Below are 72,089 nucleotides of genomic sequence, written 5' to 3' on the forward strand. Positions count from 1 at the left end.
TTTGTAAAATATCATTAAAAATAATAAAACTATGCATATATAACACAAGTGTTTATAAATAATTTCTTCTATTGCTTATGTTTTTTTGTGAGTGTCCTAAAAATAACATATCGCTTCTGCATGAGGAAACACAATGAATAAATTTTAAAAATATTTAATAAAATTGAGCTGCTGTCATGGTTCGTTCGCTAAACTGCATCGTCACTGTGTCCCAGAACATGGACATCGGCAAGAACAGGGACCTGCCCTGGCCGCCGCTCAGGAATGAATTCAGATATTTCCAGAGAATGACCACAACCTCTTCAGTAGAAGGTAAACAGAATCTGGTGATTATGGGTAAGAAGACTTGGTTCTCCATTCCTGAGAAGAATCGACCTTTAAAGGGTAGAATTAATTTAGTTCTCAGCAGAAAGAACTCAAGGAACCTCCACAAGGAGCTCATTTGCTTGCCAGAAGTCTGGATGATGCCTTAAAACTGACTGAACAACCAGAATTAGCAAATCAAGTAGACATGATTTGGATAGTTGGTGGCAGTTCTGTTTATAAGGAAGCCATGAATCACCCAGGCCATCTTAAACTATTTATGACAAGGATCATGCAAGACTTTGAAAGTGACACTTTTCTTCCAGAAATTGATTTGGAGAAATATAAACTTCTACCAGAATACCCAGGTGTTCTCTCTGATGTCCAAGAGGAGAAAGGCATTAAGTACAAATTTGAAGTATATGAGAAGAATGATTAATATGAAGGTGTTTTCTGGTTTAAGTTGTTCCCCCTCCCTCTAAAAAAAGTATGTATTTTTACATTAGAAAAAAAGTATTTTGTTGACTTTAGATCTATTAAAAAAATTTAATAAAATTTATTTTTCCATACAATTTATTTTATTTTATTTAAATAAAATTTATTTTTCAATTCTTTTATATTTACAGAAAAATTTAGCAGAAAGTACATACAATTTAGTATATCCCACACCCACCGCCGACACACAGATTTTCCTATAATTAACCTCTTGCATTTATTTGGTACATTTCTTACAATTAATGAGCCAATACTGTTAAGTTTTTCAGAACTATTATTTATACTTTTGAATTTTAATAAAGTCGAATTTATCATTTTTTTTCTTTAATCACACTGTTAGTGTTATATCTAAAAGCTTATTGACAAACCCAAGGTCATCTAGGTTTTTTCCAATGCTATATTCTAAGTTTTATAGCTTTGTGTTTTGCACTTAGATTTATTTTGTATTAATTTTTGTGCTGTGTAAGGCTATGTCTAGATGCATACTTTTGCATATAGATATAAAATTGTTCCAGCACCATTTGTTGAAAAGATTATTCTTTCTCCATTAAATTGTCCTTGTTTTTTTGAAATAGATAAGTTGGCAATATTTGTGTTGCTCTGTATTCTGTTCTACTTATCAATTTGTCTATTACTTCACCAATATCATACTATCTTGAATACTGGAGCTTTATAAGTCTTAAAGTCAGATAGTGTTATCCTTCTGACTTTGTTCTTCAGTATTGTGTTGATTACACTAGGTCTTTTCTCTTTCCTTATAAACTTTAAAATCAATTTGTTGACATCCACAAAATGACTTGCTGGGATTTTGATGGGGATTATATTGTATTTATAGATCAATTTGAGGAAAATTGGCATATTAAACATTTTTTGTGTCTATTCATGAACATAGAATATCTTTCCAATTTTAAAGATCTTCTTTGATTACTTTAATCAGAGTTTTGTAGATTTTCTCTTAACAGGTATAATATCCTCTCTATATATATTCTGTGTCTCTCTTTTTTGGTGTTAATACAAATAGTGTGTTTAAAATTTTAAATTCTAGTTGTCCATTGTTACTATATAAGAAAGCAATTGACTTTTGCATACTGACCTTGTACCTTCAGTCTTGCTAAAATCACCTACTAGTTATAGGATTTTTATGAAGAGGGCTAATTCATTGATATTTTCTACATAAACAATGATGTCTTCTGTGAACAAAGACTATGCAAGTCTAAGAATATTTTCAAAAAAACTACACTGCTTCAAAGATAGTGCACATATAAATCAACAGAATACTTTCAATTCTTCCCTCAATTCTTATAACATTGTTGCCATTTTTTTTTTTACTTATCCATATGCTGTGGGTGTGTGAATACACATACACATACATATATTTATATAACATTGCTATTACTGTGAACAGATATCTGTTACATCAGATAGAAATAAGAAAAATAAAAGATGTATTTACCTTTTTATGATTTCTTCTCTGGACTTCCTTCTTTAAGAAGATTCAAGTTTCTGACCTATATTATTTTTATTCTCTCTGACGAACTTCTCTTACCATTTTTGGCAAGACTGATCTAATGGCTGCAATTATACTCAGTTTTTGTTTGAGAAACTATTCTTCTTCACCTTCAAAGTATAATTTTATTGGGTACAGAATCCTAATTTGCCAGTGTTTTGCTTTTTATTTTCTTTGGACACTTTAAATATTTCTCTTCATTTTTTTTCTTGCTTGCATGTTTCCGAAGATAAGTCCAATATAACAATTTTCTTTATTTCTCTATAGGTAAGGTGTTGTTTGCTGTTGTTCTTGTTTTCTTTTGTTTTTCCTTCTGGCTTCTTTCACAATTTTCTCTTTGCCTTTGATCTTTCTACAGTTTGAATATGATACGCTACAATGTATATCTTTTAAATTTTTTCTGCTTGGCATTCTCTGAGCTTCCCGCATTTGTGGTTCTATTTCTGACCTTAATTTTGGAAAATACTCAATCATTATTATTTCAAGTATTTGCTTCTTTCTCTCTTTTTTCTCCTTCTAGTATTTCCATTATATGTATGTTATACCTTTTATAATTGTCCTACAGTATTTGGATATTCTATCCCATTTTTAATTTTCTTTTTTTTTTTTAATTTGGCTAAGTTTCTGTTAACATATTGGCTGTGTCCAGCCTACTAATGATCTATCAAAGGCATTCTTCATTTCTGTGACAGTGTTTATGATTTTCAGCATTTCCTTTTGATTCTGTTAGAGGTTCCATTTCTCTGCTTACATTACTCACATGTTCTTGCATGTTGTCTACTTTCACCATTTGATTCCTTAGCATATTCATCAGGGTTACTTTACGTTTACAGTCTGATGATTTTAAAATATTCACTAGGTTGGGTGTTTGCTTTGTCTCTTTAGCTCATTTTTTCTTTCCTTTTAGCATGCCTTGTAATTTTTTGTTGTAAACTATAAATAATGTATTGGGTAATAGGAACTAAGGTATATAGGCCTTTAGTGTGAGATTTTATGTTTATTTGCCTAAGAGCTCATCTGTGTTTACTGTTTTCTGTAGCTGTAGTTGTCATAGGCTTCAATAGCCTCTATTGTCCTTGTTTTTGTCTCTTTGCTGTTTTTGGATTTCCCTAGAATCTCCTTCTTAAATAGAGTCTGAGGCTTGAATCAAAAGGAAATGTTGAAAATCATAAACACTGTTACTATACTGGAGCTCTGTGGTGAACAAGGGTAGGAAAGGTGAAGCAGTGTATAACCTTATGATTAAGTCTCAGTCTTTTCAGTCTTATAATGGATTTGTGCTCCTTGGCTGTGACCTTCACAAGTACTTCTTGCCTGCTTTTCCATTTATGAGAGGTAGCAAGGCTAGAGGGGGCTGGATGTGGGTAATTTATTTCCCTAAGTCAATGCTCTGGTGAAGTTATTTCCCTTGCTAGGTAGGCTTCTGTTGTGGGGAATGCTCTGGATTATTTTAAATGGTTACTTTTCCTCAGGATATTTCAGAATGGTTACGTTTTTCATCCCACTGGCTGAACCATTTTTAAATCTTTACCTTGAGCAGTTTGGGGGGCTCCTGAAAACAAAATTCACAAAAGTGTGGGGCCCCTGGGAATTGGCCCTCAAAATCTTCTCACTGTCAAATAGTCTGAAGTAAGCCTCCAAGAACTGTCCAAGTTATTATGAATTACTGGTTCCAGAAGCTTCATCTTCAAGGAAGCCAATATAGTCTCTGTATTTGCCTGTTTCTCCAATATTTAAGATTGGTTTTTAAGGTTAGTGGTTTGTCCAGCTCAATTCTGATGGACCTAAGTCATTCATTTTCAGTTTATTCAGTTTTTTGATTGGTTGGTTGGTGAAGGTGGATGAGAATGACTTTTAAGTCCTACATTCATCATAGTATAAATTAGAATGTGAAAGCTCCAAAAGTTATTTTTTAAGTGGAACATTAAAATGACCCCAGATCATTTATTGTTAGTATTTATTGATATTAAGCCCCTACTACTAGGAAACTCTGAGTAGTGTTCAAGAGTAAAAGTCTGGAAGTCTAATTTCAATTCAGCTATTTACTGATTGTGTCAACTTGTCAGACCGGCTTTATTCCTGGGCTTTATTTTACTTACCAATAAGAGAGAGACACTGGTAGTATCAACCATAGTTTTCTTGTGAAATTCAAATGAAGTTGACACAGAACAAAATCTCAGAACAATGTAAGTTTTTGGTAATAAGAGCTGTAATTATTATTTTCACTAGCAATTATTTTATACCACAGGAACTAAAGAAATTATTGTGTAGCATTCATCAGTGATATGGGATTCAAATTTATTTAAATCTGATCTAGATTCCCAGCTTCAATGTAACTGCGAGTATTTTAATCAACCACTTGATCTCAGCTACTCTCTTTGTAAAGTAGTACTGATAATTTTTAACCTGAAGTTGATCATGAAGACTGAAATACATTACGTACAGTTAGTTCAGCACAATGCCTGAAACTCAGCACTCAAAATGTGCTGCTAATCCTTATCAGTAGCATATAGTAACGAGTTTGTTTGTTTGTTTGTTTGTTTTGAGACGGAGTCGCCCAGGCTAGAGTGCAGTGGCGGGATCTCGGCTCACTGCAACCTCCGCCTCCCGGGTTCAACCAATTCTCCTGCCTCAGCCTCCCGAGTAGCTGGAACTACAGGCGCCCGCCACCATGCCCAGCTAATTTTTTTTTGTATTTTTAGTAGAGATGGGGTTTCACCGTGTTAGCCAGCATGGTCTCGATCTCCTGACTTTGTGATCCGTCCGCCTCGGCCTCCCAAAGTGCTGGGATTACAGGCGTGAGCCTCCGTGCCCAACCACGAGTTTTAACCTACGTTGTGATTGTAGCTTTGTTTAGACTCTCCTTTGTGTTACGTTGAAGTTGATAAACAGCTTGAAGAGGCCACAAGAATATCTTAACTTGTTCTTACCCTTTTCCCTACATCATTTGGGATTGGCCAGTACAGTGATCAGTGACAGAAAATATGTCTAGATTATAGTTGTAAAACATTGATCCATAAGCTCAGCACATACTTAGTGAGTTTGTATTCTACGAATGTTAAATAAAGTGTTTGCAATTTACAAATTCGTGTTTTTTTCCTTAAAAACAATTAATTTATATATTTGAAAAAGCAAAGTTTTTCTATCCTCAAAATTTGGTGAACTGTAGTTAAAGATGCAAGTTCCTTTTTTACTTACCTTAATATTTCTATCAAAAGAAATTTTGATGAGAAACTTCAGGGAGATTGATGTACTTGGGGGTAAACAATGAATGGTGAAAATCAAGATCCAGTGTTTTCCAATGTCCCTCTTGGGTAAGTAGCTATGTTTATTCAACATTTCCTTTATTTATTCAAAATGCATGTGCTTTGTGGCCACATATCAATGAATAATAATTGTCATCCAATTCACAAAGAAATACAATTATATATTTAAAATATTTTTATTGTGGTAAAAATGCAGAACATAAAATGTACCATATTAATCATTTCTAAGTGTACAGCTCATTAGCGTTAAGTATGGACCCATTATTGTACAACCAATCTCCAGAACTTTTTCATCTTGTAAAACTAACACTTTGTATTCATGAAATATTAACTTCCTATTTCCCTCTCAGCCTGGAAACCACCATTCTACCCTTTGTCTCTATGAATTTGACTACTCTAGATATCTCATACGAGTGGAATTATACAGTATTTATGTTTTTCTAACTGGCTTATCTCATCTATAATGTACTCAATGCTTATCTATGTTATAACATGTGTCAGAATTTATTTCCCCTTTTAGGCTGAATAATATTCTATTGTGTGTATACACTGCTTTTTTAAATCTATTTGTTCATTGATGGACACCGAGGTTGCTTTCACTCTTGGCTATTGTGAATTGTGCTACTGAATAGTGCTGCTTATGGGCATGAATGTACAGATACCTCATTGAGATACTTCTTTTAATTCTTTTGGATATATACCCAGAGTGGACTGTCTGGAGAATATAACAATTCTGTTTTTAAGTTTTTTGAGGAACTGCCATACTGTTTTTCATAGTGTCTGAACAATTTCACATTCCCACCAAGAGTCTCCAAGTATTCCAATTTCTCCACATTCACACCAACACTTGTTACTTTATCTATCTATTTATTTATTTATTTTTGATAGTGACCATCCTAATGGGTATGAGATAATATCTCAATGTGTGTTTTTACTTGCATTTCCCTAATGGTTAGTGATGTTAAACATTTTTTATATGCTTGTTGGCCATTTGTATATCATCTCTGGAGAAATAGAATTATACCTTATAGAAAAAGGTAAAGAAAATATAAAGTTTTGTGAACCACTTATTTTAATAAAATGTGTATTTTCATGGCCATTTATCTGCATAAACCCATAGGTTTCTTTTAGGGGTGAATCAAGTTTCTACCATAATCTAGCACTTCTAGCTCTTCCTGCTTCTCAATAATTTTTTGTATGTTTAAAGTAGTCCATTAGCACTTCTTCCCATGATTTTTGAGAATTAAAAAGTTTGTTTAAAGCAAAAGTAAAAATAAAAAAAAATGAACAACATAGAAACTCCTAATGATATTTTTCTGCTAGCATTTTGTTCAATTGTACCCAATATATGAGTAGTAGAATGAGCAACAATCATCTTTAAAAAGTCAGTCTGGTTATTACGTCCTAAATGCCTATCAGTACCTAAAACGTATCTACTATAAATGTCTACCAGTACTCAAGATGGGCAAGCCTGCCTTTTAGTGCATTGCAAGTGTTTGTATTATATACACTCAAGAATTTTCTCACTATCCTACTTACTTTTTTTTTTTTTTTTTTTTTTTGAGACAGAGTCTAGCTCTGTAGCCCGGGCTGGAGTGCAATGGCCGGATCTCAGCTCACTGCAAGCTCCACCTCCCGGGTTTACGCCATTCTCCTGCCTCAGCCTCCCGAGTAGCTGGGACTACAGGCGCCCGCCACCTCGCCCGGCTAGTTTTTTGTATTTTTTAGTAGAGACGGGGTTTCACCGTGTTAGCCAGGATGGTCTCGAACTCCTGACCTCGTGATCCGCCCATCTCGGCCTCCCAAAGTGCTGGGATTACAGGCTTGAGCCACCGCGCCCGGCCTATCCTACTTACTCTTAAACTTATGTGCACAGTATTAATCTAGCCATGTGATTCCCTGGGTACAATTCAAAATTTTGCTGCCTAAGACCATTAGGTAGATTTTATTCTTTGGTTATTTTTCTTTTGGCATTTTAATAATATATCTTTTAGAAGAAACTTGACATAGTATTTAAATTAAATTAAAGGACTTGAAGGAAATCAATGTCCATAACCTCAAATTGTTCATAAAATTAAGCTTGAAAATGACCTGTGAGAGACACAAAAACACATTCATTTCATTCTAGTACCCCATGTCTTCCACTCTTGCACCATTGCCTCTCTCTTAGTTCATGTCTATGTTTGCATAGGGATTCTAAATAATTAACTGAAGAGTGGGAAAAACACTATTTTGGTTTATACATTGGTCAGCTTATTATGTGAGAGCCAGCTCCAAATGGGTAACAGCTGCAATATACAGTAGACTGATTCAGAGATAGCCTTGAAAGATAATGGTGACAAAAAAACTTCCCAATGGGCAGAGCTATAGGAATGCACCTGGTCATCCATTTTATGTGCAAAGAGAAGTTACCTGAAGTTAGTATATTTATGGCTGCAAATGGCCTCAGTGATTAGTCTAAGGCCTAGAAGGAAAAAGATGAAAAAATAATAGACAGTGAGGTCCGAGTTGAGGCAAATAGATAAATATATGGTAATGAGCATCAAGTGTGTAGATTTATAGATTTATGTATGACATGTAAATACCCACAGACAACATCCACCACAGAAAAGGGACTAAACACCCAACTATAAAATATGGTGCAGCCAGTTGACATCAGCCAGCTTCTGTGATCTGCCATCCCAGAGTGGGCATAATGAACACATGAAGTGACCATGACCGCAAGACAAGCACTACACATGGGCCCAGCAGAATGAACTCTCAATTACTGAGACTGAGCTACAATTGCTCACATTGACTATCTAACCTTTCAGCCGCAAAAACTAGCATGGATCCCACAATGTGGCACTGTGCCTCTAAGACATCAATTGACTCCTTCATGGAAACTGACTACATTTGGTTTCCTCCATCCCAAGAGAGCTAGCATTTTATTTTTAGAATTCATTTTTTCAGGTACAGTTTCCTTTTCCAGCACCAGTATTCAGCATGGAATTCCACATAATATCATATTATATTAAGAAACTCACTATATATGAAAGGAAATGTGAGAGTGAGCCCCAAATCAATAAATTCATTCTTTGTGCTCCATACTGGCCACCCAAACGCTGGCTTAATAGAGAATGAAAATGGCCTGCTAAAGCTGTAACTGGGCCAAGTGCGGTGGCTCACACCTGTAATCCCAGCACTTTGGGAGGTAGAGGCAGGTGGATAACCTGAAGTCAGGAGTTCGAGACCAGCCTGGTCAACATGGCGAAAACTTGTCTCTAAAAACACAAAAATTTGGGAGTGGTGGCGGGCACCTGTAATCCCAGCTACTTGGAAGACTGAGGCAGGAGAATTGCTTGAACTTGGGAGGTGAAGGTTGCAGTGAGCTCAGATCATGCCATTGCACTATTGCCTGGGCGACAAGAGTGAAACTGCATCTCAAAAAAATAAAAATAAAGGTGCAACTGATGGGTCAACATGGAGGGAACAGTTCCATTCTACAGGACAGTATCCATATGTTGAACCAAAACTTCTGCATAGCTCCATGTCCCAAATATGAAGATTACATGGGTCTGGGAAAGCAGGAAGTCTGCAGTTGTGGATGCGTTTACAACTCACCAAGAGCCACGAGAAGAATTGACTTTTCCCATTCTTACAATTTTAGGACCTGTAGGGTTAGAGATCTTGGTCATCAAGGAGTGTACTTTCAGCAGGGGACAGAGCAAGAGCTCCACTGAATGATAAGCTTTGGTTGCCATCTGGGCATATTTTTACTTTTGTGTGTACAGGAATCAAGATGCAAGACTAAGTGTTGTCATTTTGTATGAATAATTGACCCTGATCAACAGGATGAAGCAAAGACAGTATTACAAATTGAGGTGGGGGTAATATTTATGGAACTGGAACCCAGGTGATCCATTTGGACACATCTTGGTGTTCTCTTGCCCAACTGTGGCTTTAAAAGGGCAGTTGGAGCAACCTTAGCTTGGGATGGTAACCAAGGACTCAAGCCGCTCACAGATGTGGATCTGCATTATACTAGCAGATAGTTTTCCAAGGACAACAGAGATGGTAACTTCAATTAAGGAGTATCTAGAATGGATAGTGGAAATGGAAAATTATGAATGTCAATTGTGGCCCTGAAACCAACTATAGCAGTGGGGACTGCCATTCATTGCAGAAATTCTTTCTCTTCCACTCCCACTCCCACTACCAAGAGGCAAGATTTCTTGGTTGTTGGTGGTTATTTAAGGGATCATTACATAAGGTTTTGATTTTATCAGATTTCTCGGTTCCCATAAGTTACACAAATGGGAAGCACAGATTACACAAATGAGTCAATATGAGTGATGGTGAGCAAGGTTAATTACATTTCAATTCCTGAGTTCTCAGGCTCGTGTATTTTAGCTGCTGGGGATACACTGCTATAAAGGTCCAGTTACACAAATAGTTCAGTTTAACACACTGTGCATGTGAACATACTACCCCAGTTCTGCAAAAAGTTTTCCCCTACCTGTCACCATAGCTGAATTTTGAGTGGCTATCTATATTTTGAATTCGATTCTATATTCTAAAAGAGCCTTAAGATCCTACATACTTTTACCAGCATAAGTCCTTGATTTGTAACATTGTGGTAAAATATACATAACATAAAACTTTCCTTTATAACCAATTTAACTGCACAGTTTTGTGGTATTAAGTGCATTCACATTGTTGTGCAACCATCCCCATTATCCATTTCCAGAACTTATTAACTGGCTACTCCGGGTGATGTTGCATATGGCAGAACCAATGATTGCTCTGGCCATGTGCCCATTGTCACACCTTATTCATCTTAGTCTAAGGCAATAGTATGTGGGATCCCATTAAGACCAAAATAGCTGAACTTTTATACCCTTATCTTGCTTGGTCTCCACAAGTAGGCTGTCCTGGAGAATGCATGGCCTTAAATGAAGCAGCTGTCTGGAGTTGCAGCCAACCCTGTCTAAAGTTGAGGCTGCCTGTTGACCTCACTTCTCATAGCTGTGCATCAAGTTTTTCCTGAAAGGGAATCTGGATGACATATCTCCATAGACAACAGTTACTTGGCCTACTTTCCCTTTTACATTTGAGAAAGATCTCCTCCAGGATTCCAGTGGGATTCTCCTCGAGGCAAAAGTTAGAAGAAGGAGGAATTTCTGCAAGGGGATGAGATAAAAATACTAGTGAAATTGAGGAAACTAGGAACTACCTGCTTATTTGGGGCTGCTTCTTCTGGTGTACTAACAAGCAAGTAAGGAATTTTATACATTAGGGATTATCTGATCACCCTGATAACCCTTAGCAGGAAGCTATACATTAAGGAACCAAGGGATACTTGACGGTTCCATGCCTGATAATAACTGGAAACTGGTATTTGCAGTAACCACAGGCTAGCAGGTAAAACTGAACTGAATGTTCCAACCACAAAGTCAACCAAAGCCAAAGTACTGATTGGAGGTGGGTAAAAAGTAGACTGAGGGGCGCAGGAGAGAAATGATAATATTAATTATGACACAGGGCTGGCAGTAGCAGAGGAAACTGTATTTTACTCCCCCAACACTCTTCCATTGTGACTTTTGTGGAGATCAAGGCATGCTACCATCCTGAAGACTCTGTAATGAACTGGATATACATAGATGATGAGAGAGAAGGCAGAGTTGGAGTGTATTATAAACCTCTTGTGCCCCACCTCAAAGCTCTGTTCTCAACTGCTGTTTTTGTTTGTTTTGTTTTGTTTTTGTTTTGCTTTGTTTAGTCATGTTATTTTCACAACTGTGGGAAGAAAAAGTGCTGGCCCTGATGAATACAAAATAGAAATTTATTTATGTGATTTCTTATGTAAGATTTTGAGTATTTTTGAGTATGAACAGTAAGTTAAGTGTGTGTGTTCAAAAGTTGTTAGGAAGTGATTTTACTAAAATAATTAAATAATCTGATAAAATCAAAACCTTATGTAATGATCCCTTATATAACCAACAACTGATTTTATTTCTAGAGTACAAAACTTAAGAATGTATATAACAGAATAGAAACTGACTTTGATGTATCTTAAATTGTTCTCTTCATCTATTTCTCACCTTCAAGGGCTGAACAATTATACAACTCCAGGGGCAACTTTCAGATTGTATTCTATGTGAGTTTTCTGCCTGGAACTGTGCAAAGAGAAAAGCCTCCACCAGCATCTGTTTTGAAGAATCTGTAGCTATTATCTAGTTTATTTCATTATCTTTCTAGCAAAAGCTGAGCCTTTCAGGACTATTACAGTCATAGCTTTAAATACATTACAAAACCATGATTTAAGGCCTGTTACAAACCCATATATTAGAGAAGAAAAACCAGTGGGGAAATAATTGGCTCAAGTCCTCCAGTTGAGATCATGGTCAGAGAGTGTAATGGTTGCCAGAAACCTTGGAAAAACATCATATCCACACATCACTCCACCCTTCACCACAAATAAATAAAATAAGGCAATACAAGGCTAACATCTTTCCACCTTTTCCAAAGTCAAGGCAGTAACAACCACCCTGGGCAGGCTAGATTGTTGTTTCACATCCAATGCACAATGAAAAGGCTTAAATGATAGGTGAGAGAGAGCATCCTATAACCCATTTTAACAAGCGATTTTTCATGTGGCATTCTCTGTGAACTAGAGTTATTAAATTCAAAAACATCCTGAAGTAGAACAGCTAAAATGCTTAAAAGCATATCTTTGAGGAAACTGGGTACATCTTTATTTTTATTTGGATAAAAACTGGAGCTAGAACTAGAAATAGTCTTCAATTCCAAGATATTGTAGAACTTGTTACTGTAATTTATCATGAATGTTTGATAACATTTGAGTAGACCCTATAAAAATATTGTTATTATAATTCACTTTTTGGAAAAGAGGTATAGAAAATAGAATTATTAAATATGACCATTACTTTAAAATACATTCTCATTATTGGATTATTCTGCCCTGGTTTTATTTATTTTATTTTTAATAATATAATCAACACCCATGAACACATCACTCAACAGAAAAGCTAAAAATCTCAACAATAAAATACAGCTGGCCATTAGGTCTTCCTGCAGTACATATACTTCAATCTCTGTAGTGGGATAAACATCATCCAAAATGTGTATTTATTCTTTTCTTGCTTTCATTTTCTAAACAGCTTTATTGAGATGTAATTGACATACAATAAACTACACTTGTTTCAAGTGGACAATTTAGTGAAATCTGACATTTACTTATGTGTGTACATATAAACACATGCAAATATATGTGCAACAATCAACACAAACTATCATCCCCAGAAGTTCCTCATGCCCCACTGTAATTTTATAATCCTTTTTTCCTGTTCCTTTTTGGACCACTCCCTGATCCTCAGGCAATAACTGATCTACTTTCTGTCAGTATAGATTAGCTCACATTTTCTAGAGTTTAGTATAAATGTAAACAAACTAAATATATTGGATTTTTTCCTCTGGCTTCTTTCACTGAGAATAATGCTTTGGGGACTCATCCATTTTGTTGTGTGTATCAGTGTTCATTCCTTTTTGTTACTGAGTAGTATGCCAATATATGGACAGGCCACAATTTATCCATTCACTTGTGGGTGGATATTTGAATTGCTTCAGATTTTTGGCTAATATAACTAAAGCTTCTATGAACATTTGTGTACAAGTCTTTGTATGGCTACAGGCTTTCACTTCTCTTGGGAATTTTCCCACGAGCAGAATGACTAAATAGTACGATAGGTATAATTTTTAAAGAAACCGCCCAGCTCTTTCCTGAAGCATGTGTATCATTTTACAGTCCCATTAGTGTTTGAATGTTCTAGCTGATACACTTCCTAGTCAGCCTTTGCTATAAGTTTTTTTAATGTTTACAAATTTTAATAGGTGTTTAATGTTATTTCATTGCGATTTTAATTTGCTTTTCCTTAATAAGTAAATGATGTTGAACATGTTTTATCTACCTATTTGCCATTCATATATCCTCTTTGGTGAAATGTCTGTTTAAATCTTTCCTTATTTTAAAAATTGTACTGTTTATTTTCTTTTTGAGTTTTGAAACTTCTTCATATGTTCTGCTTACAAATCTCTGGTCAGATCACGTTATTTGCAAATGTTTTCTCCAATGCTCTGATTGTCATTTCATTTTCTTGACAGTGTTTTCAAAGAGTATAAGTTCTTAATATTTATGAAGTTCAATTAGTCAATTTTTCATTAATGGGTAATGCTTTCGGTGTATGTTTAAAAAATCTTTGAATAACTAAAGTCACAAAGATTTTATTTTGTTTATCTTTTCTAGAAGTTTTATAGGTTAAATTTAACATTTAGGTCTATGATCCATTTATTTTTCTGGGGTGTATAGATCAAAGTTCACTTTTCAAGTGAATATCCAATTGTTCCAGCACTATTCTTTGAAAATCTATTCTTTTCCACTGAACTATATTTGCACCTTTGTCAGAAATCAATTTATAGTATAAACTGGGCCCATCTCTTCTGGGACTCTCTATTCTGTTCTATTGATTTACTTGTCTATCTTGATGACAGCACTACACTTCCTTGATTACTTTTGATTAAGACTTGAAATCAGGTATTAGTCTTTTGAAGATGTTTTTTCTTTTAAAAGTTGTTGTGATTCTTCTAGGTTCTTTGAATTTCCATATGAAATTTATAATCAGTTTGCCATTTTCTACAAAGAGAACCCTGCTGATAGTTTGATTTCAAATATTTTAATACACGGAACGCTTTTCAGGATAATTTAAAACCTATCAGTATTGAATTTTTCAAGCTATGAACACAATATTCCATCTATTTAATTATTTAATTTCTCAGCAATATTTTGTAGTTTTCAGTATATATATCTTTCACACTTTTTAAAATTTATTCCTATATATTGCATATTTTTGATGCTATTTTAAATGCTTTCAAAATTCAAGTTTTTTTGTTGTTGTTGTTATTGGTACTCCTGATATTAGGGAGAAGATGTTTAATATTTCTTCATTAAGTATAATTTTAGTTATAGGGTTCTCATAAATGTCCTTTATCAAGCAGAAATTCACTTTTATTTCTAGTTTGCCGTGCGTTTTTATCAGGAATTAATGTTGGATTTTGTGAAATGCTTTTTCTTCCTCAATTGGGATGATTACATATATTTTCTCTTTGAGTCTGTTAATAATAATGAATTATTTTTATGGATTTTCAAATATTCAGTTAACCCTGCATTGCTGCAGTCAACCCCACTTGATTGATTACTCTCTGTCTCCCTCTCTCTCCTTTTCTCTCTCTCTCTGTCTCTGTCTCTTCTCACTCTGTCTGCATGTGTGTGTGTGTCTGCGTGACTTATTTGCAAAAATCAAGACTGTAATTTTCTTGTAATGTCTCTGGTTTTGCCAATGTTATTTGTTCTCTAAACATTTGCTAAAATACAACATTGGGTCTAACTGGGCCTGGAATTTCCTGTGGGAAGACTATTAGCTACATATGCAATTTCTGCAGTAGATGAAGGACTTTTCAGGTTGTTTCATCTTAAATGTGCCCTGGTTGTTTGTATCTTTCAAGAAATTTGTCCATTCCATTTATATTTTCAAGTTTATTTGCATAAAATTGATCATAATATTCCCTTAATCTTTTAATATCTGCAGAATCTAAGTGATGGCATTTGTCTCATTCCTGATACTGATAATTTCAATTGTTTCCCCGATCAGTCTGGCTAGAAGTTTCTCATTTGTTTTCCATCTTCTCAGTTAACAAACTTTTTGTTTTACTGCTTCTATTTGAGTGATTTTTTTTTCTGTAATAAATATTTTATTATCACTTTTAAGAACTTTAGATCTAATTTGTTCCTTTTTTTGTTCTATTTGCTTAAGGTGAAAACAGAGGTAATGGTTTGGACACCTCTCTGTCTTCTTTTCAATATAGGCATTTTGTAATATGAAACTCCCTTTAAATATTTTCTTAATGTCAACCAACATATATTTTGCTATTCTGTGTCTCCATTCTTGTTCAACTCAAAATATGTTCTATTTTCCCTTTTTCTTTCTTTGTTGACACAAGTTGTTCAGCATTACATTCTTTAGTTTCTAATTATTTAGAGAATATTTCACTATGTTTCTGTTTTTGATTTCTGATATGATTTCATTGTGGTTAGAAAACACCTTGTATGACCTAAATCATGTTAAATAAATTAATACTTGTTTTATAACCCAGAGTATTTTTTGTATATATTATATTCACTGTGTATTTTTCTGTCATTGGGTATTTTATAAATATTAAGGTAATTTTATTCAGATTATTGCTCTAATCTATGTTCTTGTTCATTTTCTATCAACTTGCTCAATAATCTCTTGAAAGAAGTATATTGAAATCTTTGATAATATTTGTGAATTTCCCCATCTCTTCCTGCATTTCTATCAGCTTTTGCCTTATATATTCTGAAGGTCTGTAATTAGTTACATAAAAACTCAGAATTTTTATGTCTTCTTGATTAGCTGATGCTTTGATCATTATATAATAAACATCTTTAATCTTTGCTTTGAAAAATACTTTGTCTGATATTAAATAGCCCCTTCAGCTTTCTTTGATTAGGATTAGAGTGGCATATATTTTTCCATTTAAAAATGTTAATTCATTTATTTTTTATATTTAAAGTGTATTTCTTGTGACCACTATGTAGTTGGGTCTCACTATATTATCTAACCTGACAATCTATTTCTTTTAATTGGAAGATTTGTACTATTTACTTACATTTTGTTTGATTTAAATACCATTGTAATTTTAATTGGAAGATTTATACTATTTACTTATGTTTTGTGTAATTTAAATACCATTGTTATTTTTTAAACTTTTTATGTTTAGAATGTTGTAGATTTATATATACTTATAAGATATAATAGAGATATTTTGTACCCTTCACCCAGTTTTTTCTAGTGGTAACATCTTGCCAAATTATAGTAAAATTTATAGCCAGGATAGAGATGCTAATACAGCCAAGATACAGAACATTTCCATCAACACAAGTAAGCCTCATGTTGATCTTCTGTAGCCACAACATCTTCTTTTTGCACCTACCCCTTCCTTAACCACTGGCAATCACTAATCTGTTATTTTCTGTAATTTTGTTATTTCAAGATTGTTATATAAATCAAACTGTACATCATCTTTTGGGATTGATTTTTCTCATGCAACATAAGTATTTGGAGATTCATCCAGGTTGTTGTGTATATCAAAAGTCTAGTTTTTACATAATGAATGGTATTCTATGTTACAGATGTACAGCAGTTTGTTTAACCATTCACTCATTGAAAGGCATCCATGTTGTTTCAAGTAATAAAGAATAGCTTCCACAGACCATGCATTAGTGATCCAGATTCTTGCATCTTTGCTCACATTTGATGTTGCCACGAATTTTTTGTTTTAGCTATTCTAATAAATGTGTATGCTATATCACTGTAGTTTTAATTTGCTTCCCCCGATGACAAATGATGTTCATGTTCTTGCTTGTCATCCATATGTCTTCTTGGCTAAGTGTTTGTTTCAATCTTCTTGTGCTTATTTGCCACCTATTTTACCTCTTTGGTGAGATGTCTGTTCATGTCTTTTGCAAATTTTCTAATTGGATTGTTCATTTTTTGCAGTTGAGTTTTGAGAGATCTTTGTATGTTACAGATACTAGTCTTTGGTAATATATGTAGTTCGTAAATATTTTCTCCCAGTGTGATTCTTGTATTTTTATTTTCTTCAAAGTCTATTTTCCAGGGCAAAAGTCTATAAATTTTGATGTTCAATTTGTCATTTCTTTCACTTTTATATGATTTTGGTGTCAGATCTAAGAATTCCTTGTCTAACATTGAATCCTAAAAATTATCTGTGCTTTTTCCTAAAGTTTTATAGTTTTACATTTTATATTTTTTTCTGTGATCCTTTTTGAAGTAAATTTTGTGAAACGTGAGACTTACATTAAGTGTAATGTTTTGCCCATGGATATCTAATTGCCCTAGCACTATCTTTTGAAAAGGCTATGTATCCTTGATTTAATTACATTTGCACCTTTGTCAAAAATCAGTTGGACCTATTTGCGTGGTTCTAATAGGTCCTCTATTTTATTCCATTTATCTATGCATGTATTCCTTTGCCTTTATATAATATGACATAAAACTGAGTAGATTTCTTCTTTTTGCTCCCTTTAAAAATGGTTTTAGCTGTTTTAAGTCCTTTGCCTTTTCATATAAATTTTAGAAAAATATTGTCTATATCTACAAAAAATCTTCCTGGGATTTGATTAAAATTATGCTAAAGCTGTATATTAATTTGAGGAAAATTAACATCTTTATTATGTTGAGTCTTTTAATCCACTAATATAATAGGTCTCTCCATTTATTTAAATCTTCTTTGATTTCTTTCATCAGTGTTTGTAATTTTTATTATACAAATCTTATACATGTTCTGCTAAATGTACACCTAAATATTTCACTTTTGATTGTGAATCATACTGCATTGTTAATTTTGGTGAACATATGGTTATTGCTAGTATATAGAATTATACTATAATTGCATTGATATAGTAACACAATTGTTATGTACAGAAATCCAAAATATATAACTCATCTTAGTACACTTTCCATGGGCACTTGAAAAGAAGGGTTATCAATAGCAAAGACTTGGAGCCAACCCAAATGCCCATCAATGATAGACTGGATAAAGAAAATGTGGCACATATATACCATGGAATACTATGCAGCCATAAAAAAGAATGAGATCATGTCCTTTGCAGGGACATGGATGAAGCTGGAAGCCATCATTCTCTGCAAACTAACACAGGAACAGAAACCCAAGCACCGCATGTTCTCACTCATAAGTGGGAGATGAACAATAAGAACACATGGACACAGGGAGGGGAATATCACACACCAGGGCCTGTCAGGGGGTGGGGGGCAAGGGGAGGGAGAGCATTAGGACGGCTTAAAACCCAGATGATGGGTTGATAGATGCAGCAAACCACCATGGCACATGTATACCTATATACAAACCTGCACATTCATGCATGTATCCCAGAACTTAAAGTAAAATTAAAATATATATATATATATATAAAAAATAAGTTAAAAATAAATAAAAATGCACTTAGGTGTTAGCAATACAATTAAATGGAGAAACATAAACACATTTTTTCAGGATTTCAAAATGACTGCCTTCTTGTCCCTCAGAAAAGAAAGAAGACTCTATAATTCACAAAATGCCAGGATCTGTTGACAAGTCACATATATTTACTAATTTTTATTTTTGTGATTGTTGTCTTACTTATTTATCCTTATGTTCCTCCATTAAAACTGAGAGTTAACTGTTTCTTACTTACCAAAAAAAAAAAAAAAAAGAGAAAAAGAAGGTGTATACTACTGTTGTTTTAGTGGAATGTTCTATAATAGTCAATTAAATACTACTGGTGTATGGTGTTAATTTCTTCTAGACTTCTGCTGATTTTCTATTTAGCTATTCTAGAGAAAGGGATATTGAAATGTCCAGCTATAATTATGGACTTAGCTATTTCTCCATTCATTTCTATCAATCAATTTTTGCTTTACGTATTTTGCAACTCTGTTGGTGCATTCACATTGACAATGCTATTTTATACTTCTTGGTAGTTGATCATTTATCATAATATAATGTTCCTCTCTGTCTCTAGCAATTTTTTATGCTCTAAACTCCACTTTATCTGCTATCAATATAAGTACCCCTGTTTCATTTGATTAACATTTGCAAGATATATCTTCTTGCATCTTTCTACTTTCAGCTCACCTGTATTATATTTTAAGTGACTCCTTTCTAGACAGTATACAGCTGAGTCATGGTTTTCATTACATTCACCTAACCCATCTTTTTATTGGTATATTTAGATTGTTTACATAAAATGTAATTATTGATATATTCTGGTATTACTTTCCTTCTGTTTGAAGAACTTTCTTAACATTTCTTCTCATTCACATCTGATTCTGATTCTCTTTGTTTTTTAAATTTCTAAAACAGTGTTTGATTTTTATTTTTGAAAGATATTTTCATTTGGTAAATAATTTTGTGCTTCAGTTATACCTATGTAACAAACCTACACATTCTGCACATGTATCCCAGAACTTAAAGTAAAATAAAAAAATGAAAAAGAATTCTGTGCTTATAGTTCTTCCTTCAGTACTTTAAGGTGTTACTTCACTGTTTTCATTCTAGTTTGCAATATTTCCAAAACATGTCTGCTGTCAGTCTCATGAATGTTTTTCTGTGTTTAGCCTCCTTTTCACTGAATGCTTTAAAAATGTTGCATAGTCTCTAATTTGAAGCAAGTTGGATATATTTGTTCTTGATAGAGTTTGCATCATATTTAGTGTTTGCGGGGGTGGGAAAAGGGTACACTAGGGATAGATAAGCTTTTTGGATCTGAGGGTGATATGGGTTTGCTGTGTCCACCGAATCTCATCTTGAATTGTAGCTCCTATAATTTCCATGTATTGTGGGAGGGACCTGGTGAAAGATACTTGAATCATGGGGAGGTTTTCCTCCGTACTGTTCTCACGGTAGTGAATACGTCTCACGAGATCTGATGGCTTTATAAGGGGTTTCCCCTTTCCCTTGGCTCTCATTTTCCTCTTCTCTGTCACCATGTAAGATGTGCCTTTTACCTTCTGCCATGATTGTGAGGCCTCCCCAGCCACGTGGAACTGTGAGTCCATTAAACTTCTTTTACTTTATACATTAGCCAGTCTCAGGTATGTCTTTATCAGCAACGTGAAAATGAACTACTACGGTTGGTTTATAATTTTCAACAAATTTGGAATATTTTTGACCATTATTTTTTCAAATACTACCATTCCCCCTTTTGGGATTCCTATATATTCAGTTGCATTAATTTTTCCCACAGATCACAGATGCTCTGTTCATTTTCTTCAGTCTTTTTTTTTTTTTATATGTTTCACTTTGGAAATACCTTTTGCTAGGCATTCAAATTCAGTAATGTTTTCATCTGCAATTTTTTTTGCACACATTCTCATTCAACATACTCTTCATCTTAGACATTGCAATTTTTATTTCCTGAAGTTTAATGAGTGCTGCCTTTCTTTATATCTTTCCTTATCTCTTCTCATCTTAATATGTTTAATCTTTCCTTTATCTTCCTGAGCATATGGAATACAGTCATAATAATTGTTTTCACATCCTTGTCTACTAATTCTGCCATCAATGTCTTTTCTGGGTTTGTTTCAGTTGAATGATTTTGGTTTTATTTTACTTCTTTTTTATATGCCTGGTAGTTTTTAATTGGATGTCAGACATTTTGGATCTTACACTGTTGGGCGAGTATAGCTTTGTATTCCTACACATACTATCAAGTTTTATTCTTGGACATGTTTAAGTTATTTCTAAGCGCTTTGATCCTTTTGGGTCTTGTTTTTAAGGGCGCTAAGTGAAACCAGAGCTGCATTTTCCTAAAGCTAATATTCCCTCACTAGTGAGGCAAGAGCCTTCTGTATCCTCTGAGCAATGCTCCCTGAATTATGAGGTTTTCCATGGTAGCAGTGCTTAGCACTGTTCTCTCAAATCCTTTCAGTTTGTGTTTCTCTGGGTTCACATAGTTTCCTCACAAGCGTTTGATAATCAGTTCTCAGCTGAACGTTCAAAAAAGATCTCCTTTTAGATTTCTGAAACTTTTTCTCTTATACCTCCCTTCTTGTCCATACTCTGCTCCATGAAGTCAAGCCATCTTGACCTCACTAGAGTCCCAGTTCCCTTCCCTCAACTTGGAGAGATGACCTAGTGCTATCTGAGCTTCTCCTTCCTACACCATGGCTTGAAAGCATCTAGTAGAACTCATGGGATGATTGTAGAGTTCATATTTGTTTCTTGTCTCTGATACTTGGTATTTTAACTATCTTTGAAGTGCTATAATGTTTTGTGTGTATTTGTTTTGCAGTTGTTACTGTTATATTTGGAGACAATGTACATTCAGTGTCTGTTTGTTCATCTTGACCAAAAGCTTCTTGCTTTCCTTTAATATGATTTTATCTTTTTAAAATCTTCTTGTCCGGGCGTGGTGGCTCAAGCCTGTAATCTCAGCACTTTGGGAGGCCGACACGGGCGGATCACGAGGTCACGAGATTGAGACTATCTTGGCTAACACGGTGAAACCCCGTCTCTACTAAAAAATACAAAAAACTAGCTGGGCGTGGCGGCAGGCGCCTGTAGTCCCAGCTACTCGGGAGGCTGAGGCAGGAGAATGATGTAAACCTGGGAGGCGGAGCTTGCAGTGAGCTGAGATCCGGCCACTGCACTCTAGCCCGGGCAACAGAGCGAGACTCCGTATCAAAATAAATAAATAAATAAATAAATAAATCTTCTTTACATATGCCTAATGAGTATACAGTGTCATGTTAGTAGATTTTATTTTTAGCTTGAAACAGGGTATCCTCCTGTAAGTAATGTTTTCCTGCTTTCAGTTTTTATGTGATTTCATATTGCTAGGATTATCCACGTCATTGAAATGTTATGTCTAGCTGGAGCATAATACTGCATTGTTTTAATGTATTTTAGTCAATTCATTTACATTTTGATGGACATTTGGCATTTCTTTCTATTTTGAGCAGTACTGTTATAGAAATGTTATTACTATCTCCTACCATATATATGCAAGATTTTCTCTTCTATTTAAGCCTAAGAGCATAACTGATTATAGATTACATAAGTAATTAAATGTAGGACAAAACATTAATTGCTTTCCAAAGTGCGTACAAAATATTAGACTCCCACCAGCAAGTTTAAAAGATCCTGTGAATGCACATGTCTCCAGCACTTTGTATTGTTACACTTTTTAATTTTTACCAATTCAATGGGTATAAAGTGGCATTGAATTTTGGTCTTAATTTGTATTTCCCTGACTTTCAGACAAACCAACCTATTTAACAAATTTCTTCATTCTTAAATATAATTTATATCCCTACCATTTATGTTTTTAATATACCTTAATATGACTTATTATTTATAGAAGTATTTTATATCTCTTGTTAGACTCCAAAATATTTGTTATCTTTGGATAGACAGCATCCTATAACAAAAGATCATACACTGGGTGGCTTATCAACAAGAGAAAATTGTTTCTCACAGTTCTGAAGGCTCTGAAGTATAAGATTAAGTAAGGTTCTGGAAGATTTGATAGGTGGTGAGGACCCACTTTCTCATAAACAACCCCTCCTTGCTGTGTCCTCACATAGTAGACGTGACTAGTTAGTTTTCTAGAATCTCTTTATAAGGGCAGTAATCCCCTTAGTAAGGATACAGCCCTCATGACCAAATCACCTCCCAGAAGCCCCATCTCCTATATCAGCAACTTGGCAATCAGATTTTAACATACGAATTTTGGGGGACAAATATTCAAACTGCCATAGATGCTGTTATAAAGGGCTATCTTTTCTTTTTTTTTTTTTTTTTTTTTTTTGAGGCGGAGTCTCGCTCTGTCGCCCGGACTGGAGTGCAGTGGCCAGATCTCAAGGGCTATCTTTTCTTTAATTACATTTTTCATTTGTTTGTTCCTACGGTAATACTTTGTATTTATCTATAATATATAAAAAGTATATACATATGAAATACATTTATTTGTATATATAAAATATATAAATATATACCTAAATTATACCAAAATTATATATACATATAATTTGTATAAAAGAAAGTATATTTTCTTTAATTTTATGTACATTTTATGTTATCTGTCTTGCAGATTAAATTTTGTTTTGTTTTGTTTTATGCATTTTTTTATCAGACTCTTGGTTTTGCAATAATTGCTGCTATCAGAAATAAGCTTTCCAGGAAGATTCTCTTTTTCCAACCTGTTCTCAGCCTCTTTGTGTTCAGCTATTTTCTAGGAACTGATAAAGAATGACTACTGTAGTAATACTGCTGTTGATGGCTATCAGTCCTTCAATATATTCATGTTTTTTTGTTTGTTTTTTGTTTGTTTGTTTGTTTTGAGACAGAGTTTCACTCTTGTTGCCCAGGCTGGAATGCAATGGTGCAAACTCGGCTCACTGCAAATTCTGCCTCCTGGGTTCAAGCAATTCGACTACCTTGGCCTCCCAAGTAGCTGAGATTACAGGCGCATGCCACCGCACCCGACTAATTTTCGTATTTTTAGTAGAGACAGGGTTTTGCCATGTCGGCCAGGCTGGTCTTGAACTCCTGACCTCAGGTGATCTGCCCACCTCAGCCTCCCAAAGTGCCGGGATTACAGGTGTGAGCCACCGCACCTGGCCAATATATTCATGTTTTAGGGTACTAAATATGGCACAGCGGAATACCTGCATCTTGGATGTAAGAAAAGGGTAATTATGTATGCATTTGGCAAAACTCTCATTTATAATAATTCTGGTATTCTCTAAGCATACATATATTGGTTTGGAATACTGTTAGTTTGACCTAAGAAACTAATTTTTATTATGTTAGGCTGCTTCTGTGTTGCTATAAAAAAAATCTGAGATGGGGTAATTTATAAAGAAAAGAGGCTTGGTTGGTCTATTGTTCTGTAGGCTGTACATGAAGCATGGCATCAGCATCTGCTAGGCTTCTGGGGAGACCTCTAGAAGCTTTTTTTTTTTTTTTTTTTTTTTTTTTGAGAAGGAGTCTTGCTCTGCCACCCAGGCTGGAGTGCAGTGGCTGGATCTCAGCTCACTGCAAGCTCCGCCTCCCGGGTTTATGCCATTCTCCTGCCTCAGCCTCCCGAGTAGCTGGGACTACAGGCGCCCGCCTCGTCGCCCGGCTAGTTTTTTGTATTTTTAAGTAGAGACGGGGTTTCACCGTATTAGCCAGGATGATCTCGATCTCCTGACCCCGTGATCCGCCTGTCTCGGCCTCCCAAAGTGCTGGGATTACAGGCTTGAGCCACCGCGCCCGGCCTAGAAGCTTTTACTTATGGCAAAAGGTGAAGCAGGAGCAGGCCAGTCACATGGCAAGAGCAGGAGCAAGAGGGAGAGTGAGGGGAGGAGCCACACACTTTAAAACAACCCTATCTCGCAAGTGCTCAACTATCACGAGCACACTACCAAGCCACTAGGGATCTGCCCTGGCCTAAATGCTTCCCACCAGGCCCTGCTTCCAAAACACTGGTGATTGCAATTCAGCATGAGATTTGGGCAGGGACAAATATTTAACCACATCAGTAATGAAGACTTCTATAATCAGAAAAATAGTGTCATTAAATAGTGATTAACTCACTGATAATTACTGAGTTCAGGAAGTTGATCTGGGACACAAAAAGGGACACTTATTCCATCATGCATTCACTCATTAACTCATACACTCATTCTATTCCATAAAGATTGACTGGGTGCCTCCCTTTTGCCTAGAAGCATGCTAGGGTTTGACATTTATAAAAGATGTACTAAACTTAGTAAATCTTTATGCTTTCTCACAAATTCCTATTAAGTTTCTTTCTGAGCATCATAGTAGATTACATAAAGCATCTTTCTGATGCATTATAGCAGATTACATAAAGAGAGGCTTTTGTTTTTATAAGTAATCAGAGATGTATTTAACATATAAATTCAAAATTCATTTACTTAAAAAGTATGTATTATGGGCCAGCGTGGTGGTTCACACCTGTAATCCCAGCAATTTGGGAGGGTGAGGTGGGCAGACCACCCGAGGTCAGGAGTTCAAGACCAGCCTGGCTAGCATGGTGAAACCCTGTCTCTACTAAAAATACAAAAATTAGCTGGGCGTGGTGGCGGGCATTTGTAATCCCAGCTACTTGGCAGGCTGAGGCAGGAGAATGACTTGAACCTGGGAGATGGAGGTTGCTGTGAGCTGAGATTATGCCACTGCACTCCAGCCTGAGTGACAGAGCAAGACTCTGTCTCAAAAAATAAAAATATATGTATTAGTGTGCCAGGAATATAGTTTTTAGAACTTAAAAAATTATCTAGCTTAACTCTCTTATTTTGTTGTTTATATGACTTGCCAAGGTTCATATAAGTTTAAAAAATAGCCTCTGCTAATATGTTGCCTGGGTGTAATCTCAAACTCTATCATTCATTTTCTATATCTGCTTGGACAATTGACTTAATATTTCTAAGCCACAATGTCCTCATCTATAAAATAGAAGCATATTTATTAGAAGTACTGATACTAAGTAGAATTCACTAGCACTAGGCCAACTCACATTAAACAAACACTACTTATTAATAACGAGTTAACTATTAGAAACTGCACTATCATTTGAATCCACTTCTCTGATTCAGCCTCAAAGGAAGACACTGACTCCAAATCCCCTTATGCAAATGAAGCATTAATCATAATCTTCTATATTAGGTTAGGTGTATAAGATTTCCTTATTGGTTTCTATTATTTACTGCCCCTTCTTATGAGAGAATTATACCTCCCTGAAACATGGAAGTCAGACTTGGCCATATGACTTGCTTTGGTCAATGAAATGTGAATGAACCTGACATGTATCACTTTCTTGCAGAAGCCTGAAGAGTAACTACATAGGTTCTTTATTTTCCCATGAGGCCAGCATGACCTGGTAGGTGCCAGGATTCAAAATGGAGAATTTGTGGAGCAGAGCTTCCATTAACCCATCATGGATAGGAATTGTGGTAAAATACATAAATAAATAAACAAACAAACTATTATTGTTGTAAATGATTAAGATTTTGAAGTCTTTCTTACCATAGAAATAACCTGTTAGTATAGAATAATCTAGGAAAAGCTGATTAATGTACTAAACTACATATCTTTTCTGTGCGTTGTTGTATTACTCAGGATTCTCCAGAGAAACAGAGTCAATAGGATATACTGTATATAAGTATATAAAAGATTTACTCTGAGGAATAGGCTTACACAATTATGAAGGCTGAGAAATTCAGACCCAGGAGAGCCAATGGCAGTTCCACTCCAAGTCAAAAGACCTGAGACATGGGAGAAGTCAGAAGATCTGAGATATGGGAGACACGTTATAGTCTTAGTCTGAGGCTGAAGGCAGGAGAATATAAATATCCCAGCTCAAAGACAGGCAGAGAGAATTTTTTTTTACTTAGCATTTTATTATATTCAGGCCCTCAATGGATTGAACAACACCCACCCACACCAAGGAAGGCAATTTGCTTTACTCAGTCTACTGATTCTAATGTTTATCTCATCCAGAAACATCCTCTCAGACACACTGAGAATAATGTTTAACCAAATATCTGGGCACTCTCTGGCCCAGTCAAGTTGACACATACAATTAATCATCACAATTGCCTTGCTATTTCTTTCCAGGGCAACAATTTCTACAAAACCTACCAAATATATTGCTAAATCCTGTGCATTTTATTTGACAATTTGATTTATAAGGTGCTAATTTTCTGAATTCAAGAAAAAATATGTTTTTTTTTTTTCCATTTTTTTATCCCGGATGTTTGGTAACATACAAACAGAATGGGATATAAACGGTTTTGAAATAAAATTAAGCCAGAATTTCAGTATCATCAGGGAAAACTGTATTCTAAAAATAGGAAGAATGGAAATTGTTTTCTTGAGAGTGGTCCCTTATTAATATATTAAGAAACTCCTTATTTGTCATTTGGCCTGAGAACAGGTTCACTCAAAGTTAACTAGATAGATTTTTAAATAAAATACTTGTTGCACAGTAGCAGCCAATAAGAATACATATTTTGAAGCTTTTGCAACACTAATTATTATTTAATTCAAAAGCATACAGAACATATTATTGATCAAAGTGTTTTAAAAATAAAAACACTATACAATTACTTAATTTAAAATGATCATCAAAAACAAGAAATTCTTTATAGTGGTCCAATGAAAATAAGCCTTTATAAATTAATATTTACTAGGTTTCCTGCTTTGATATATTTTATTTTATATTTTGAAAACGCACCTGAGGAAAGTTTGAAAAGGAGTGAACATGGGGAGAAGTCATGGGGATTTCAAATGCCATGGTAGAAATTTATTTTTTTAAGCTATGTGTTGGATACACCGGTATTAAATCGCCTTTATACATTTTTTTTGTATCTCTTCAATGTTTAACCAAAGTTTTAAGAAATCCACTAAGTTGAAAAATGGAAAATACTCGTTCAAATTTGATGCAAAAATTGTGAGTGAAAAGTAGCAGAAGCTGCTTTACTGGAGAGATTAGGGCAGAAGCCAGATTGGAGATGGTTCAGAAGAGAATGGAAAGTGATAAAATGCGGTTACAGTGTATAAACAACTTTGTCAAGAAAAAAGATAAGGCAGTAAATAGAAAAGGATGTAGATTCAAAAGGAGTGTATATTTTATTTTACTTTATTTTATCTTGTAATAAAGGAAGAATTGACACAAGTTTAAAAGCCAATGGGAAGGATCAGCGAAGAGAAAAAGATACTGGGAAGAAGAAGGGATATACACTAGGGAAAGGTACTTAGAAATAGGGGTGTAACCCGTCTTGTACACAGAGGAAGTTATCCTGAATTGGAAAAAAATATATACAGCTCCTTTATTCTAACAGGAAGGAAGGAGAAAAGAGCGAGAAGTTTTTTTTAGAGTTAGAAGAGACATGCCTGTTTTCTGAATTAGAGAAATTGAAAAGAGTTGAGAAAAATACAATCAAAATAAATTTAGTAGATACTAATAGGACTTTACTGATTAAATGTTTTTTTGTGTGTGGTGGGGGTAAGTGGTGGTGGTAGAGAGTATGTGGATTAAAGAGGAACACAAGAGTAGCCAGATTTTGAACTTGAATAGTTGGATGAAATATAATGCTAGCTGTTGAGGAGAGCAAAAATCACCTGGTGACCATTGAACAGATCCCAGAGACACCTGAACTCCTTATAGGAAGCATTTAGAGGGAGCAAAGACCACCTGGTGACAATCAAACAGTCCATCATGGAGACTTTAGAAGTAATTAAACTTCCCTAGTATCTTAAGTTGGCACCTGGTTCCAGGCCTCTTTCAGCTTTTATAAGTAACACCTCCAGAATTCCATGCCAAAACTCATTTTGCAATTCTTGCTGACATTATAGCACCGAAATGTCTACAAATGTAATAATTTATTATGCAAATTATTCATCAACTCCATTTTAAGGTCCATAAATACCAATAAGAAAAAAATCCACCTCCATGAGCTCAGTCCTCTCTCACTGAGGCTCCCCACTGCACTTTTGTGGCATTCTTGCTTTCTAATAAACTCTTCTTTCTCAATCCTATACTGTTATCAATACATTCTTCTTACCAACCCGTGACTCAACTGTTTCTCGATGCTGGGGCTCTGACATCTCGCCTGGCACCTATCATAGAAGGATGATCATGTGTTCATTGGAAGCCTACCTCAAGATCAGACCTGTGCTAAAAAAATTTGAGGTACAGATCAAAATAACCACATTTTGGTTACTACCTCTCCAGTGAAAACATAAAAGAACCAGGAATCAGGAGACCTGGAGTTTCTCCCGGTTGCACGACTGCAGGTACATTGACCTGTGTACATTTTTGTTAACCTCATTGGCCTCATTGTCTTTGTCTGGCCGAATCAATTTATTGTCTTCATAATTTTATTTTATTTTTTTTTCTCTGAGACAGAGTCTTGCTCTGTTGCCTAGGCTGGAGTGCAGTGGTGCGATCTTGGCTCACTGCAACCTCCCGTGTTCAAGCAATTCTCTTGCCTCAGCCTCCTGAGTAGCTGGGACTACAGGCGCCCCCACCACACCCAGCTAATTTTTGTATTTTTAGTAGAGATGGGGTTTCACCATATTGGCCAGGTTGGTCTTGAACTCCTGATCTTGTGATCCGCCCACCACAGTCTCCCAAAGTGCTGGGATTACAGGTGTGAGCCACTGCATCTGGCCATCTTCATAATATTTTTATGCACTCTACTGATAAAATATATTGGAAAACATCTTCCGAATTCCAAGTTTCTAGTCAGATCTATAAGTATATGATGTTTCTTTGTTTCAAGTCAGGTTATAGTGAGTCAACAACATCAATTGTTTTTTGAGCAGTTCTTAGATTTATATACTTTCAGTATTCGTTTCATCATTTAATAAGAGTTTATTGAATACTTAAACTATGTATATAGTACAGTTTTAAACACTTAGAATAAGTAAAATTTTAAAAAAATCTGTGCCTTCAGGAGGCTTACATTCCAGAGAGAAGAAAAAGATAATGATCAGTAAATACAACAAACAGAGTATGTTTGAAGGTGATAAGTGCTTGAAAAGATAAGAAGATCTCAAAAGGAGAGCACTGAAAGGGAGACCAAGCAGGAGGATTGGGAGTTATATTGTATTTAAAATAATGACTCTTGGCTGGGCTGTGGTGGTGGCTCACAACCTGTAATCCCAGCACTTTGGGAGGCCGAGGCAGGCGGATCATGAGGTCAGGAGATGGAGACCATCTTGGCTATCATGGTGAAACCCCGTCTCTACTAAAAATATAAAAAATTAGCTAGGCGTGGCGGGTGCCTGTAGTCCCAGCTACTTGGGAGGCTGAGTCAGGAGAATGGCATAAACCCGGGAGGCAGAGCTTGCAGTGAGCTGAGATCTTGCCACTGCTCTCCAGCCTGGGTGACGGAGAGAGACTCCATCTCAAAAAAAATAAAAATAAAAATAAAAAAAGTCTCTCAGCATCAACTATAAGAAGAAGGTAACAGTTGAACCAAGGATGAATGATTTAACCATGGGATATCTGAGGGGAAGGAAGCAGCTGGTGAAGCGGCCCTGAGGCCAGAGAGCACATGACAGGGAGTAAGAACACCACAGTGGACTGGATAGACCTGGTGGAGAGAAGGTGATGGCATCAGAGAGATAAAGAGGGGCCAGTTCATCGACTTCTTCTGAGTGAGATGGGGAGTCACTAGAGGAATTTAAGCAGAGGAGAGACATGATCTGACAGAGGCTTTATAAAAGATCACTCCCACTATTGTGTGAAAAGAAGTTTTCTACCTTTTGGTGGGGGTTGGAAGAGGAAGGCAAGAAGCCTGGGAAAAAGCTATTGTATTATGTTTCAGGGAAGAGATAAGGTGGTGGCACATTGTGGTTCTATTCTAAAGGTAAGCAGAATTTGCTGACACATTGGATATATGGGGTGAGGGAAATAGTGAAGCAAAGAATAACTTCAAGATGATTGGCCTGAACGACTGGAAAGATGGAGCTGCCATCAACTGAGGTGGAAAGACTGTGGGTGGGGCAGGTTTATGAAGAGTGTAGAACAGATCAGCTCTGGAGGATTTAAGTTTGAGGAGTTGGCAGCACGCATCATGTGGTCATCTCCCACCTAATGTAACACCTCATCTGAGTAGTACGTGAATAAATGACACAGTACAGCATATTTGTGCAGTATATATAATATATACAAGTTTTCTAATTTCCAAATTCTTGATAGCCTAGCAAAGTTGTTTTTATTTGTTTGAATGCTTTCTGATGGAATGAAAATAGCATAGATTATCCAAAAAGCTGACTTAGATGGAATGGAAATAGCTTAGAATATCCAAAAACTGATTCAGTCATTTCTTTCAAAATGTTTAAACTGCTTGACTCTTGTTAGAAGAAACTTTCCATACTTTAAAAAAAATCTAATTCAGATTTTAATATTGCTCTGAGATCTCTCTCACAATTTGATATGCCAAATTTAATGGTTTTTAATGTAGCAAATTTCTAAAGTAATTATTCTGTTATTTTGCAGTCAAGAATATTTTGGTGTGTCATAATGTAACCATAACCCAGCTAAAGACTAGGTCTATATCCCAGGTTTATGTTACTCTGCAAGTAGATTTAGGTCATTGCTGATGAGGAGATTAATTCCACATACTCAAGTCAACAATGATTCCCAGACAGGTTTATGGGATGGAAATGCTTACAGATCATTTAGGGACCTTGATTGTAAGGTGATATGAAATATCTTTGCAATATTTTCTCTTAGTTACTTTTATCTGCTAGGCTTATAGACCTGTAAATAAAAAGTGGCAGATTTCCCCAAAGAATTCAATTTTAGTTATGAGTTTGCTTTATAGAACCTCTATTCTACCTACATAAGTACTTCATGTGGTAACACAGGCAAATATAAAGCAACATCCTATTTTATTTTATTAGTGTATTTTACAACAATTCTGCAGATACACGAGCTTCAGAGATCATAAACACCAAGGTCTTGAAGACTTTACCTTCCTATAAAGTGTTTTTTGAAAAGTAATAACTGCCTCCCAACCTATAAATACACTGCTACCCTTGAGGGAACAAAGATTTATCTCTTCTCAATTTACAAGTAAATCCATTGTTAACCCATCTCACCTCTTCACCAATAAAGGGCTGATTTATGATTGATGGTCAATGAGTCCACCCGAAGCTGTTTCTACTAAGGTTAAGAAAATGAAGTATAAGAAAACCTGGTAAATTATGCACCATTTAAGGCAGATTAAAGAATGGAAGCTGTATTATACCACACAGCACCAATCATAAGCAAGGAACTGTTATGTTCTGTATTTCCACGATGAGAATGATGATGCAAGTCAGTAATTATTCCCTCAACAGAATACAGTTCATGGTGCTTGGGTATTGGGGCTGTGCCACAATTGTCTCTTAAGATAATTCTGACAAATTCTGATTTATAAATAACAACTTGCCCACTGTTGCCTGCATTTTCTTCCATTTCACTGTTTGCATGCATATATTCTATGCTAAAAAGCAAACACAAAACCCCCAAACAAAAAGCACATTGTTGTAGTCTGAATATTTGTATCTCCCCCAAATTAATGTTGATACTTAACGCATAAAGTGACGGTATTAAGAGGTTAGGACTTTAGGAGGTGGTTAGGTTATAAGGGTAAACCCCTCATGAGTAGAAATTAGTGCCATTATAAAAGGGACTCCAGAGCTCACTTTCCTTTTTCCACCATGTGAGTACACAGCTAGAAAGTGCAATCTGTGAATTAGAGAGCAACAGGCTCTCATCAGACACCAAATACGATGGCACCTTGATTTTGAACTTCCCAGCCTCCACAACAATGAGAAAGAAATTTCTTTTACTTATAAGCCACCCAGTCTATAGTGTTTTGTTAAAGTAGGCCAATAGGACTGAGACACACCTATGTTTATAAAAGAAGAGTGAAACCAATTAATTGAAATAGGGATTGTTCTAGTGGCTCATGGAAAATTTTACTGAGAATGAAAGAGCAGTGTATGGAGTTAGAGGATTCCATGTTAAAATACACTTTCCTTAGGATCTATAGCATAATTGTGTTTCCTTAAAATATATTTTCTGTGGTGTAAATCTCAAAGATTCTTTGTTATCCCTCTTCTTTTGTGGATGAACAGCCAAAGGACCATGAGGAGAGCTCTTCATGGGATCCTAATATATTATGGATAAAGGATCTTACAATTTGGGACCCCAAGTGAATGACAATGAGTGGCAGTCTCTTTTCAGGGATATATGGTAAAGGCACACTTGAGAAATACTGGGTCCTCTTCTTACAGGTTTAACATTTAAAATGCTCTGAGAAGAAGTGTTGCAATATTTGTAATATATTTCACCATGGACTTCTGTTGTTGTAGTTGGCATAAAATTCATTCACACATCAGTCATGTTAGTCTAATCCAACTACTCTCAGAAGGAAGAAACTGAACTACTCTCAGGAGGAAACTAAGATCCAGAAAGGTAAATGATATGACGATGATCTTTAAGATTGTGTCACAGCCTAAACTACAACTGTGATCTGTGGGCTACCAATTCGGTACATCTGGGGATTTATACTAGGACCTTTGTGAAAAAGTTGAGCTGTATGTAAGATCAGGAAAAAGCACAGGAAAACAGAGGAAACTGTCTTGCTCAATATTTTTTAAAATCTCATTTAATACTGTATTTCTTTTCACTGTTAAAATGATTTGAAATATAATACCTCATATACCTACCTTCATCTAGTAATAGACGCTCCTGAAATTATGATGGAATGACTTCCCAGTAAACCCATCATAAATTGAAAATATTCTAAGTCAAAAATGGGTTATTAAACACCCAGCCTACTGAATATCATAGCTTAGCTTAGCCCACCTTAAATGTACTCAGACACTTACTTTAGCTTATGGTTGGGTAAAATCATATGGCATCACAGTGGATTGTAGGGTAAGGGGTGTTGACCCTCATGATCCTGTGGCTGACCGGGAGCTGCTGCTTACTGCCACTGCCCAGCATCTGGAGAAGATATCTGTGGCATATCACTAGCCCAGGAAAACAATCAGAATTCAAAAATTGGAGTGCGTTTTCTACTAAATGTATATTGCTTTTGTACCATTGTAAAGTTGAAATCTCTTGAGTGGAAGCATAGTAAGTCAGAGACCGTCGGTGCTTAGTGACTTATCCAGAAACCTGAGTTTTTCTTCTTTAAACTTGGAAAAATTAAATTGTACTTTCCTATGTCAGCCAGCCAAGGGCGTGTTTCAGGAAAAACTCTCAAATCCTGTTTCTCCCCTGTTCTCACACCACAACAATCGACACAGAAGACTTCTGTGACCAAATGTGTAGGAGTTTCTCTTCTCTCCACCACCAAGCAGCGTGATACCAGCCGGGTATCCCCCAATTCAAGTCCAACGCCATCTACCTAGAGAGAGTGTCAGATCCCACAGGCTGAGGGCTCAGTCCCCAAGACTGCCCTCTCGCCATGCACACCAGTGACAAGTCTGAGCCTCTGGGACTTCTGAACAACTGGTTTCAAGTGGTGGATCCCACGATCCCCTTTTTGGGATCAATTAATTTGCTGGAGGGGCTCACAGAACTCAGGGGATCACTTAGTTACATTCACTGGTTTATTATAAGGGATGTTGCAAAGGATACAGATAAAGAGATGAATAAGGTGAGGTATGGGAGAAGGGACCTGGAGCTTCCATGCCCTCCCGCGGTGCACCACCCTACTGGAACCTCCACGTGTTCAGCTGTCAGGAAGCTCCTTGAACCTACTCCTCTTGGGTAGTCCTCTAGGTTTTTTTTTTTTTTTTTTTTTTTTTTTGAGACAAGAGTCCGGCTCTGTGGCCCAGGCTAGAGTGCAGTGGCTCCATCTCCGCTCACCAGAAGCTCCATCTCCCAGGTTCATGCCATTCTCCTGTCTCAGCCTCCTGAGTAGCTGGGACTATGGGCGTCCACCACCACGCCCGGCTAATTTTTGTATTTTTAGTAGAGACGGGGTTTCACAGTGTTAGCCAGGATGATCTGGAGCTCCTGACCTCGTGATTCGCCTGCCTTGGCCTCCCAAATTGCTGAGATTACAGGCGTGAGCCACTGTGCCCGGCCCCTCTTGGGTTTTTAGGGAAACTTCAGGATGTCAGCATTCCTTCCCCCGGGGTAAAGAGCAGGACCCTGTCTGGGGAGGGTTTTAAGACCCATAATCAGAAAGGCAGGGGAAAGATAAAGTCCTGCCTTGGCACAGATGAAAGGATGGCAGGAAAAGGGCAGAGAGATTCTGTTTTCTCAGACCTGCTCGTGAAGCCTAAAGGACCCAAGATTATAACAAAAGACTAACAAGGGCTATGCGAATTATGAACCAGGAACCGTGGATGAAAACGAATACATATACATATATCATAACACCACAGGCAGACATAACAAAATATTACAGCCTGACCGACTTCAACAATAGAAATTTATTTTTTCACAGTTCTGCAGGCTAGAAGTGCAAGATCAAGGTGCCCTCAGGGCTGCTTTTTTTGGTGTCTTCTTGCACATATGGTTTCTTCTCTGTGCATGTGTGGAGAGAGAAAGACCACTCACTTCTTTTTTTTTTTTTCTCTCCTACACACCAATCCCACCAGGTGAGCGCTCCACCCCTAAGACCGCATTTCATCTTAATTACCGCACCTAAGGTCCCATCTACAAATAGAGTCACATATGAAGTATTGTGGTTAGGGTTTCAACATATACATTTTGAAGGGACATAATTCAGTCCAAAACGTTTCTGATCCTATTTGTTATGATCTCATTTATTGTTTCAGGAAACATTCTCATTTCATCTCCATTCTCTGTTTGCCCCTGTTTAGCCCTTTATTTCTTATACCTGAACTTTCCACACATATTTATTATACTGGTAATCTCTGAAGTTGTGGGGAAAGGCCTGACAGCAGTCTCAAAAGATATTCATTACCTTCCATTTTCATAGACCTTATTTTCCTACATCAAACACCCTCTCTCCAGGATCTCAGTTTTGGAATTCTGCTTCCAGGCAGAGACTGTTACCTTGGCCATTTCTAACAAGCACCTGCCACAACATGCCCATGGTCCTTCCACAATAATTGGATATCATCAACTGTAGATTTACAGAGTGGAGTCTGGGGCAATATTCCATGTAGGAAATGAAACTTTATCTGCACCAACCACACTAGTTCTATCAATGTGCTATCTTTCTTTAAAACAGTGTCTTATCATGAAATAGCAACGAAATAAATGTGGTTGCATTGTCACTGACTTGACCTTTCCTTCTGACATTCTGGAGGTCAATTCAGGACTTACATGCATGCTATGTGTTCAGTGAATGTTGGTTCTGCTTAAAATTCATTGTGATGAAAGAAGGAAGATATGTAATATACAGATAAACCAAAACTAGCTGAGTTGCATGTGACTACTTTCCTGGCAGCCTGTACATCGTTCATTATTACACTGTCATTACAATGATGACTAACATCTGTATATTGCTTTCAGTCATGCACTTTTTATTGCTGCACATAATAATTTTGCAAAGTGAGACACAGACATGGGTAGTTATAGGACCTGGCTAGGATCATGTGGCTATTAAGTGGCTGAACTGAGCTTAAACCTAGTTGTTTCTGAACCTCAATTTATCAATTGATTTACTCCATATTGATTGCATGCCGGACTCTGGTAAGACAGTAGTGAGCAAAAAAAGTCACCATCTCTGTCTTTGGGACAAATCAGGCTACAGATACATACAGACATGAATATGGCAATTACAAATAGACTGTAAAATTGCAACCCTGAGAAATTCTGCTTGGAGGTGGTCATAATGACTAGTAATAGAGAACCTGACTTTCTTTAGAGAGGTTAGAGACATTAAAATCCTGTATGTTTTAAATAAATAGGCTAGCTCTTATTTGGGCATTTGACTAACCATTCAATTAACCTGTTTGTTGTGCTGAGTAATCTATAAACTAATTAATATGCCAGTCTCATTCTTTTCAATTACCTTGGATTAAAGACAAACAAAAATGTACAAAAACAAGACAGAGAGCTTCAGTTTTTACCATAAATATATATTTCAGATACAGCTCCAAAAACCTCAGACAGAGCGTAGGCCCAAATTGGCCTTTATTCTTAGTGGGAAGGTAAGCACACTTAATATTAGCAGGGGTTCTTACCAAGGCTGTGATTGGCTGAGAGAATTTCCCACATCAACACAGGTACCACAGAAATCAAGGGAGGGATCAGAATTTAGGGTATACAGAGAGCCATGGTAGTGAAATCAGAGAAGAGTATGTGATTCACTGAGGAAGGTCAGAGAATGGTACAACAGGGAAAAAGAAAAAGGTGGTTAGAGGCAGAAAGAGATGAGAGGCTATAACTATGACTTACAGTTATTGGAAATAATTTCTTTTTTTTTTATTTTTTTATTTTTTTATTTTTTGAGACGGAGTCTCGCTCTGTCGCCCAGGCTGGAGTGCCGTGGCCGGATCTCAGCTCACTGCAAGCTCCGCCTCCCGGGTTTACGCCATTCTCTCGCCTCAGCCTCCCGAGTAGCTGGGACTACAGGCGCCCGCCATCTCGCCCGGCTAATTTTTTGTATATTTTAGTAGAGACGGGGTTTCACCGTGTTCGCCAGGATGGTCTCGAGCTCCTGACCTCGTGATCCGCCCGTCTCGGCCTCCCAAAGTGCTGGGATTACAGGCTTGAGCCACCGCGCCCGGCCAATTGGAAATAATTTCTAATCCTCTTTAGTAAGTGCCATTACAATGATAGTTAATCATATTAATAACATGCATCTAATTTCCAAAAAACTATTTCTGGTTTGAAACATATTTTAATTTTTTGTTAAGAAGTATTCTTTTTTCTCAAACTAAAAACATCTGAAACATATCTCACTAAGTCCAGCCAATAGGCTTCATAGCCAGTTTTGATGTCTGATATCAAAACTACAGAATGTGTGTGTGACTGTAAACACAATCCCATCAACCTTACAGAGTGACAGACACACCTGAACTTGCCCTTAGTAGCTCATCGCTGAAAGCCAGATCTAAAGATCACACTCATGTTAAACATGTTTATATTCATTACACTTTAGGATTCCTCAATTCATCACTCACTTAACATTGTGGTATTTTTGTTTCTTTTAGAACTATTTTCTTTAAATATCAAGAGATACCCTTGTTCCTCTGAGGTTACAACACTTGAAATCTAAATATTTGTTTACTGTCTTTTTTCTTTTTGAGATGGAGTCTTGCTTTGTCACCCAGACTGGAGTGCAGTGGTGCGATCTCAGCTCACTGCAAACTCCACCTCCCGAGTTCATGCCATCCTCCTGCCTCAGCCTCCCAAGTAGCTTTGACTACAGACATTCACCATCACGCCCAGCTAATTTTTGTGTATTTTTAGACGGGGTTTCACCGTGTTAACCAGGATGGTCTCGATCTCCTGACCTTGTGATCCACTTGCCTCGGCCTCCCAAAATGCTGGGATTACAGGCCTGAGCCACTGTGCCCGGCCTTGTTTACTATTTTTACATCATTCATGTTTATAGAAATATCAATAACAGGAGTTTTCTTCTTTACAAGAAAGATTTTTGTTTTATGTTCTCATAATTTACCCGGAGGCATATCTATTATTTTCTTTCAGATACAGTTGTATGTTCATATTTTTATGATCAACGTATCTTCTCATAATTCTCTTACCTTTTCAAACCATCCATTCAATACGATGTTAAGTACCTACTTTATGCTCACTATTTATTATTCATATCATCATGTTAATTTTTTCGCTCTTTAAAAAGATTTATTTTGTCGTGATATAAAAGAACTCAGAAAAACGAAAAGCCCTTGCCTACAAGCAAGTAGTTAGCAGAAAAGCTGTCTGTAATACATGAATCTAACATACTAAAAGAAAATTGCATTGAAAACAATATAGTCTAACTAATAAGAAATACATTTGAAATTGAAAATTAAATGTACTTTTGCATATCCTGAGATGCTACTTCACTTGCCTCATTTGCATGCAAATAAGGGTTCAATAACTATTTTAATTGCTATATTCCCCCCAAAAGCAAGGAAAGAAGATTCAAAATATATGTATTATTTTCTATGAGAAAGAACGTTAATATTCACCAAATAATTACCCAATTTACATAGTGATTACACTCATGAGCAAGAAAGTATTTTTTTATAAATATACAGAGGAAACATTAGATGTGAAATTTTACAAGTAAAATAACAAGCAAATCTAATAAGGAAAACTGTATGCAGGTGAAACACTTCTAGTACATTATTTTTAATATAACTTTATTACTCATGTCAGAATAATAATTCAAGTCCTTAAGCATTCTGTGCATCGTATTTGGTAGGTAAGAGGGGAAAAGCAAATATAATATACTTAAAAAAATATTGAACATGATCAAACACATCTGAAAGAGATAGATTCCTCAGGGAAGAATTTCCACCTACATAATTTCAAGTGGAGTAATCTATTTTCTAATTAGCAAGGAAAGAATCCCCTGTATATGACCTTGAATTCTAAAATATTAGCTCAGAGGGAATATTTACAATCCAAAGGCTCAGATGCATAATGAAAATGTGGACATGACTTTTACTGTTGTTAAGGTTCTTTTTAAATCATTCTTAGGAATAATCAGCCTGTGTTGACTGACATTTATAGTATGGAAATTGGCTGGAATACAAATGCAATGGCGTTTGAAATTGGAAAACACATTACTGAGGAGGCAGGTTAAATATTTGTGGTGTACAAAGCCATTTTTCTTGGTACACCCAATACCTTTGTTCATTTTGATCAAGCTTATGTACTAAATGAGTTTTATATACTTGAAATTATTTTAGTTTGTTAATGCTACTCCTTCTGTCATTTTATATGCAGTTTTATTTGTTTCATAGAAATGTATTTTTTCAGCTTTCAACATATTAAGTATTATAAAAAAGAGGAAGAACTCTAGGATTTAAGCTTGGAGAATTTGTCTGTTAAAAATGTTAACTGAACAACCAAGTGCTTGAATCAATGAAAAGCAAACTGACAGTCCTGATTATAAATAATCTATTCATTTATTTGTTTGGGTATATATAGTGATTTAGAAGCAATAATTATAAGATGAATAATGAAGCTGAGCAATGAAAATGGAGAATGAGGAATCAAGAGGGAGGCTTGATAAAAATTTCCATTTCATGATTTTTTTGACCAGAATCTGGGACAAAACAAAAATATGGGGCTTTCTGGAGAATAATGGGAGACTGCCTACACTGCTTTGGGAACTAAAATTATAAGAGAGAGGCCACTAGAATAAAAAGTGTCTGGATTTGGAGTTAGCCACGTGAGTTGGAAAACTGCCTCCTTCATTCAATCTCTCTAACTCTAGGACATTACCATTCTGAAGCTCAATTTTACATGAAATGGGAATAAAAATACTTTCTTTCTTATTGTGAGGATGAAATGAGACAATTAAAAAGCATAAAGTCTGTGTAACATGGCCAAGTTAATAAGTAATGGCAAATTACTTGAAGGCCCAAGGAACGTGGGGTATTTCTCCCTCCAGCAACCGACTTCCTGATCTGTTGGATGCAAAGAGTCTGCATCTGTTGTGGTTTCTATCATATGATGGAGACAGAAAGTGGACGTTTGACATCCCCAGGGCACAGATCAAAGATTCATGTATTTTCAAATAGTAAATTAGTGCAAAACTGTGAACTAGAAGTCTATATGATTATAATTTACTATACATGACACAAACTGCATATTTATCTAAATAGTCATTCACGTGCTCACTGTTCATGAGATAATGCATAACCCTGGCATAAAGTTTCATTGTACCTGACAGATAGCAGCAGCTGAAATTTATTAGAAACGCAAATTTTGTAAAAGTGGAAAAATGTGCAAAAATCCGTGAACCTCATGGCCAGGCTTGGTGGCCATGTAATCACAGCACTTTGGGAGGCTGAGGCGGGTGGATCACTTGAGGTCAGGAGTTTGACACCAGCCTGGGCAACAAGGCGAAACTCCGTCTCTACTAAAAATACAAAAAATTAGCCCAACATGGTGGCACATGCTTGTAATCCCAGCTACTTGGGAGGCTGAGGCAGGAGAATCGCTTGAACCCAGGAGGTGGAGGTTGCAGGTGAGTCAAGATCACGCCACTGCACTCCAGCCTGGGCAAAAAGTGAGACTCCGTCTTAAAAAAAAAAAAAAAATTCTGTGAACTTTTGAACTTCAGACTATTCTAAAGCATTGAAGAAATCCCTGTGTTGGGAAAAGTACTCCTGTACAAACTCCTCCAGGGAATGGGAATAGTAGTGAGAATACATTCACATAATTTTGCAAGGATTTAGTAATCTTGATATAAAAACCAGAAAAAGTACATTGCAGGCCAAGCAAAACACTGGTAAGCTGAATCCAGTGGTACATAGTAATGTGACCAAGTTTAATTTTCCCAAAGAATGCAAGGACTTAGCATTAGAAAACCTATCAATATGGCAAGCCTTCACATTAAAAGATTAAAGGAGAAAACCCACAGATGCAGGAAAAGCATCTGATATAATTCAACACTCTTTCATCATTAGAATTCTTTGCACACTAACGTGAAAAGGGCATTTTCTTAACTGAATAACTGATGTCCACAAAATCCTCAGTGAAAAAGGGACCATTCAAAGTATACTGTTAAAACAATTGTTTATTCTAGAAAACTACATTTTGAAAAGCCTGTTTATTCTTTACAAAGCATTTGTCATGAATCTCGGAGCCAATGTCATAAATTGTCTGCGCTACAGAATCATAATCTTTATAATGGGATGTTGTCTGACCCCTGTCTAACTTAACGAGATGTATTCAATTAAAGGAGAAAGAAGCTAATCTATCCTTATGCAAGCAGTCAATGCAAGAAACAGAAAGGATTGTTGTTTCGCACACTTGTGCTGATACTTGTTCTATATCTTGCACCTTAATTACTCCTGCTGTCAAAGTAGACAATATTGCCTTAGCCCTTGGTACTCTGTCTGTGGTGGGAGACCCAGCAGCACTGGCATCAATTGGGAGCTTATTAAATACGTAGAATCTCAATCAAACCCCACCACAGACCTATTGAATCAGAGTCTGCATCTTAATAAGGTCTGAGGTCATGTATCTGCACATTGTAAAGCAAAGCATGAGAGGCACTGCTCTAGGCTACTGATCTTCCTGCCTTCAGAAATACCATGAGGATCATTAACCTACACGAAGAATTTCACTTATGGAATACAGTATATGATATTTGGAAATGTTTTCTGATTTATGTTTGTTTAAAGTGTGGAAATGTGTTGACAACTTTCCCCATCATGGTAAGAATAATAGGTAACAATGATTAAACCATTTAACTATGCAGAGCACCGTGTCTTAGCATTTTAAAAGCTTTTATTCACTTCATTTTTCCGACTCCCTTGTGAGTTACATTGCTCCATGGTACAGAAGAGGAAACTACACACAGAGACTTCATGTGACTTGTCCAAGATGAAAGCTACTGAAAGCCAGAGTAAGTTTTGGAGCCAGCAAGTCCTACTCCCTGGCCTGCAGCGTTAACTACTCTTTTAAGCTACCTCTCTAATAAGATAAACATATTCTTAAACTTCTATCGGATTCTTTAATCTTTTCACTTTTTTCCCTACATGTATTTGTATATTTAACAAAGTTTCACAGGTGGCATATATTAACTTTTTAACTATGTACTTGTTATTCTTTAAACATTTACGTTATTTACTCATTTTGTTTTCACAACTTTATCATTTTAGAACTTTATTGTTTTGTTTTACAGATGAGGAATTTTTTACTCCTCTTAGAGCTGAAAAATAACTGAACCCCAGACACATTATTGCTTGCTTAGCCTCGGACAAGTTATATATTAAAGAGTAAAACCTAATAAAATAATCTAACAGAGATTATTCCAACAGAGGTGTGAGTAGTACTATTCCTCTGTTCCAGAATTTTCTATTTGGCATACTCTTGAGCAACCTCATGAAGCAACATTTCCTATTAGTAAGGTCAGGGATAACAACTCCTCAAAAGCAATTTTAATTTTAAAATTCCTGCCTGCTCAACCCTCTCTGTCCATCTTCTGCGCTGTAGAACCAACCCTGAAACCAAAGCTACTGTAATAAAGAATGCCGAAGTTTTGGAGGTGGTACAGGACAGAGGGCAAATGTTAGCAGAAGTCATTCTATAGTACTACTGTAATACAATGTAAGCCACATAAGTATTTTTAAATTTTCTGGTAGCCACATTGAAAAAAAGAAAAAAGAGAAATAGGTGAAGTTTAATTTTAATAATATATTTTATTTTACCCATTATATGAAATGTTATTTTAATATAGTCAATATTAAAAATTATTAGAGAGATACTTTGAATTTTTATACTATGCCTTTGAAATTGGTGTATATTATTAGCACATCTCATTTCCAATAGCCACATTTCAAATGCTCAGTAGCTACCTGTGGCTAGTGGCTACCATACTGGTGCACTGGGCAGCAGAGTTATAAAGGCTGTAAGCACCTGTGAAAAAATAAAATCAGGTTTGTATAAAGATAAGGAGGGAGTAGGTCAGCAAGTATGTCTATTATTATCAAAGGAATAATCCTCAAGGACATCACTGTTCATATATGCTACCACTCTATTTCTGTCTAAGGTGCATGCAATGATAACGCTGACATTCTTCCTCTTTTAAAAAAGTGGGGCTAAACAGCATATGATGCTTTTATTCTGATTTTCCCATTTCTTATTTTATTATGATCATAATTTCAATTAAAAATTGTTTTTTAAATGATCTTCATAATTGCACAATACTGTGTATGAATTTTTGACCATTTTAAACAATTTTCTAGCCTCTACCATTTGGTATAATTTTTCTTATTATCAACAAAGGCTTGATAACGTCCAGCTACCAAACTCTTGGTGCTCATGTCTGATTAGACGTACGCATTTTTAATGCCCTCCATGATATGACCAAGTTGCTCCCCATAAAGATGGCACCAAAAGCAACTGTCACAGGTGCTCCTTTGACACTCTGCCCAACTGTGTTGTATTTGTGAAATATCTTTGCTGCTGTGAAGGATGACATATTGGATTTTTCTTCTAATTTTTGTCTCTTTAAGTAAAGGTTAGGAGAAATGTGTGTGTGGTAGGGGGTGCAGGCCATTTGCATTTTTTCTTTCATGTGCTTTCTGTTTTTGAGCTTGGGCATGCTCTTTATATATTGAGAGAATCAATTTGTTTTTCATTAGAAATGTTGTAAATATTCCCCAGTTTGAAGAAAGATATTGTGACACTTTTTGGCATTTTAAATTAAATATATCTATCAATATTTTTCAATTGGTCTATCTCTTCAATTATATATTTACAAAGAATTGTTTTCTTTCCCAAATTAAATATTAATCTACATTTTCTCTCTGCTTTTTTCTTTTTCTATATTTAATGTCTCAACCTATCTGAAATTTATTTTTTGAGAAAATATGTAAATGATATGTAACTTTAAGGTTCTAAAAAGTATTAGTGGATTCCACTAGATACGTAAATATTTGTTAATTGCAGAAGCTCTTTGCTGCATAGAATTAGGTATTTAGTCAATTTAAAACAATTATTTCATTTTCTTACTACGTTTTGAGCCAGGTTTTGCATAAGGCTAGTGGGAGTCATTTCTTAAATCAGGCCCAGATGATGTAAGAAGTGTGAAGTTTAGAATTAACACAGCATTTCCTTTACTTGGTCAGCGATCGAGCAAGTTAGGAAAGTAGGGAGGGATGAGAGAGAGCCTCGTGAGAGGCAAATGTAGTGATGTATTTTTGCTTTTTTTTTTCTTGTATTAAAACATTTCTGTACTGGCACAGTGTCTTTCTTTTTTATTTTTGTTTTTTGGCCTGGCATGACTTTATTCATCTATAGCCAGCCCTGATAGAGCCTCTGTTTGCCCAGAATAAAGAGCCAAACCAGGTGTACACAGGCGCTAAGTGCCTCTGTGACCTCCAGACTTGATGTATCCAGAACCAGAATTACTTTCCCGAGTCCCTAGTGGAATTCAGATGTCCTCCAGAATTCTTACTTCCTTATGTTCCCCAACCCTCATACTTCCCCAAACATCATTCATACAGGCACACACACCCCCCTCAATCCTTCAAATATCATTGTTCAGAAATACTTGTTGCCTTCTGCTAGTGTTGTGGGAAGTCAGGGACCCCGAATGGAGGGACTGGCTGAAGCCACAGCAGAAGAACATAAACTGTGAAGATTTCACGGACATTTATCACTTCCCCAATCAATACTCTTATAATTTCGTATGCCTGTCTTTAACCTCTTAATCCTGTCATCTTTGTAAGCTGAGGATGTACGTCACCTCAGGACCCGGTGATGATTGTGTTAACTGCACACATTGTTTAAACAATAAGAAATCTGGGAACCTTGAAAAAAAAAACAGGGTAACAGCGATGTTCAGGGAACAAAGGAGATAACCATTACATCTGGCTGCCTGAGAGCTGGGTGGAACAGAGCCATATTTCTCTTCTTTCAAAAGCAAATAGGAGAACTATCACTGAATTCTTTTTCTCAGCAAGGAGCATCCCTGAGAAAGAGAATGCGTTTCTAGGGGGAAGCCTCTAAAATGGCTGCTCTGGGGACGTTTGTCTTTTACGGTTGCAGATAAGGGATGAAATAAGCCCCGGTCTTCCGTAATGCTCCCAGGCCTATTAGGACAAGAAAATTCCCACCTAATAAATTTTGGTCAGACCAGTTGTCTGCTCTCAAACTCTGTCTCCTGATTAGATGTTATCAATGACAATGCATGCCCGAAACTTCATTAGCAATTTTAATTCCCGCTCCCCTCCCTGCCGCCCCGGTCCTGTGATCTCACCCTGCCTCCATTTGCCTTGTGATATTTTATTACCTTGTGAAGCATGTGATCTCTGTGACCCACACCCTATTTGTATACTCCCTCCCCTTTGAAAATCACTAATAAAAACTTGCTGGTTTTGTGGCTTTGGGGGCATCACAGAACTTGCCAACATGTGATGTCTCCCCCAGATACCCAGCTTTAAAATTTCTCTCTTTTGTACTCTTTCCCTTTATTTCTCAGACTGGTCAACACTAGGGAAATAGAAAAGGACCCACGTTGAATTATTGGGGGCAGGTTGCCCTGATATGCCAGATTTCCCTTTCTTTGCTTCCTTGGTACACAAGGCCTTCCTATGAGAAGAGTCACAGCCCATACCTCAGTTCAACTTTGTTTTGAATAAATGGATCCAGAAGAAATGCTTTACAATTCTTGGCAATGGATTTTTCTTCTTTCAGTTCAAATAATTTTTTTTCCGTTTTTATGTTCAATTGGTATATGTAATTAAGAATCCATAAGTGAGTTAAATGCCTTTACATAGTTATCATATTATTAACTGAAAGATAGGATATCACTGAGATATTAACAATACTGTTAATGCATAACTATTTAGCATTCTCTTGTGCTAAATGCATGCATGTCAGAAAACAGCACCGAAGGAGTCCCAAGCACAAATCCATCATGTTTGCAGGTGTTATTTCAACAGCATTGAAAGGGTCAATGCATTTGAGTATTATTTCACTTGCTGTTAGCAATATCAGCAGCATAAAGGAAACTAGAGCTAAAATATGAATTGTCTTTCTGGCATACATGGAAGGCACAGTCTTTCTCTGTTAGTGCCCATGCGTTTGGTTCATATTTTCAGTAAAATGATGCAAACTTTCACTTAAAAAGCCAGTTGACAGAGCAATATCTGATTTCATTGAGACTGTAATGATGGAAAAAGCCATTCCTTCTGGATGCCATTCCTGGGGTTTATGCTGCACACCTCTTCAATAATTGTGTATGGCAATAACAAGTCAGTGGCTATGTGGGATAATTGGCTCCTCCTCACTGCATTTGTGGGGAGTCAATCTGAGAATTACTGAGATCGAACAAAAGCCACAGCGACTGCAAGACTAGGCCCACATTGATCTGATAGAAATAGGATGGATCTGTCAGGGCCAGGTAGAATGCATCCTGCTCCTGGTGAGATAATTCTTTCCACAGAAAAGGGAAATAATGAGTGCCTCCAATGAAACACTTGAAACAAAAATACACACACTCACAATGGATTCTAATAGAACCTTGAACGTGGAATAGAAATACCATTTTTTTCTTCTTTTTATTTTTATTTTTCTCTCTTCTTAATTCTTCCGGTAGTTCTTGCTTAGGAAAACATTACACTGGGATTTTCTCTGGGTCTTTCTGCATTTCCCTCAGTCTGTCTGGCCTTTTTTATTTTTTAACCAGCATATTCACATTTCCAAGCCTGGGTGAAAAGCCTTCAGTTGAAACGGAAAGAGGCAGATCCATTTGGTATACGTGAAGGAGGCGGTAATTGCATTGGAAAGCCCCAAAACACACAAACCAGATCCAGCTGTAACCAAACATATATGGAAAGCAGCGCACAGAATTTTCCATGGCCTGCAGCAACGATGTTATACAAACAGTCCCTGAGGTGTCTCAGCAGCTACACATGCCATGGAAAGAAATTAGATATCAATGCTAAAGACTTACCAGATGGATATTCAATCAGTGCTTTTGTATAAAATTCTCTCTCTAAATTGAATATTGAAGAAATAGCTACATTTAACTTACAAAATTAACATCTTTGTTTTCTAGCATTCCTCCCTGACATGAATGCTCAGCGCTGAGAATACTAAGGACAGAGTGCATGTTATATACATTTATAGGACACATGAAAATAAGCACTAAGGATAGCCTGAAAATAATTGGCCTAAAGCAAGGAGGAAGTAGATTATGAGAAAATGCACAAATGAATAATTATTTTAAATGCTCTCAATTCAAGGTTTAAGATAACAAATTGCCTAATAAGAAACAGACTCTTTTTTTGTTAAGTCACTGTCTACTTGCAGAATGCTGTAACTTTCTTCTAACAGTTTTAATGTTGCTGTCCAAATAAATAGTCCTAAACTTTATGCATCTGGTTGCACTAAATCCTGACTTTTCTCTTTCATTATTAAGTCCCTTTATACCGAGTCTCCACTTTACCCAGATAAACTTTTTTTTTTTTTTCCAAGATGGAATTTTGCTGTTGTTGCCTAGGCTGGAGTACAATGGCATGATCTCAGCTCACTGCAACCTCTGCCTCCTGGGTTCAAGTGATTCTCCTGCCTCAGCCTCCCGAGTAGCTGGGATTACAGGTGCATACCACCACACCCAGCTAATTTTTTCTATTTTTAGTGGAGACAGGGTTTCACCATGCTGGCCAGGCTGATCTCAAACTCCTGACCTCATAATCTGCCTGCCTCGGCCTCCCAAAGTACTGGGATTATAGGCATGAGCCACTGTGCCCAGCCCCAGATAAACTTTATTCCTATCAGTCTGTTCTCCAGTGGGTACACTGTGTGCTATTATCAGTACTGCTAGACATGGTTTGCCTAGAAATGCACTCTCTTTTACCTCAACAAGTTCAAAGTTTGCCCAGCCTTAGATACCTCTATAACTACTCCAAGCCGCAGTGATCTCTTGTCTGAAGTTTCCCACCATAGAAACAGTTCTGGTATTCTTTAGGGTTGGGGTCTAGGGTTAGGCATTCTCAGTTTAGACAATGCACGATGGCGGAGTTGAAGGAATAGCCAGCTTAAAATATGTAAAAATAGGCACTGTTAAAAATGTAGGAAAAGAGTTAGTATAGATGCTGTAGTAAGAAAACCGTAGATTTGTGACCAAGGAAGAGTTTGAGGTATCTGCATTGTGCTGGAGTTCGAAGAGGAGATTGGAAGAAGAGGAATAAATTTGAGTTTTCAGAGTTTAATGTATTGTAGACTATGCCCAAAGTGTTGTAATCAGAAGAAGTTATTCTGGCTCCTACCTCTTTTATTTCACTGTCTGTTGAAATTAGCCATGATATCAATGGGTGTTGAATACTCAGTCACTTACTATGGCGGTAGGTTCACACATGGGTGTGTGAGTTAGGATGAGATTGTGTACAGCTACACAAAGAAGAAATGTTAGGAGGGACAAGAATCTATAAAGATGGAGTTTCAAGTGGAATACTCTCAAGATTCTTATTGTGACCTTAATGGCTCCAAGTAATAATAGTATTTTGCATTATGGCATGGACTATAGGCTCATTGGCAAGCAAGTCAAAATGATTGCTATTTATACGTGTCCATACTGGAAAAGAAAACAGGTATTAGGGGATGAGATCTATCTAAGTTGAATCAGGAGTGCCAAATCATAAGCACTACCTTGTAGGATGAATTCTTAGCTAATAATAGCTAATAGTTAGTCATACATCTTCATTTGCTGTAGGCAGTTCCAGTTCATACCTTTTGTCCTTGTGTAATATTGGTAATACCCTTCTTTTCCCAAAGTTATTTCTATTTGCAAGATAAATAATATGACCACATTACCAATCCTTGTTGAGCACTTATTACACAACTGGTAATGGTCTGAATGTTTAATGAGTTAATTTCTTTGAACTTCATGACAGCCTTATAAGATAGGTAGTAAAATTATTTTTATGTTTCAAATGAGGAAACAGAAGCCCATGAATGATCTTTCAGATGGTCATACACTGGAGGTTAAGGAAGCTGTATAGGACACCAGCTAGAGAATTCCAGTAGGTTTTGCTGAATTCTAACAAATAATTATTGAGAATAGGTTTTAAATTATGTTAAGTGTTTAGTAGGGAGTCAGGGTCCTTGGAGATTTTTCCCTAAGTTTAAGCAGATCTAAATATTTAAATAAAGGACACCCAATGATTTGTAAACACAGACCTCTGTGATACTCCCACAGGAAGACCACAGATACTTGGAGAAGGCTGGGGTGGGAGATGGAGTGAGTAGGTTCAGCTACTAAAAGGAGCTGGAGCAGGCGTAAAAGTAGGTTCATTTCTAGAGCCCATCAATGTAACTGCACTGCTTCTTGGCATAATAGAGAATGTCTTACAGATCTTCATTTTCCTATAGGTGCTAGAAAATGAAAATGTTGAGAATATAGTAGAAGTAGACAGTCAAAAATATAAGTGCTTTGGAGTAATTTGTCTTAAGCAAAGAAATATGGTGAATTAATATCTATACACTTCTGGTAGCTGTTAACCTCAATGAATTTAGTAGCTATTTGTAAGATATTAGCAATGGAGTTGTTCCTTTGGGTACTGTAATTGGCTCTCCTAAACCTGCTTGTGAGATGTGTAGTCATAGGTGTTCAATAAATTCTTTATTGGAATGATTTTTGGAAGTGATTAAACTTATATGCATATATATCCATGAATAATCTTGCCATAACAAATTTGCTTTTAAAAAATTGTAAACATTTAGCAGCTCAATTTTAGCGAGTAGCGCATTGAGAATGAATTACGTTTGTTAAAGCAACGGTCAATGATATTAAAGCATTTGGGGGCCCCAAAACCAGGACTATTCTATGCAAGTTTGTTCTTGTCCTGAGAGTCTGCAATTTTCCAGGTCACAGTTATTCTATTTACACAAAATTCTCAATCTTTGTTAATGAGTACAGTCAAAGTTTATACATCATCATGGCATTTCTCAGAAAGTTTGCTTTTCCTTCAGAATGGTCTGTAATGTGTTGGCTGCCTGCTTAGCTTAATGCCAGAGGAGCGATTTCCATGTTTCTGCTTCATACTGCAAATTTTCAACTCCTACCTCAGTGTTCTGTGCTTATTTATTTATTTATTTATTTGTCTTTTTCTGACCTATTGCATCTGTATTCTACCCCTACTTTGGAAATAGACTTCACAGTTTTGGTCAGAATAGTAATTTTCTGAAGAGGATAAAAAGCTGACAATGGATTTACCCAATGGGAGGAACATAAATGTCATTGTATTTTCTATGTAATAACATAACCATTAACCTTGTTTGCAAGAATTCGGGAACACCGCCCGGGCACAGTGGCTCACGCCTGTAATCCCAGCACTTTGGGAGGCCAAGGCGGGAAGATCACTTGAGGTCAGGGGTTTGAGACCAGCCTGGCCAACATGGCAAAATCCTATCTCTACTAAAAATACAAAAATTAGCCAGGCTTGGCGGCATGCATCTGTAATCCCAGCTATTCAGGAGGCTGAGGCAGGAGAACTGCTTGAACCTGGGAGGTGGAGGTTGCAGTAAGCAGAGACTGCACCACTGCACTCCAGTCTGGGTGACAGAGAAAGACTCTGTCAGGAAAAAAAAAAAAAAAAGAATTCAGGAACATGTATAACAATCTATAACAAAGTAGCTTTAGTTAACAATTACTTATCTTCTGTAAATTATACTGCTTATAAATGGGCATTTATACGTATCAATCTAATGCTTTATTTGTAAAGCATTCTATTTACTAATGCTTTTTTTAAAATTATACTTTAAGTTCTAGGGTACATACGCACAATGTGCAGGTTTGTTACATATGTATACATGTGCCATGTTGGTGTGTTACACCCATTAACTTGTCATTTACATTAGATGTATCTCCTAATGCTATCTCTCCCCCTCCCCCAACCCCACAACAGGCCCCAGTGTGTGATGTTCCCCATCCTGTGTCCAGGTGTTCTCATTGTTCAATTCCCACCTACGAGTGAGAACATGCGCTGTTTGGTTTTCTGTCCTTGCAATAGTTTGCTCAGAAAGATGATTTCCAGCTTCATCCGTGTCCCTACAAAGGACATGAACTCATCCTTTTTTTTTTTTTTTTTTGAGACGGAGTCTCGCTCTGTCGCCCAGGCTGGAGTGCAGTGGCCGGATCTCAGCTCACTGCAAGCTCCGCCTCCCGGGTTTACGCCATTCTCCTGCCTCAGCCTCCGGAGTAGCTGGGACTACAGGCGCCCGCCACCTCGCCCGGCTAGTTTTTTGTATTTTTTTTTAGTAGAGACGGGGTTTCACCACGTTAGCCGGGATGGTCTCGATCTCCTGACTTCGTGATCCGCCCGTCTCGGCCTCCCAAAGTGCTGGGATTACAGGCTTGAGCCACCGCGCCTGGCCCTCATCCTTTTTTTATGGCTGCATAGTATTCCATGGTGTATATGTGCCACATTTTCTTAATCCAGTCTATCATTGATGGACATTTGGGTTGGTTCCAAGTCTTTGCTATTGTGAATAGTACTGCAATAAACATGCATTTGTCTATATAGCAGCATGATTTATAATCCTTTGGGACGGCTGGGTCAAATGATATTTCTCGTTCTAGGTCCTTGAGGAATCGCCATACTGTCCTCCACAATGGTTGAACTAGTTTACAGTCCCACCAATAGTGTAAAAGTGTTCCTATTTCTCCATATCCTCTCCAGCACCTGTTGTTTCCTGACTTTTTAATGATTGCCATTCTAACTGGTGTGAGATGGTATCTCATTGTGGTTTTGATTTGCGTTTCTCTGATGGCCAGTGATGATGAGCATTTTTTCATGTGTCTGTTGGCTGCATAAACATCTTCTTTTGAGAAGTGTCTATTCATATCCTTTGCCCACTTTTAGATGGGGTTGTTTGTTTTTTTCTTGTAAATTTGTTTAAGTTCTTTGTAGATTATGGATATTAGCCCTTTGTCAGATGAGTAGATTGCAAAAATTTTTTCCCATTCTGTAGGTAGTCTGTTCACTCTAATGGTAGTTTCTTTTGCTGTGCAGAAGCTCTTTGGTTTAATTAGATTCCATTTGTCAATTTTGCCTTTTGTTGCCATTGCTTTTGGTGTTTTAGACAAGAAGGCCTTGCCTATGCCTATGTCCTGAATGGTATTGCCTAGGTTTTCTTCTAGGGTTTTTATGGTTTTAGGTCTAACATTTAAGTCTTTTGTATAAGGTGTAAGGAAGGAATCCAGTTTCAACTTTCTACATATAGCTAGCCAGTTTTCTCAACACTATTTATTAAATAGGGAGTCCTTTCCCCATTTCTTGTTTTTGTCAGGTTTGTCAAATATCAGATGGTTGTAGACGGGTGGTATTATTTCTGAGGGTTCTGTTCTGTTCCATTGGTCTAGATCTCTGTTGTGGTACCAGTACCATGCTGTTTTGGTTACTGTAGCCTTGTAGTATACTTTGAACTCAGGTAGCATGATGCCTCCAGCTTTTTTTTTTTTTTTTTTTTTTTTTGGCTTAGGATTGTCTTGGCAATGCAGGTTCCATATGAAATGGAAAGTAGTTTTTGCCCAATTCTATGAAGAAAGTCATTGGTAGCTTGATGGGGATGTCATTGAATCTGTAAATTATCTTGGACAGTATGGCCATTTTCATGATATTGATTCTTCCTATTCATGAGCATGGAATGTTCTTCCATTTGTTTGTGTCCTCTTTTATTTCGTTGAGCAGTGGTTTGTAGTTCTCCTTGAAGAGGTCCTTCACATCCCTTGTAAGTTGGATTCCTGGGTATTTTATTCTCTTTGAAGCAATTGTGAATGGGAGTTCACTCATGATTTGACTCTGTCTCTTATTGGTTTATAGGAATGCTTGTTGATTTTTGCACATTGATTTTGCATCCTGCGACTTTGCTGAAGTTGCCTATCAGTTTAAGGAGATTTTGGGCTGAGACGAAGGGGTTTTCTAAATATACAATAATATCATCTGCAAACAGAGACAATTTGAGTTCCTCTTTTCCTAATCGAATACTCTTTATTTCTTTCTCCTACCTGATTGCCCTGGCCAGAACTTGAACACTATGTTGAATAGGAGTGGTGAGAGAGGGCATCCCTGTCTTGTGCCAGTTTTCAAAGGGAATGCTTCCAGTTTTTGCCCATTCAGTATGGTATTGGCTCTGGGTTTTTCATAAATAGCTCTTATTATTTTGAGATACTTCCCATCAATACCTAACTTATTGAGAGTTTTTAGCAGGAAGGGCTGTTGAATTTTGTTGAAGGCTTTTTCTGCATCTATTGAGATAATCACGTGGTTTTTGTCTTTGGTTCTGTTTATATGCTTGATTACATTTATTGATTTGCATATGTTGAACCAGCCTTGCATCCCAGAGATGAAGCCCACTTGATCACGGTGCATAAGTTCTTTGATGTGCTGCTGGATTCAGTTTGATGTGCTGCTGGATTCAAGTTTTTTGATGTGCTGCTGGATCCTCATTTTATTGAGGATTTTTGCATCGAAGTTCATCAGGTGTATTGGTCTAAAATTCTCTTTTTTGTGTGTGTATCTGCCAGGCTTTGGTATCAGGATGATGCTGGCCTCATAAAATGAGTTAGGGAGGATTCCCTCTTTTTCTATTGATTGGAATAGTTTCAGAAGGAATGGTACCAGCTCCTCTTTGTACCTCTGGTAGAATTCAGCTGTGAATCTGTCTGGTCCTGGACTTTTTTTTGGTTGGTAGACTACCAATTATTGCCTCAATTTCAGAGCCCGTTATTGGTCTATTCAGGGATGCCAGTTCTTCCTGGTTTAATCTTGGGAGTGTGTATGTGTCCAGGAATTTATCCATTTCTTCTCGATGTTCTAGTTTATTTGCGTAGATAGTATTCTCTGATGGTAGTTTGTATTTCTGTGGGATTGGTGGTGATATCCCCTTTATCATTTTTTATGGCATCTATTTGATTCTTCTCTCTTTTCTTATTATTCTTGCTAGCAGTCTATCAATTTTGTTGATCTTTTCAAAAAACCAGCTTCCAGATTCATTGATTTTTTAAGGGTTTTTTTGTGTCTCTATCTCCTTCAGTTCTGCTCTGATCTTAGTTATTTCTTGCCTTCTGCTAGCTTTTGAATGTGTTTGCTCTTGCTTCTCTAGTTCTTTTAACTGTGATGTTAGGGTGTCAATTTTAGATCTTTCCTGCTTTCTCTTGTGGGCATTTAGTGCTATAAATTTCCCTCTACAAACTGCTTTAAATGTGTCCCAGAGATTCTGGTATATTGTGTCTTTGTTCTCATTGGTTTCAAAGAACATCTTTATTTCTGACTTCATTTCGTTATGTACCCAGTAGTCATTCAGGAGCAGGTTGCTCAGTCTCTATGTAGTTGAGCGGTTTTGAGTGAGTTTCTTAATCCTGAGTTCTAGTTTGATTGCAGTTTGGTCTGAGACAGTTTGTTATAATTTCCATTCTTTTACATTTGCTAAGGAGTGCTTTACTTCCAACTATGTGGTCAATTTTGGAATAAGTACAATGTGGTGCTCAGAAGAATGTATATTCTGTTGATTTGGGGTGGAGAGTTCTGTAGATGTCTATTAGGTCTGCTTGGCGCAGAGCTGAGTTCAATTCCTGGATATCCTAGTTAACTTTCTGTCTCATTGATCCATCTAATGTTGACAATGGGGTGTTAAAGTCTCCAATTATTACTGTGTGGGAGTCTAAGTCTTTTTGTAGGTCTCTAAGGACTTGCTTTATGAATCTGGGTGCTCCTGTATTGGGTGCATATATATTAGGATAGTTAACTCTTCTTGTTGAATTGATCCCTTTACCATTATGTAATGCCCTTCTTTGTCTCTTCTGATCTTTGTTGGTTTAAAGTCTGTTTTTTAGAGACCAGGATTGCAACTCCTGCTTTTTTTTTTTTTTTCCCATTTGCTTGGTAGATCTTCCTCCATCCCTTTCATTTGAGCCTATGTGTGTCTCTGCACGTGAAATGGGTCTCCTGAATACAGCACACTGATGGGTTTTGAGTCTTTATCTGATTTGCCAGTCTGTGTCTTTCAATTGTAGCATGTAGCCCATTTATATTTAAGGTTAATATTGTTATGTGTGAATTTAATCCTGTCATTATGATGTTATCTGGTTATTTGGCTTGTTAGTTAATGTAGTTTCTTCCTAGCAATTGTAAAGCAAAAGGTCTTTACAATTTGGTATGTTTGTGCAGTGGCTGGTACTGGTTATTCCTTTCCATGTTTGGTGCTTCCTTTAGGAGCTCTTATAAGGCAGGCTTGGTGGTGACAAAATCTCTCAGCATTTGCTTGTCTGTAAAGGATTTTATTTCTTCTTCATTTATGAAGCTTAGTTTGGCTGGATATGAAATTCTGGGTTGAAAATGCTTTTCTTTAAGAATGTTGAATATTGGCCCCCACTCTCTTCTGGCTTATAGAGTTTCTGCCAAAAGATCTGCTGTTAGTCTGATGGGTTTCCCTTTGTGGGTAACCCGATCTTTCACTCTGGCTGCCCTTGACATTTTTTCCTTCATTTCAACTTTGGTGAATCTGACAATTATGTGTCTTGGAGTTGCTCTTCTCAAGGAGTATCTTTGTGGCATTCTTTGTATTTCCTGAATTTGAATGTTGGCCTGCCTTGCTAGGTTGGGGAAGTTCTCCTGGATAATATCCTGAAGAGTGTTTTCCAACTTGGTTCCATTCTCCTGTCACTTTCAGGTGCACCAATCAGACATAGATTTGGTCTTTTCACATAGTCCCATATTTCTTGGAGGCTTTGTTTATTTCTTTTTACTCTTTTTTCTTTAAACTTCTCTTCTCACTTCATTTCATTCATTTGGTCTTCAATCCCTGATACCCTTTCTTCCAGTTGTTTGAATTGGCTACTGAAGCTTGTGCATGCATCACGTATTTCTCATGCCATGGTTTTCCTCTCCATCAGGTTATTTAAGGTCTTCTCTATGCTGTTTATTCTAGTTAGCCATTTGTCTAATGTTTTTTCAAGGTTTTTAGCTTCTTTGCGTTGGGTTCAGACATCTTCCTTTAGCTCAGAGAAGGTTATTCTTACCGTCTGAAGCCTTCTTCTCTCAACTTGTCAAAGTCATTCTCTGTCCAGCTTTGTTCCGTTGCTGGCAAGGAGCTGCATTCCTTTGGAGGAGAAGAGGCGCTCTGAGTTTTAGAATTTTCAGCTTTTCTGCTCTGGTTTCTCCCCATCTTTGTGGTTTTATCTACCTTTGGTCTTTGATGATGGTGACATACAGATGGGGTTTTGGCATGGATGTCCTCTCTGTTTGTTAGTTTTCCTTCTAAGAGTCAGGACCATCATCTGCAGGTCTGCTGGAGTTTGCTGGAGGTCCACTCCAGACTCTGCTTACCTGGGTATCAGCAGCAGAGCCTGCAGAACAGCAAATATTGCAGAATGGCAAATGTTGCTGCCTGATCGTTCTTCTGGAAGCTTCCTCTCAGAGGGGCACCCTGCCACATGAGGTGCCTCTGGGAGGTGCCTCTCAGTTAGGCTACTTGGGGGTCAGGGACCCACTTGAGGAAGCAGTCTGTTCATTCTCAGATCTCAAACTCCATACTGGGAGAACCACTACTCTCTTCAAATCTGTCAGACAGGGATGTTTAAGTCTGCAGAAGTTTCTGCTGCCTTTTGTTCAGCTGTGCCCTGCCCTCAGAGGTGGAGTCTACAGAGGCAGGCAGGCCTCCTTGAACTGCAGTGGGCTCCACCCAGTTCAAGCTTCCTGGCTACTTCGTTTACCTACTCAAGCCTCAGCAATAGTGGGGGCCCCTCCCCCAGCCTCACTGCCACCTTGCAGTTCAATCTCAGACTCCTGTGCTAGTAATGAGTGAGACTTCGTGGGCATGGGACCCTCTGAGTCAGATGCAGATTAATCTCCTGTTGTGCCATTTGCTAAGACCATTGGAAAAGCGCAGTATTAGCTTGGGAGTGATCCGATTTTCCAGGTGCCGTCTGTCACAGCTTCCCTTGGCTAGGAAAGGGAATTCCCTGACCCCTTCTGCTTCCTGGGTGAGGCGATGCCTTGCCCTGCTTCGGTTCATGCTCCATGGGCTACACCCAGTGTCCTGAACCCAGTGTCCTGCACCCACTGTCTGACAAGCTCTAGTGAGATGAACCTAGTGCCTCAGTAGGAAATGCAGAAATCACCCATCTTCTGCGTTGCTCATGCTGGGAGCTATAGACTGGAGCTGTTCCTATTCGGCCATCTTGGAACCAACCCCCTACTAATGCTTTATTAGTAAAGCATTGTATTTATTAATGCTTTATTAGTAAAGCATTCTATTTACTAATTGTCATTTTATTATTAAATACCATCATATTTGTTTTTAATGCATGAAGTAACAATAATGTTCTTGTTTCCTCAACTCCAGCATTGAGAGTGCACGTCCTCTTTGTCACGTCTTTAATGTGTGAAGATATAATGACCTACAATACATTGTACTAGAAATGATTGCCACATCAACATCCATCCCCCTACTTCTGATAATACTCCAACTCTCCTTCCAGGTATCACTTCTCATTCAGGAAGTATATATGTTTCAAGGAAAGTGGGTTAACCCTCAGTCTCAAAAGTGTGTCCTGGTTGATCCATGTAAATGTGAGCAACCTAGTATCCCTGACTACCACAGTAGATTCAAGTTGGTAACATCAACATAGCCATTAGGACTTTGTTTTATACTGATAAAAGGCAAAACCTTGGAAGTAATTCAAGACATCCTATACATTTTTTTTTCTCCTTACTAACTACTTTTTTGTTTTTCTCAAGATGGAGTTTTGCTCTTGTTGTCAAGGCTGGAGTGCAATGGCATGATCTCGGCTCACTGCAACCTCCACCTCCTGGGTTCAGGTGATTCTCCTGCCTCAGCCTGCCTCTGATATTTAAATATCAGAGGACATCAGCAAAATGAATGAGTAGCAGTACCTAATACTTATCTCCAACCCCCAACCCTCCAAAGAAAAGACCAAAAGAATAAATAAAAAATTACATTTCTACAAGAGCATTTGAAGTAAAACTCTGAAGTACAGCAAGGGAGTGGTTAATACCTTGTGAAATGTGGAGACTCAGGATGGTCTCATACAGAAAGCAGTGAAACACTCAGCCACTGCCGCCCATTTCCTCTGTCAGGATCAGCACAGAATAGAAGGTACTTTACACTCTGGAAATAAAAGTAAGCAGGCAGCATCCAGCAGCCCCCATTAATGCTGTGGACATCTTCAGTCTTTGCTGCTTTAAAATATGGCAGTCCTCAAGGGCCTTGAGCCCAGTTTGGGGAGCTTCCAGGAGCTTGCATGGCTGCATTGGTCAGGATAAGGAGCCCATGTTTTGTCCCCTCTCCTTTGTGACTCAAGCTGCTGCTGCACATGCCATCTTGTAACTGAAACCAAATAATCTGTCTACTGCTGAAAGTAAAGTATTGACAACAACAGATAGATGAATAACTCAATAGCAAAAAGCAAATAATCAAATTTTAAGATGGGCAAAAGATTTGAATAGATATTTTTCAGATGAAGACACAAATGACCAACAGGTATATGAAAAATGCTCAATATCATCAATATGATTTGCCTGTGTCCCCACCCAAATCTTATCTTGAATTGTAGTTCCCATAATCCCCAAATGTCATGGGAGGGATCCAGTGGGAGGTAATTGAATCATGGGGGTGAGTTTTCCCATACTGTTCTCATGATAGTGAATAAGTCTCACAAGATCTGATGGTTTTATAAAAGGCAGTTCCTTGCATGCACTGTCTTGCCTGCCGCCATGTAAGGCGTGCCTTTGCTTCTAATTTTGCCTTCTGCCATGATTGTGAGGCCTCCCCAGCATGCAAATTGACTAATACAATCACTAACCATCAGAGAAATGCATTCCAAACTACAATGATATATTGTCTCATACCAATTATAATGACTGCTATCAAAAAGACAAAAAATAACAAATGATGCCATGGATATGGAAAAATGGAAACTCTTATACACTGTTAGTGGGAATGTAAATTAATACATCCCTAAAGGAAAACAGTATGGAGGTTCCTAAACAAATTAAAAGTAGAATGTCCATATGACCCATCAATCCCACTATTGGATATACATCAAAAGGAAATGAAGTCAGTGTGTCAAAACCAGGCATAGCAATACAAATACCACATGATTTCACTCATATGTGGAATCTAAAATAGTGGCTCTCAGAAAAGTAGACAGCTTAATAGTAGTTACTAGAGACTGGGCAAAGAAGTAGGGAATGGGAAATGGGGAAAGGCCAGTCAATGAATACAAAGTTATATTTTAGGTAGGTGCAAAAGTAATGGCAGTTTTTGCAATCAAAGTCATGGCAAAAACCACAATAACTTTTCAGCAACCTAATAGGAGGAATAAGTTCTGACCTCTACTGCACAGTAGGGTAATTATGCTTCATAGTAGTGTATTGTACATGTCAAAATAGTTAGGAGGGAGAATTTTGAATGTTCTAACCATGAAGAAATAATAAATATGAGACGATTAACATATGAGATGAAATATTCTGATCTGATTATTATACAATGTGTTCATGCATTAAAATGTCACACCAAGCCCCGTAAATATATACAATTATGTGTAAATTAAAAATTACACAAAAAATTAGATATCTGATCTATCTATCTATATAGATAGATATATTTGTATATTTATTTGGGAGCAAGGCTGTATAGCTATAGAAGCTGCCACAAGATATAAAACTCTCTGAAAGTATTTTGGGCTTACATATATCTGTACAGATATACAAATATATATATATATATATATATATATATATATGTAGAGAGAGAGAGAGGTGGCGTGAGAGTCAAATATCTATACAAATAGATGTATATGTGTGTGTGTATATATGTATATATATGGTCAAATATCTCTACAAATATATCTAAGGCAAGCCCAAAGTACTTTCAGAGAATTTGGGATATATGATGTACAGAGATCTATATATCATATATTCTAGATATATTTGTATTACTAATTACATTAGAAATAAGCTAAAATTTCAACTAAAAGAGTGACATTATCAGACTGAATAACCAGACCAACGAAGCACTTTTTAAAGTGCTTTATAAAAGTACTTTAAATATATAGACACAGTGACAGTAAGAGGAAAGAAGAAATGTACACACTAAGCATGAAGAAGATAAGGTGGTTACATGACTTTCAGACCAAGTAGACTTCAAGAGAAGTTGCATTATTGGTGATAAAGTAGAACAGTTCATAATGATTAAATGACTGATTTATCAAAAAGCCACAACAATCACAAATGTTCATGCAACTAAGAATAGTATTTTAAATATATGAAAAAATGAAAGAAGGATAATATAGGCAAATCTATAATCATAGGTGGAGATTTAAAAACTCTCTGTTAGTAATATGAAGAAAAAGTAATTTATAGACAAAAAATCAGTAAGGGTATAAATAATAGTAAAAGTCAAACAATGCAGTCAACCAACTTGACCTAACTGACATTTATACAACATTATAACCAATTACAGAATATACATATTTTTCTTTGTTAAATGTTTGCCATGACAAATTATATGTTGGGCCATAAAATAAGTCTTAATAATTTTCAAATATTATAATCTTACAGAGCATGTTCTCTGACTTCTACAGAATTTAAATAGAAATCAACAAAAAAAGATTTCTAGAAAGCTACCAATGCAGTACAATGTTTGACCAGACAATTTTAAATAACTCATAGGTAAAAGGAAGAATCATAGGGTTGTTCATTTCAAACTGAATAATAAAGAAAAGGCAAGATCGAAGTTTGTGAGATATAGTTATACTAATGCTTAGATGGAGAGCTATATGTTTAAATGTTTGTATTAGAAAAAAGGAAAAGTTGGCACAAATGCTAAGTTGGTGCATAAGTAATTGCAGTTTTTGCCATTAAAAGTAATGGCAAAACTATCTCGCTATGTAAATTACCAAGGGAGAGTTTTAAATTTGCTCTCCTTTATTTAACTTGCTAAACTGTCACATTAGCAAGCTAAATAAAGGAGAGCAAAGTTAACCCAAACATGTAGAAGAAAACAAATAACAAAGAACAGCAATCAATGAAATAGAAATTAAAGAGAAAAAGCAATAAAGCCAAAACTTCTCAATCCAGAATTATATGTGAAGATATACTCTGCTACCCCAAAATTTAAGGAATGTGCCACCTACAAGACTGCACTAAAAGACATACTAAAGGAAACCTTTCAAAAGACTATTAAAATGAATAATCCCAAGAAATAGTGCTTAGAAGAGAGGCTATAAAAATGTACATTACCAATCTCAAGATTAAAAGAGAAAATGTCACTTCCAATTTTGCAGTTGTTACAGAATTACATTATGAATGACAGATTATCAGAACAACCTTATAAAAATAATTATGTCTATCTAAATAAAATGGACTTATCCCTTGAAAAACACTACTGAAACTGACACTATCATAAATAGATCTGAGTAACCCCATGTGTTTTCAAAACATTTAATTGAAATTAACAAAACATTTCCCAGAAAAGATCTTCCAAACCCAGTTGTGCAGGTGAATTTCAGCAAACATTTAAGAAAGAAATAAGATCAATATCACCCAAATATTTGCACAAAATAGAGAAGAAAAGAACATTTTTCCAACTCGTTTTATAAAGTCAGCATCACACCAATATCAAAACCTGACAAAGACATTATAAGAAAAGGAAAGTTACAGGAAAATACTTCTAGTTAATATACTTCTATATTCTAATAAGTTATCTTAGAAAATTTATCAGGTATACTTAAAGGTTAAAGTCAATCAATATACTTAGTACTCTTTCAAGGGACTTAAGACTTTGAATTCTAGATTGTTCTATTAAAGTTCTGGTTTGGTGCTTCATGAAAATTAATACTGTGATGAATGAATTTTATAGAAATTAGTGTTTATTATGATAAGCTCAAAGTAAGACCCTAACGGAAGAAATCAGGTTGGGAATCTTCCATGAACAAGGCTTTGTTAATAGTCTCAGTTCCTTGTGGGAGATACTGTCAGGTAGATGGCAATGGTGTTTGTCTGTTGAGAGGTGCCACGCTAGATGGCATTCACTGCACTCTGGTTACATGGTTAAACTATATCTATATATAAGAAACCAGTTTAACTCTGTATGTATGTAACCAGTTTAACCATACATATATGTTAATAACCTTACTGAATTTTTGTCTATGTATAATATCTATATAGTATATATAAATATATAATGTTTTATATATCTATAAATTTCCTTAAGGGAGAGATTCTGTTTTTTACAATATATATCTTATATTAACATACAAAATAAAACTATTATATATTATACATATAAAATATATAATACATGTTATACCTAGACAAAAATTCAGTAACGGTATAAATGATAGTAAAAGTCAATGCAGTCAACCAACGTGATCTGATGTTTATAGAACATTATGTCCAATTACAGCTGAATATACATTTGTTTCTTTGTGGAATGTTTACCATGACAAATTTTATGTTGGACCATAAAATAAGTTTTAGTAATTTTCACATATTATAACCTTGATGACATATATATTTTATGTATGTGTGTATATATAGTGCTTTAGTGACACATAGCACTATACACATACATATATAATTAGATATATATATCACTCTATCACTCTAAGACTAGACTAATTTATATTCTATAGAACCTATCAATAATAGAAGACATTTATGTATTTTTTGTTTTTGTTTTTCCTCCTATTGCAATGTAAGTTCCTTAAGGAGAGATTCTGTTTTATTTTTTTAATGCATATTCAGTGCATTGAACAGTCTTTAGCACATTGAAGATGAAAAATTAATACCACTTGAAAGAATGAATAAACGTATTAATGAATGTGAGGTATGTTTTCAAGTGCTAAGAATATAAAATTGAAAGAGAAAATTAGAAGTTTGGCATAGAAGTATAATGTTTGTATCTTTTTGAAAGCCTGCACACAAAAATATGTTTTATTAGTTGTCATTGTCCTGAAAGTGTAATTAAAGTTTTTATATTTAAAAAACCTCTGTGAAGATGAAAGTACCATGATTGGTAATATCTTTACTAGAAAACAACTTGTATTAGTCTGGTTTCACACTGCCATAAAGAACTGCCCAAGACTGGATAATTTGTAAAGAAAAATGGTTTAATTGACTCACGGTTCAGCATTGCTGGGGAGGCCTCAAGAAACTTACAATCATGGTGAGAGGGGAAGCAGGCATGTCTTACATGGCGGCAGGTGAGAGAGAGAAAGAGAGAGAGAGAGAGAGATGGCGGGAAGTGAAAAGGGAAGAGTCCCTTATAAAACTATGAGATTTCACGAGAACTCAGTCACTCACTATCACTAGAACAGGATGAGGGAACCTGCCCTCATGATCCAATCACATCCCACCAGGTCCTTCCCTTGACACATGGTGATTATGGGGATTACAATTCAAGGTGAGATTTGGTGGAGACATAGAGCCAAACCATGTCACAACTTAATGTGTGTTAACCTATGCAAACAGAAAACTGGTCAGCACCTAAAAAGGGTTGCGTATGGTCCCACCCCAAAGGTGGAGAAAATAGCCAAAATAGGAACATGGAAAAATACTCTAAATAAAGACTTCATAATTTTTCTCAGGGCAAATTGTGGATGAGAGTACGATGAAATCTAATGTCATTAGGATTTTATTGAAACAACTAAACCCCTTTTCCCTCAGTCCTTAAGACTGCTGTATTATGCAATGACAGTTTCTTAAAATGAAAAAAGATCAATCCCACAAATTTTTTAAAAAATCAATTATCCAATGGGAAAGAGATGGATTACCATTGATTGCATCCTGCCTGTGTTAGAGATGATGGATGGCTGCAGTCATGGCATTGATCTCTGGGAACACGCTTATACTGTCTTGCATGGCTTATTATGGGGCCACCCACTCAGAGGATGCATAAATACACAACAAATTTCACATTTTACATTCTGTCAGCGTCTTTTTGGCTATTCTTTTGCTCATATGACTTTGACTGTGTCACAAAAATTAAGTATTGTTACTTGCTTTTAAAAATTTGTTCAGATAAGATGAATATAAAGAACTTTTGGACAGACAGTGTAGTAACAGAAAGAGAGAATAGCCATATAAATTATCTTCTGGCAGTGATTGTAGTTTGTTCCGAAGTGAAATGCCTGAACACTCATCTTATAACTCATACAAATCCTGTACATTTTCAAATAACCAGGGAACATGTGAGATATTACAGGTTTATTACAACCTGCAGCATTTGGGGATGATAAATATTAGCCATTCAGTTGCAATTTATACACTGTGTGAAATAATACTTATATAATTTTTTGATCGATGATGACTTACTTATTAGTTTAGTGGAATATATTGTAACTTCAAGAAGACAATTTTCAATTAAATTTATTTTAATTGTATGTCCTTCCTTGAAAAAAATGTACTTCAAACTCATCTACTGTTCCAGGAATCACAGAACTCAGGACTGATAACAAAAGCCATTACAGGTTCTAAGATATATCTCCAGTTCCATTGACGTGTTTACTAATGCAGAGGTTCAGTTACACAGCCACCTCCTTTGCTTACCGACCTACTTGCTAATGAGCAAAACTACCAAATGCACATTTAGGGGGTGCTTGATGGAACTATTTTAAACATTGTGGTGCCAAGTAAACAAGACAAATGTTAACTCTTCTTCATAAGCATTATAGCTGTGGTGCTGTTTATACAGAATAGGGAGGATACAAATTTGATGAGTATTCCTAAATAGGAAATATGTATCTTTTTAATAAACTAACCTAACTCAATTAGGCCATTCAGCTGATATCAAGGTTTCTTTCTTTGTTTTTTTTTAATTATTATTATTTTTGTTTATGTTTTGCAGATGTAAGTAAACTAACCAGGGTTAAAGGAAGGATAGAGTACTTTGTAAAGAAAAGAACTCTCATTGCAAAGTTTACCGAATGTAGTAAAATTTCTTTGTAAATATGTATGGAAGAGTCATACAAGCTATTCTGTAGTTTGAAATAGTCTTTGATCTAGACTATGATCACATGAAACTGCTCCTTGAATGAATGGTCTTTCCTTAGACAAGAATAACAACTAAAAAAAACTAATAATTGACAGTTTGGTGTAGATTAGTATTAAATAGCATATCATTTTGATGCATTTATGTAATACATTTTGATAGTAATATATTTAATGCTCAATTATCTTAAGCTAGATTACTGAATAGACATAATAGTTCCACACTGAAAATTTTCATTTGGGGGCACAGTTAAACAACATAGCCAGGAGTTACCATCTATCTTGTAAAAAAGTATACGAAAATCAAAGTAAATAGAAGCAAACTTCCCCAAGACTCTCTGACAGTCTTCTTCTTTTCTCTGCGTGACACTGGGAAGACAACCTACTATTCTGTCTGTCGAGTCTTAACAAAATTAACCCTAAATTACTGACAGGTGGGCTTCTGGGTCGGATGGGGACTTGGAGAACTTTTCTGTCTAGCTAAAGGATTGTAAACACACCAATCGGCACTCTCTGTGTCTAGCTAAAAGTTTGTAAACCCACAAAATAACACTCTGTAAAAACGCAGCAATCAGTGCTCTGTGTCTAGCTAAATGTTTGTAAACACACCAATCAGCACTCTGTAAAAGCACACCAATCAGCTCTGTGTCTAGCTAAAGGTTTGTAAATGCACCAATCAGCACTCTGTAAAAGCACACCAATCAGCGCTCTGTGTCTAGCTAAAGGTTTGTAAATGCACCAATCAGTGGTCTGTAAAATGGACCAATCAGCAGGATGTGGGTGGGGCCAAATAAGGGAATAAAAGCTGGCCACCCAAGCCAACAGCCGCAACCCACTAGGGTCCCCTTCCATGCTGTGGAAACTTTGTTCTTTCGCTCTTCACAATAAATCTTGTAGCTGCACACTGTTTGTGTCCGCACTACCTTTATGAGCTGAACACTCACTGCAAAGGTCTGTAGCTTCACTCCTGAAGTCAGCAAGACCACAAACCCACTAGGAGGAACAAACAACTCCAGACGCACCACCTGTAACAGCTGTAACACTCACTGTGAAGCTCTGTTGCTTCACTTCTGAAGTCAAGCGAGACCACGAACCCACTGGAAGGAAGAAACTCCTGACACATGTGAACATCTGAAGGAACAAACGCCAGACACACCATGTTTAAGAACTGTAACACTGACCACAAGGGTCCATGGCTTCATTCTTGAAGTCAGCAAGACCAAGAACCCACTGGAAGGAACCAATTCTGGATGCATTTTGGTGACCCAGATGGGACTATTGCCTATCGCCAAGTGGTGAGACCATCAGACCCCATTCACATGCTATTCTGTCCTATATTTCCTTAGAATTCTGGGGCTAAATACCGGGCACCTGTTGGCCAGTTAAAAGCCACTAGCATAGCTGCCGAACTAAAGACACAGGTGTCAGGCTTTCTGGGAAAGGGCTCTGTAACGACCCCCTACTCTTCAGAGTTGGGAGCGCTGTTTTGCCTGGAACCAGCTTCCACATTTCCTGTACTTGTGGGCTGAGCCGAGAGTCAACAGAGAGGAAAGCCATTCAATTCTGGAGTCCTGACAACAAGTTGGTTGACCCTGCGGCCATGAGCGGAACTCTCAAAGTCATGTCACCCAAGCAAGACTCGCCCATCTATCCTATCTATCCTGACCCTTGCCTCCTGGGTCCTAATGCCTGCCAGACAAACTTCCTCTCGCCTCTCTTCTCTGAGGCTATTACCACTTCTAAAAACCACTCCCTGTCTCTGGTGCTTTTCTAGTTTCTCCTATAAGAATGATTTCTAGTATAAACTCCAGGACTCTATTCCCTTCTTTAGACACCCAGGCTAACCAATCAGAAAGACATAATTTTTGCCCAAAGCCCCATAGTAGGGGGAGTACCTGGAATTTTAGGATGCCTCCTCAGACAAGCAGGCCTAACAAAAGCTATTCCTGAAGCTAGGATTTGGGGCGGCTCAGAAATTGAATCCTTCCTATTCATATAAGTGAGGACAAAAGGCATCACTCTTCCAACTCTGGAGATCCCTTCTCTCCCTCAGGGTATGGCTCTCCACTTCATTTTTGGGGTACAACATCTTTATAGGATATGAGTAAAGTCCAAATACTAATTGGAGAATGCTTAGGACTCTAACAGGTTTTCGAGAATGTGTCGGTAAGGGCCACTAAATCCGATTTTTCTTGGTCCTCTTTGTGGTCTAGGAGGACAGGCAAGGGTGCAGGTTTTCAAGAAAGTGTCAGCAAAGGCCACTAAATCTGACCTTCCTCAGTCCTCCTTGTGGTCTAAGAGGAAAACTAGTGTTTCTGCTGCTGTGTCAGTGAGTGCAGCTATTCCAATCAGCAGGGTCCCTGGACTTGTGGGTTCTTGGGCAGGGGAAGAAACAAACCAAAACCGCGGGTGGTTTTGTCTTTCAGATAGGAAACACTCAGGCATCAACAGGCTCACCCTTGAAATGCATCCTAAGCCATTGGGACCAATTTGACCTGCAAACCCTGAAAAAGAGGTGGCTCATTTTTTTCTGCACTATGGCTTGGCCCTAATATTCTCTCTCTGATGGGGAAAAATGGTCACCTGAGGGAAGTATAAATTACAATGCTATCCTACAGTTTGACTTTTTCTGTAAGAGGGAAGGCAAATGGAGTGAAATACCTTGTGTCCAAGCTTTCTTTCAATTGACGGAGAATACACAACTATGCAAAGCTTGCAATTTACATCCCACAGGAGGACCTCTCAGCTTGCCCCCATATCCTAGCCTCCCTATGCCTCCCCTTCCTATTAATGATAAGCCTCCTCTAATCTCCCCCGCCCAGAAGGAAATAAGCAAAGAAATCTCCAAGGGACCACAAAAACCGCCAGGCTATCAGTTACATCCCCTTCAAGTTGTAGGGGGAGGGGAATTTGGCCCAACCTGGGTACGTGTCCCTTTCTCCCTCTCTGATTTAAAGCAGATCAAGGCAGACCTGGGGAAGTTGTTGAATGATCCTGATACATACATATATGTCCTACAGGGTCTAGGGCAAACCTTTGATCTCACTTGGAGGGGTGTCATGCTATTGTTAAATCAAACCCTGGCCTTTAATGAAAAGAATGTGGCTTTAGTTGCAGTGCCATTGGAGATACCTGGTATCTTAGTCAAGTAAATGATAGAATGACAGCCAAAGAAAGGGACACATTCCCTACTGGTCAGCAAGCCATCCCCAGTATGGATCCCCACTGGGACCTCGACTCAGATCATGGGGACTGGAGTCATAAACATCTGTTGACCTGTGTTCTAGAAGGACTAAGGAGAATTAGGAAAAAGCCCATGAATTACTCAATGATGTCTACCATAACTCAAGGAAAGGAAGAAAATCCTTCTGGCTTCCTCGAGTGGCTACGGGAGGCCTTAAGAAACTATACTTCCCTGTCACCCTACTAACTTGAGGGTCAGTTGATTCTAAAAGATAAGTGTATTACTCAATCAGCTGCAGATATCAGGAAAAAACTCCAAAACCAAGCCCTGAGCCCTGAACAAAATCTGGAGACATTATTAAACCTGGCAACCTCAGTGTTCTATAATAGGGACCAAGAGGAACAGGCCCAAAAGGAAAAGCGAGATCAGAGAAAGGCCACAGCCTTAGTCATAGCCCTCAGACAAACAAACCTTGGTGGTTCAGAGGGGACAGAAAATGGAGCAGGCCAATCACCTGGTAGGGCTTGTTATCAGTGTGGTCTACAAGGACACCTTAAAAAAGATTGTCCAATGAGAAACAAGCCGCCCCCTCGTCCATGTCCACTGTGCTGAGGCAATCACTGGATGGTGCACTGCCCCAGAGGGCAAAGGTTCTCTGGGCCAGAAGCCCCCAACCAGATGACCCAACAACAGGACTGAGGGTGCCCGGGGCAAGCACCAACTCATATCATCACCCTCACTGAGCTCCGGGTATGTTTAACCATTGAGTGCCAGGAAATAGACTTTCTCCTGGACACTGGTGCGGCCTTTTCAGTGTTAATATCCTGTCCTGGACGACTACCCTCAAGGTCCATTACCACCCGAGGAATCCTGGAACAGCCTGCAACCAGGTATTTCTCCCACCTCCTCAGTTGTAATTGGGAGACTTTGCTCTTTCCACATGTCTTTCTTGTTATGCCTGAAAATCCCACACCCTTATTAGGGAGGGATATATTAGTCAAAGCTGGAGCTATTATCTACATGAATATGGGGAACAAGTTACCCATTTGTTGTCCCCTACTTGAGGAGGGAATCAACCCTGAAGTCTGGGCATTGGAAGGACAATTTGGAACGGCAAAAAATGCCTGCCCAGTCCAAATCAGGCTAAAAGATCCCACCACTTTTCCTTATCAAAGGCAATACCCATTAAGGTCTGAAGCTCACAAAGGATTACAGGATATTGTTAAACATTTAAAAGCTTAAGGCTTAGTAAGGAAATGCAGCAGTCCCTGCAACACCCCAATTCTAGGAGTACAAAAACCAAATGTTCAATGGAGACTAGTGCAAGATCTCAGACTCATCAGTGTAACAGTAATTCCTCTATATCCAGTTGTACCCAACCCCTATACCCTACTCTCTCAAACACCAGAGGAAGCATAATGGTTCACTGTTCTGGACCTCAAGGATGTTGCCTTCTGTATTCCCCTGAACTCTGACTCCCAGTTTCTCTTTGCCTTTGAGGATCCCACAGACCACACATCCCAACTTATGTGGATGGTCTTGCCCCAAGGGTTTAGGGATAGCCCTCATCTGTTTGGTGAGGCACTGGCCCAAGATCTAGGCCACTTCTCAAGTCCAAGCACTCTGGTCCTTCAGTATGTGGATGATTTACTTTTGGCTACCAGTTTGGAAGCCTCCTGCCAGCAGGCTACTCTAGATCTCTTGAACTTTCTAGCTAATCAAGGGTACAAGTTGTCTAGGTCGAAGGACCAGCTTTGCCTACAGCAGGTCAAATATATAGGCCTAATCTTAGTCAGAGGGAACAGGGCCCTCAGCAAGGAATGAATACAGCCTATACTGGCTTATCCCCACCCTAAGACATTAAAAGAGTTACAGGGGTCTCTTGGAATCACTGGCTTTTGCCATCTATGGATACTCGGATACAGCAAGATGGCCAGAGCATTCTGTACTCTAATCAAGGAGACCCAGAGGGCAAATGCTCATCTAGTAGAAAGGGAACTAGGGGCAAAAACAGCTTTCCAAACCTTAAAGCAGGACCTAGTACAAGCTCCAGCTTGAAGCCTTCCCACAGGACAAAACTTCTCTTTATATGTCACAGAGAGAGCAGGGATAGCTCTTGGAGTCCTTCCTCAGACTAGTGGGACAACTCCACAACCATTTCCTAAGTAAGGAAATTGATGTAGGAGCAAAGGCTGGCCTCACTATTTAAGGGTAGTTGCAGTAGTGGCCGTCTTAGTGTCAGAGGTGATCAAAATAATACAAGGAAAGGATCTCACTGTCTGGACTACTCATGATGTAAATGGCCTAATAGGTGTCAAAGGAAGTTGATGGCTATCAGACAACTGCCTACTTAGATACCAGGTGCTATTCCTTCAGGGACTGGTGCTTCAAATACATACTTGCGTGGCCCTCAATCCTGCCACTTTTCTCCAAGAGGATGGGGAACCAATTGAATATGACTGCTAACAAATTATAGTCCAGACTTATGCCGCCCAAGATGATCTCTTACAAGTCCCATTAACTAATCCTTACCTTAACCTATATACCAATGGAAGTTCATTTGTGGAGAATGGGATACAAAGGGCAGGTTATGCCATAGTTAGTGATGTAACCGTACTTGAAAGTAAGCCTCTTGAATACAGCAAACTGATGGGTCCTGACTCTTTATCCAGTTTGCCAGTCTGTGTCTTTTAATTGGACCATTAAGTCCATTTACATTTAAGGTTAATATTGTTATGTGTGAACTTGATCCTGCCATTATGATATTAACTGGTTATTTTGCTCATTAGTTGATGCAGTTTCTTCCTAGCCTCGACAGTCTTTACATTTTGGCATGTTTTTGCAATGGCTGCTACCGGTTGTTCCCTTCCATGTTTAGTGCTTCCTTCAGGGTCTCTTGTAAGGCAGACCTGGTGGTGACAAAATCTCTAAGCATTTGCTTATCTGTAAAGGATTTTATTTCTCCTTCACTTATGAAACTTAGTTTGGCTGGATATGAAATTCTGGGTTTAAAATTCTTTTCTTTAAGAATGTTGAATATTGGCCCCCACTCTCTTCTGGCTTATAGAGTTTCTGCCGAGAGATGTGCTGTTAGTCTGATGGAGACCCATCAGACTAACAAAGGGACTAGCTTGTCCCTTTGTGGGTAACCCGACCTTTCTCTCTGGCTGCCCTTAAGATTTTTTCCTTCATTTCAACTTTGGTGAATCTGACAATTATGTATCTTGGAGTTGCTCTTCTCGAGGAGTATCTTTGTGGCGTTCTCTGTATTTCCTGAATTTGAATGTTGGCTTGCCCTACTAGGTTGGGGAAGTTCTCCTGGATAATATCCTGAAGAGTGTTTTCCAACTTGGTTCCATTTTCCCCCTCACTTTTAGGCACCCCAATCAGACGTAGATTTGGTCTTTTTACATAATCCCAAACTTCTTGCAGGCTTTGCTGTATTCAGGAGACCCATCTCACATGCAGAGACATACATAGGCTCAATATAAAGGGATGGAGGAAGATC

The 72,089-nt window shown here is 37.2% G+C and overlaps 1 long non-coding RNA gene and 1 pseudogene across 1 annotated transcript; both read left to right on the forward strand.

The window, feature by feature from the left end:
• The first annotated feature begins 176 nt into the window (after nucleotides 1-176).
• On the forward strand, nucleotides 177-823 carry LOC117088668 (annotated as a pseudogene).
• A 32,304-nt stretch (nucleotides 824-33,127) lies between these two features.
• On the forward strand, nucleotides 33,128-58,319 carry LOC117088669. Its single transcript, XR_004439270.1, has 3 exons — nucleotides 33,128-33,220; nucleotides 57,728-57,863; nucleotides 58,123-58,319. It is a non-coding gene; the product is annotated as an uncharacterized LOC117088669 (long non-coding RNA).
• The last annotated feature ends 13,770 nt before the right edge of the window (nucleotides 58,320-72,089 follow it).

The sequence above is a fragment of the Trachypithecus francoisi genome, unplaced genomic scaffold (assembly GCF_009764315.1).
Source record: "Trachypithecus francoisi isolate TF-2019V2 unplaced genomic scaffold, Tfra_2.0 Lachesis_group10, whole genome shotgun sequence".
In the NCBI taxonomy this organism is placed as follows: Eukaryota; Metazoa; Chordata; class Mammalia; order Primates; family Cercopithecidae; genus Trachypithecus; species Trachypithecus francoisi.